A 72,089-nucleotide genomic window follows, 5' to 3' on the forward strand; every position below is an offset into this window, starting at 1 on the left:
ATATAAACACTAAAAAGTTTGAATCAGTGATAAAAGTCTTCCGTTGAAGAAAACTTGAGGCCAAAATGGTTTTTATCAACAAGTTGTACTATGGGCAATTGGGGGGGGAAAAAGGAGATATATGTCCTACTATTTGTAATACTTTAAACAATAAAAAAAACCCAAGTTGTACTAAAATAATTAAAAGAAAATAATAATTCTAATCATGCAAAAATAATTTCTGTATGTGCCACACTTCTTCATCTGTAAGGGAAGAATGTTCATCACTTCATAGGGTTTTTGTGAAGACCTATTTTAGGATGGTATGTAAAGTATATAATAGATTTCTGGTCACAGTAAGCTATCAAAAATGAGAATTACTATATTAATAATGAATAATAATGATTATATCGGAAAGGTATTTTGCTAAATAAAAATCTTTTACAGGGGGAAAAATAGATCATTTGGTGGTTAAAATGTAGGGCTCCTCGGCCCAATTGGTGACCTATCAGCAAATCTCCATGCCCTCCAATCCTCACTCCACCTACTTACTAATGCCTGAAATTCCATGTTAGATGGTTTTCTTTTGGTTCAAATACCTTGGGTTTTGTTAAAATTCAAAGAATCCCATTGGATAGAGGATATGGAGCATGGCCTCTGTGAGAAAATGAAAAGTTGAAATGGTCATTGAACCTGAATGCATGAGCTTTCTGGTTTGAGGGCACAGAAGAACGGGATTGCAAGAGTGAAAGAGAAGCCAAATATGAAGAAAGAAAGCTATTTCTATTTTACTCACCCAGGTAGTCTTGTAGATATTTCAACAGGTGTCTTGTAGAAATCTGGGAGGTGCTGCCCCCACAGCTGCCTTCTGCTGGACCTGAATGTTGACTGCACTCCAGGTATCTAAATGTGCATAGAGTGCTTCCAGGAATTAGAGGCTATAGACATCATATGAGCATTCAGGATGAAGACATTTACTTCCCCTAGGCTCCGGGGTTTTTGGCCATGGTTCCTGCTAGCCATTGCTGCCAGAGAGGTACTTCCAAATAAAGATTCTCTTAAATGTCTCCTTGGGGTCCAGAGTGGAAAGAGAAGAGACAATTAACAGAAAGCACCATTTTCAGTTAATTGCTCTCTAGAGTGATGGATGGAGAAAATGAGAAATGCTCCCAGCTGATTCCATTTCTGCACACTTTCATGTGCCCTCATGACCTAATTGAAGCAAGTTCCAATTCTCCTTTCTAGACTTTCAGTATTATGACATCTGGGAGGAACTCTCAACACAGGGTGATCATATCATTCATTATCTAAACTCAACAACTTCGGTCATGAAAAGGAGAGTTATTAATAACCATGTCAGGACAATAAGTAGAATTGTCCCAAGCAAACCAGGTTGTATGGTCACCCAAAATTTAAGGTCTTTATCAGAACAATCATTCATTATGGTTTTGGTGATTATGTGCTCAGGCTCTTGACAGACCTACCTGGGTTGAATTCTAACTTAATTAGTTATGAGTTCTGTGACCTTGACCTTTTTACTGAATCTCACTGTGCCTTGGTTATGTAGTAAAATGAAGGCAATAATAGCACAACTACCTAAAAGGGTTGTGGTGAACTTAGATAAAATAATACCTGCCCAGTGCATGGAAGCACTTGAAACTGTTATAAATTTGTTATTACTAATATTATCATCGAAATTTCTCCATTTAGCTGTTCATACTAGAGGCCCAGTGCACAAAATTCATGCTCTCAGGGGATCCCTCAGCCCAGCCTGCACCCCCTCGCAGTCCAGGAGCCCTCAGGGGATGTCTGACTGATAGCTTAGGCCTGCTCCCCACAGGAGCCCGGCTTCTGGCTGAGCAGCACTCCCCCTGTGGGAGCACACTGACCACCACGGGACAACTTCCACATTGAGTGTCTGCCCCCTGGTGGTCAGTGTGCATTTAGCAAGCGGTCATTCTGCCATTTGTTTGATTTATATATTACCCTTTTATTATATAGGATTTTTACCAAATTGGGGTCATATTAGTATCTTCACCAATTGGGACTGAGTCTTTTAGGGATTCCACGCAGTCTCTTAATAATGTCATAGTTTTTCTTGGCTTGGAAACATGTGGACTAAATAAGTTATTTTTCCACACACCCAACATACAATGCTTACAGGTAAATAGCCATAAACACACATCTTTAGAAAGTGAAAGTGTTCCAAACACATTTTATGAGATCAGTATTACCCCGATACCAAAGAAAGAAAGAAAACTACAAGCAGTAAAACTCTAGCTCAATATCCCTCTTGAATAGAGATGCAAAAAATCTCAGCAAAATATAAGCAAATCAAATTCAACAATGCACTAAAAGTATTATGCACCATTATCAACTGGGATTTATGCCTGGGATGCAAAAAGGGTTCAACAGCCCGGCATGGGTGGCTCAGTGGTTGAACATTGAACTATGAACCAGGAAGCCATGGTGTGATTCCCAGTCAGGTCACATGCCCAAGTTGTGGGCTCAATTCCCAGTATGGGTGTGCAAGAGGCAGCCAATCAATAATTCTCTCTCATCATTGATGTTTATATTTCTCTCTCCTTCTTCCTTCTTCTCTGATATCAATAAAATATTTTTAAATGGTTCAACATACACAAATCAATAAATGTGACAACTCATTGATAAATTACAGATAAAAATCACATGATCATCTCAATAGAGTAGAAAAACCATTTGACAACACACAACATTCCTTCATGATAAAAACTCTCAATAACTTGTGTATGAAAGAAACATATCTCAACATAATAAGGCAATATATGACAAGCTCCGTGGCCTGTTGGGATTCGTTGAGTCCTGAGAGAAAAACTGTTTAGAATTCACAGCCACACTCTTTTCAGCTCCTTTCAGAAAGCTGGAATAGCTCCTGGATGTTTTCTCATATAAGGTATCCATTTCCCAGGAGGGATAAAACAATTAACTGGAGTCTTCAAATCCTTTGCAGATTATTTGAGTTATTGATAATAATGCATATGTGTTCATAATCTATAGAAATATTTAAGCATAACAGCTGAATAAGTAGTAGTTAAAAAGCAGTGCATTAATGAATTCAGTTTGATCTTTCTGTAGCATTTTAGAATGAATTGCTAATAAATCAGGGACATTATAAAAAAAACAAAAAATAAAAAAAAAACACCACATCATACTCAATGGGAAAAGATGGAGAGTTTTTCTTCTAAAATCAGAAACAAGATACAGATAGCCACTTCCACCACTCTTATTCAACATAGAACTAAAGCAATCAGGCAAGATAAAGAAGTAAGTGGCATCCACATTGGGGAAAAAAGAAGTAAAATTATGTATTCGCTTGTGGTGATTTTATATATATATAAAAGATACTAAACACTTCACCAAAGCTGTTAGAATTAGAAAGTAAATTCGGTAAAGTTGCAAAATACAAAATCAACATAGAGAAATTAGTTGCATTTCCAAACATCTGAAAAGAAATAAAGAAAACTATCCCATTAACAAGGTACCCATTGGTCTAAATGTTCTTCAGGGGAAAGTCTGAATAACTGTGTTTTATTTTCCCCATTTTTTTCTTTAAAATAATAATTTAATGGCATTTGTCATCAGTAGCTCTAGCTAATTGTTCTCAACAGAAGCCCATGGAGACAGTTCCTGGAAGACAGCACTTCTCAGCAACCTCACCCATGCACAGCAGTCTCAGAATGTTAATTTCTCTTTACCATCAGCAGTTCCTATTCATTCCTCCCTGAGCTCATCTGAACCCATCAAGAGGTACATCTGTGAAATATTGTGGAAGTATTCCCCACTAATATCTAACAAAGTTTGAAACCCTCATGGCCCCTTGGAGACAGGCATCCCATACATTTTCACACATTTGAAAGAGCAATGCGTCAAAGAACACACCTATACCTGGATGGGGTGGTTAAGCAAATATCCTTTATTCATATTACAGTATCCTTGGCATGTGCTAAACTCACAGTTCCTCCCAGAGTTCAACAATCCCCTTCTCTCAATCCTGTACATGTGGAAATTCATGGAAGATTTACCAAAGGCTTCAACTACTTTTTTACTTACAATCCTTAATTAAACAGAGTAATTCATGTGACTCGTTAAAATTGAAACTCCCAAAACATTGATTAAAAATCCAATGAATCTCCAAGTATTATATATAAATATAATAATATCTACTTTATATCAGTTTGTTCAAGTATGGACAATCTGCCAAATATTGTTACACATCTTGTTCCTCTTTTTAACCAGACCACTATGACCACGAGCTTTATTTCCTCCTCAGATAGCAATAACTGGCCAGAGATAAGAACCCTGCCTATACCACTATCTATTTCTTCTCATAACCATTGAGGTTTCCTGAAAAATATCACCATTAAAATAACTATAACCATTCTACTCCATCCATCATATCACTCCATACAACCACTAATCTCTAGGATATAAACCATTGAACACAATCTATAGAAAAGAATTATAGCAGTTTTCCTTCTTTGTTCTTAGTCTTTCCAATATTGAATATTCAGTAACTCTATTATTACAATGAGTTCCCACACAAGTCTCCTCACATCAAATTGAACAAATGATTAAAATATCAGAAATAGCCGAAACCGGTTTGGCTCAATGGATAGAGCGTCGGCCTGCGGACTGAAAGGTCCCAGGTTCGATTCCGGTCAAGGGCATGTACCTGGGTTGCGGGCACATCCCCAGTAGGAGATGTGCAGGAGGCAGCTGATCAATGTTTCTCTCTCATCGATGTTTCTAACTCTCTGTCTCTCTCCCTTCCTCTCTGTAAAAAAATCAATAAAATATATTTAAAAAAAATATCAGAAATAACTTGGCAGTGTAATCCAATGCACTATAAAACCAAGGGTAAATTTCAAGACTTAATGGGGGAGACAAAAAGAAGTTTGAGTCCCACAGTATCAGAAATTGCTATTGGCTGTGACATGGATTTTGAATATCCTCCCCCATTAGAAATCGGCACTGGACACTAGATGCAAGAAATTATATCATTGGACTCAAGTAAATGGAACTGAAGGAACCACATACTTCATTCCATTCCTTTTTATGATTCAAATCACCTCCTCCTGCTTAGACTATAGCTAGTTGAGACTAAGATGTGACCAAAAAAAAATATTGGATTATTAGCACTAAAAGAGGCTGTAAGAAATATTAACTATCTCAGCCACGTTTTTCCAGGACGCACAACTGGACCAATTATATAGATTTGTTTTTGTACAAAAACATATGCCCTCTCTCTATTCATTCCCATTATGGTCAGAAACAGAACAAACATTGACCCCACCATGTCTGGACTATGCTGCATCAGAATATTTGGAAGACAAGGTTTCTACATTCTTCGGGGCCTCTGCTGAGTATCTCTCCTTTAAGTTCAGAGTCCTAAGATGGAACAGAGATCAATCTCAGAGTCAAAAAGTAAGCAACAAGTATCTAAACCTTGATATTTCACATATATTTGCAGGTAGATTAATAAATGGTGAAGTAACTGCTCATGTAGGGGGAAAGTAATGAATCCGCAGGACTTAACGATACCGTGTTTGTGTAGCCTCAAGTCAGCTGTGGTTCCATTTGGGCATGTTATCTGTGCCTAATTAAGCCTTCTTTGTTCAAATCTGGTGTGAATTTTATTATACTCTGCCGGAAGCCGGTCCATCCTTGCTGCTTGACACAGTCGCTGCAGGAAAGAAACATCTGCACAGCATATGTTTCAAGGGACCTGGCGTATATAGCATACTGTTCTTAATATGTTTGCTCCCCTTAGCGCTGTGTGTTTTAACCAAGGTCACCTCTCCGAGAAAGGTTGTTTCCCCAGGTAGGAATTTTTCCCTGAAGTCAGGGAGGGGATGAAACTCCTTAACTAAGTGCCAGGCGGGTAGTTAATCACTTTAACTACAAACAATCATGCTTAAGCTACATAATCTTTACTCCCTGGAATGGAGATAAGAAACGCCCTAACCTTTGTAATAGAAATTGACAGGATTAAAATCAACTGGTATAAATATGGATGTAACAAAACAATAAACAGCAGAACCTCTCTGGAGATCGAGACCAGAACTTGGCTGGAGATCCTGGCTAGGCTGCTGATCAACTGAACGCTGTCTCCGTGTCATTCCTTCTTCGCCGACTCCGTCCACACCTTTGGGGACCCCTGGACCCGCTGGGGTTGGACCCCGGCAATACTCCATTAATGTGCATATTATTGTGGATTAAGGTGATTCTGATGAGACAAATCTGTCAAAAATCTCAGGACTGTTGACCTCAGTAATACCCTCTCTTCTTTTGCAAACTTTTCAAGGAATTTTTGATTTCCTTGTTCCTTACATGTAAATCAAGGGATTCAGTGTGGGAATCACCACACTGTAGAAGACCAATGCAAATCTGTTGAACCTGGAGGAAAGACCAGAGCTGGAACTCAAGTAGACAAACATACCCGAGTGTTATAGTAATAAGTTTAGTTAGTATAAGATAGCATAATCAAATTTCATTTTTTATTAGAGTGATTTTTAAACTTTACTTAGAAGAGGAACTTAATTTGTGTGTGACCCTGATAAGTAACTTGTAACTCCCTGTGTGTAAACAACTTGTAATGCCCTGCTGTTAACTCCTGATAAATCACTTGTAACTCCTGACAAACAACTTGTAACTCCCTCCGTGTGTATCCTGATAAGCCCAGAAGGCCACCAGAGCACACTGATATGAGACACTGAAGAAGCCTGTTACAGTAATAAATTTAGTTAGCATAAGTAGACTCCATTTTGTATTAGCATAAGTTAGCCTAAGTAGATCCCATTTTATTCTTAGACCAAAACTTGTAAACAACTCCAAAAATAAGATGTGTGTGTGTGATTGATAAGCTTTGGACATGTACACAACTTTCCTGCCTGAGTGTATACCTAGATAACAGGGCGGCACCCGTGTATGGCGCCTGATAGGAGACAGTGAAGACGCCCAGCTTCGAGGATTTAAAGAGAGCAAATCTGCTGCGGTTCAGACGCCTGTCTGACCTCCACAGACAAGGCGTTCCCCTTCCCGCTTGGAAAATGCCATCCCTGCTCTGCTATTGAGCCCAAACTGTTAGAGGCCTCTCTTCGAGTCAAGAGACCGAGCTCCTGCTGAGGCATATTTGACGACCTCCGAGTGTCTCTGTCAGCGAGTGTCTCCGGGTGGCCTGCCAAGGACTTAAACCCATCAGCTCTCTGGTAAATAAACCTGTGTGATTTCTTGCATTCTTTGTTCCCTATGTCTTCTCTCTTCTTAGTTTTTGGTTAAGCTCGGCGATACTAATTAATAGTAAATACCCTTTGACGTCTGTATTGGTATATCCAAATGAGGCGCTTGGGTCACCTGTGCGTAAGTTCCCAAGAAGTGGAACACCGAGGTATAAACAAGGGTGACTGCCATCAAGTGAAAAGCACAGGTGGTGAAAGCCTTGGACCTGTCTTTAGCTAAAGTGATCTTCATGATGGAAAAGACAATATAGACATAGGATGTCATGATAACTAGGACATTTATTATTCCAAAGATCAGTGTCAATATAGCCATCATGAGTTGTACAAAGAAAGTGTCAGTGCAGGACAGGACTACCAGTTGAAATATGTCACCGAAGAAGTGGTAGATGACATTAGGACCACAGAAGTGGAGCTGAAGTATGACACACAATTGGGATATAAACAGAAATTCCAGTCAAATAGGAAACCACCACAATCCAACCATAGAGGCTAGGCAAAATGATTGATGAATACAGAAGTGGGTTACAAATGGCAGCATATCCGGCATAAGTTATGGCTGTCATGACACAAGACTAACTCACTTCCATGGTTGAAAAGACAAAGTACTGAACGGCACGGTACACAAAGATTATAGTTTGCTGCTCCTGGAAGACGTTCGACAGCATCTTAGGGGCTGTGGAAGTCACATAGCAGATATCTATGAAGACAGATTACTAAGGAAGAAGTATATGGGCATTTGGAGGTGGGAGATGATTCTTATTAGGATGATCAGGCTCAGGTTCCAAGTCAGAGTCATAATGTAGATCAACAGGAATACAGCATACAGCCCTGCTATGATTCTGGGAAAATCTGAGAATCCCAGGAGATTGAAATGGGTCATCTCTGTAATATTTCTTCCACAAATCATTAGCTTGTTGTTCCTAAAATCAGAAAGAGACAAGAGAATGCATCACTGAATCAGGTGAAATGATAGCATTACAGATCTCACATGTGCCATCTTTTTCCTCCAATGAGCACTGAAAACAAGGGGAAATGTTTCACTGTCCTGGAGGGAAAATTCTCTATCTCCTGCTCACTCATGATGTGGGATGGAAAACTACCCAACCCGTGGCTCGTTGCACCCCTACTTCCAATATCCAGAATCTGTCAGTGAAAAGTCTGGAAATTTACTTTCTTTATGTGAGTATATTGAAACTGTGCCTTTAATCAAAACAACCTAGGGGTTCTTACCTTTCCAAAGTGAGAGCTTGGATACTGAATGAGATACCTGTCAATCTGATGTGGATGAATTGTGCCTCTTCATTCAGCAGGTCATAATTTGCATATTCTTACTATAATACACCATCTATGGGCCCCCCAACACAGTCTTCCCAGGCAAGGAAGCTAATTCATAGCCCCACCTACTGCTGAGTGTATGCCCTGGCTCATCCGACCAGGAAACCTGGCCAGAGCACCTGCATAGCTCAGCAGCACTTGAGGCAAAAGCCCAGCCAGTGACTTTGACCTTCTACAGAGCTGACCAGTGGTCCTGTCTGTCCAGGGAGCTTGGTGCACAATTTTGCCTGGTTTGGGACTCCAAAAATGAGCCCTGCCAGTCTTGAAGGCTGTTTTCCCACCTTGCATAGACAAGGAAGCCAATGCATAGTCCTGTATACTGCAAAATGCTGCCCCAAACTCTGCTCAAGCAGGAAACCTGGCTGGATGCCAGGGTTCTTGTTTCAGCATCTAGAAGGGTTCAGCAATCTGGGGAAAGGCTGAGTGTAAATTAAGTCAGAGTCCAGAGACAAAATATAATTTTGAAAGGCATTTAGGGGTCAGAAGAGCCTAGCTAAAGAAACTAAGATGTCCTGGTCTCAGGACCCCATGCTTTTTATTAACACAAATTGTCCTGAGGTAAGGTGGAGATATACACTTCAAAGGGTAGGGTTTCCTATACACAGTCCATTGTCAGATTTGAGGAAATGCCTCTGGCTGTTCAGTTGTTTGGCCAGTAGGAGGCAATAACATGTAGATTAAGATGCCCTGAGCTGTCTGGCAGCAAGCAATCATCCCTTTTCAGGTTTGGGGAAATGCCCTTGCCACTGCAGATGATTCAGCCCTGCTGAACATGCTGGAATTGACTTCCAGCGGATGGAGTCATGGTTGTCACGGAATTTTTGTCCCTGCTAATTTCATGCCCACTTTGTCATATCCCTTCAGGAAGCATTAAAATGTTTTGCAGTACATCTTATGTGTACCTGAGGGGAAGGGACATTTCAGCCTTTAGATAGTGACCACTGCGGAGCTTGTTCCACAGATGCCCGAGAGCTCAACTTGCCCCAGAAAACTCCACTGTACACAGAGAACTATCTGAAACTAGGGAAGCTGGTGTTAATCTCAGAGCACTTTTTTTTTTTTTTTTTTTTTGCCACATTGCTTTTCTCAACCAGTTCAGATGCTATCATTTCTAATTAAACCTTATTTTTAGTTCCCTGTTACTTATCAAAGACTCCTCAGCTTTCTTCTTTTGTTTTGGGTGAAGTTTATCTTGGCTCTCTTCTGTCAGCTTTTTCTCATACCGTTCTTTTTTCTTTTTCAAAAAAGAAATATATTTTTATTGATTTCAGAGAGGAAGGTAGAGGGAGAGAGAGATAAAGGGTGTCCCAAAATTCACGCAAGAAGTAATTTTGATAGAAAGCACAGGCTTATAATTAAAAATTGTAAACTTTTTATTGATTCATAAAGTGTACAAGTATACGGTTATGTATGGAATAACATATTGGGTAAATGGCCTCCACGGCTTTGCTGGCACATACACACTCTTTTGTTGAAATTTTCCATGACCGTTTTGCATAAATGTGGCTGAATTTCGATGAGGCTCATTTTCATCTTGATGGCTTGGTTAATCGACAAAATTGTCACATTTGAGGTTCAGAAAATCCACAAGTGATTATTGAGAAACAAATGCACTGTTTAGTGCGGATTTGGGTCAGGAGGCATCGTCAGACCATTCTTCTTCAAAAATGCAGCTGCTCAGGCAATAACAAAAGTGTACATATGTGCCAGCAAAGCTGTAGAGGCCATTTACCCGATATCCTATTCCATACATAACCCTATACTGTATACTTTATGAATCAATAAAAAATTTACAATTTTTAATTATAAACCTCTATTTTATATAAAAATTGCTTCTTGCATGAATTTTGGGATAGCCTTTAGAAACATAAATGATGAGAGCTATTGATCAGCTGGCTCTTGCACACCCCCTACTGAGGATCCAGCCTGCAACCTAAGCATGTGCCCTTGACCGGAATCAAACCCAGAATCCTTCCGTCCTCAGGCTGACACTCTATGCACCGAGCCAAACCAGAGAGTGTCCTCACCCCGCTACAGTCTGTGTCCATTGGTTATGCTTGTATGCATGCCTACAAGTCCTTTGGTTGATCTCTCCCCCTTACCCGCACTCTCCCCCTTCCCTTCCCTCTGAGGTTTGCGGCCTGATTGATGCTTCTCTGTCTCTGGATCTGTTTTTGTTCAGCAGTTTATGTTGTTCAATATATTCCACAAATGAGTGAGATCACGTAATATTTATCTTTCTCTGACTGACTTATTTAGCTTAGCATAATGCTCTCCAGGTCCATCCATGCTGTTGCAAATGGTAGGAGTTCCTTCCTTCTTACAGCAGCAGAGTATTCCCTTGTGTAGATGTACCACAGTTTTCTAATGCACTCGTCTGCTCATGGGCACTTAGGCTGTCTGTTTACTTTTACATGGGACTACTTGGTGTGAAGGATTAAAAGAGTGGGAGATGGAGAATGAGAGGAAACAATGATTGTATGAAAAAGGTAGAGAGACAAGGAGGAAAACGGGGAGAATGGGGCAAAGTGTGTATGAAACTCTGAAAAAGTAAATACTATATTCAATCTCCCCAAACACACATTAAGAAGGAACCTTTCCACCTCCCTCTACCACATTTTGCTATCTTCTTTCTCCAAATATACAAGAAGAGAAGCAATGTTTGCTTTGTAACCTGCCACTGAAGCAGATTAAGCCTTTGGTCTTTGAGTCTGGCTTTTCTTTCCCTAGACACTACATGGAAAGGACATGTTCACATGAAATCCATCTGATATCGTGGCTCTATTTCTGAAGACCTTTGTTTTGAGACAGAGATAAAACCTCTGTTCTTCCATAAGGTCTCCCTGGGTCCCAATGCCTGTTTATTTCTGGAGTGTGGTTGTACCAAAGTGTGTGATTTGTCTGTCTTCCAACTAGATAGTGCCCGCCATCTACTCTACCAATACTAAAGAGAGAAGCTACCACACCCAGTGTATAACTGTTCCAAGCCATGATTGCAAGAGCCTGCTATGGCAATGTCTTTACTTGTGGGAAAGATAGGGCTCTCATCTCTGCCAGACCCGTAACCTGTATTGCACACAGGCTGTCAGCATTAGAAGGGGAGAGAGAAGCATGGGAAGAGTGAGTATGAAATAAAAGCACATACAAACATACAAACTGGTTTACTTTCCCCAGCTGTTTAGATGTTCAGGGAAGGTAGCAGTACATCAAGATGATAGGAGAATGTGGGGATACATGGTATATCTCCTTATATGCAAAACAATCAGTCTCTTCCTGCTCAACTGAAGGTCAGAAAAATTCAAACCAGGTATCTGGGCATAGAAACTCGAAACATAAGTGTTTCCTCATTTGTGTGAATGATGGCAGAATATGCAAGTTCTAGGTTTGTCTAGCAGTAAGACTAGAAACATGAGATTATTAATCTTTAGAAAAAAGTTTTAAATCTCATCAGAGCCCATGTAATGTACCAGTCATGAGTATGTGAATGAGTCTGTGTGTGTGTGTGTGTAATCAAGTGTAACTACCCCAAAATTAGGTGAATGTGGTGGTACTGACACTGTTGTAATTACCTGGTTAATAATTAGAGGCCCATTGCATGGAATTCATGCTCAGAGGGGGTCCCTCAGCCCAGCCTGCACCCTCTCCAATCTGGGACTCTTCAGGGGACATCCCTCTCACAATCCCGGACCACTGGCTCCTAACCATTCACCTGCCTGCCTCATTGCCCCTAACCACCTCTGCTTGCATGCCTGATCACCCCTAACCATCTCTGCCTGCTGACTTGATGCCCCTAACTGCTCCCCTGCCTGCTTGATTGCCCTTACCCTCCTCTGCCTGCCGCAGTGATCAACCCTGACTGCCTCTGCCTGTCAGCCTAATCTCCCCCTAACTGCTCCCCTGTCAGCCTGATCGATACTCACTGCTCTCCCCTGCAGCTCTGATCGCCCCTAACTGCCTCTGCTCAGCCCCCACCACTGTGGCTTTGTCCAGAAGGATGTCGGGAAGATGTCCTATCCAGTTAGCATATTACCCTTTTATTAGTATAGATAGAAAAGGAGCAAAGGGATTGCCAGATATTATAGGCATGTCATTTGGGCAGCTCCACCAGAAAGCTGCAACTTTACACTCCCCAGGACCCACCAGTCTATTCCCTGCAAAACACTGGGGGAAGGGGACTGAACAAGATAAGATAGATGCATGCGCAGTAAAGCTGAGGAGACACAGGGAAGGCACTTATCTGTCAATCACAATTGGGGACAGGGATGGTTGACCAGATGGGTATCACCACTGCAAGTGCGTGAAAATTTGGGAATACATAACCTCCTAAACGAAGGAGTTCTCTCTCTCTCTCTCTCTCTCTCTCTCTCTCTCTCTCTCTCTCCCTCTCTCTCTCTCTTTGCTCTTGGCACACTTAGCTTGTGACTCTTGTGACTCTTGGCTTCCTTGCATTCACTCATGTGGTCCACAATCAATTGATGGACTACAGCTAGGCTGATGCTGTACTGGACCCTGCTCCAATATGGAATGGAAACTCTGGACACTGGCTCTGATTTTACCTCTGCCAAAGCCCCAGCTACATTTTTTTTGACTGGATAAAGGCAAATGGGACTTTGGAAACCCAGGGGTGTAATTCATTCTCTATGCTTCTCAAGTAAACATTTATTTAGCCCTGTATGTTTAAGGGCAACCAGGAAGATAAATCAAATGGTTTCAAGGTGAATGCCCCTCCAAATTCCCTTGCTGCACACAGTCTTGACCTCTATCCCTCCACTGACTTCACACTCATGCCATCCCAGTTTCCCAGTTAGATGATATGGCAGCCCCATCCCAGACCTCACCATAATTGGAAAATGCTTGATTTTAAAATCTCAAGCTCTAAAATGTACCTTTATCAAAATTTCCTGCTTTCTTTGTTTTGTTTGTTTTGTTTTGTTTTGTTTTTACTGTGCAATTCACCAAATCTATTCTTGGTGACTTCTTGATCCTCAGGACCTCCCAAGTTCATGAGTCCATCACCCTGGCTCCATGTGTTTCCTACCACCACCCCTCACTATTTTCTTCTCTTTCCAGTATAATTCCCAGACTTAGATTGTTGGTGATAGCTGCTATTTAAATGTGGTCTCAAACCGCACAAAGGCATCTACTTCTTGAGCTTCATGTTGATTTCCTGTCATAGTTCTCACAGCCACCCCAAGATAACCTTTCTTGACACCCTCATATGGATATCATTTCTCCCTCTTCTAAACTCTCATAGCTTGTACTTGTTATGCCCTCATGGCTTCCATTGCTTTCTGACTCAGATAATAGTTGTGTGTCTAATTTTACTATTCCTCTCTGAAGTCTTTTAAGGTTTTAATTTCTTATTCATCTTTGTTTCCCAGTGCCTCGCATCAAATAGAAACCCAGTGACTGTTTCCGTAATCGAAGTGCACAACTCTTCTACAAAGAAACTTAAAAAAATAATAATAGCTTAATCAGATATCAACTGCAAAAGTTCAGAAATGGATATTTTTATTGAGAAGCAAATGAAAATATGCCATGAGAGTATTAGCTTGCTGTTGCTGCATAATGAATTAGCTCAAATTTAGCAACATAAAGCAATAGACATATTATCTCAGTTCTATAGATCGGAAGTCTGAACACCCAAACTGGGTTCTCTGCTTACTGTCTTCCTCCAGAACAGGGTAAGGAAGAATATTGGAATCCTTTTGCCTCACACACCTCTTCAAGCAAAATGTCACCTTTTTTTTTGCATCATATGAAGTATGGAGGGAGGAGACTGTAATGTCCCTTTGGCAGATTATTTGGAAAGAACTTGTTGCTTAGTTCAAAGACAAATTTTCTTATTGCAAGGATTTTCTTAACTTTATCCAAAGATAGAAGGGACTGACAAAGAAGTTGTGAACCCTCCACATGAAGAGATCTATTAAAGAGAAGAATTCCTATCCCCGGGGCACCAAGTAAAGCTGGGTGCATTCAGCCTCTCTCAGATATGCGTGCCCAAATATGTGAAGCGATAGTCCCAGCTGAAGTGGCAGTGACTGAGGGAAAAGGAGTATCCTGCGTGGACCACTGTGGGAGAGATGTTAACATTCCCTCCTCTTGAATGGTAGGTTTGTTTGCCTTGTCCCTCATCTGCTGCCTGTTTGCTAGGTCCCATCAGCAAATGTGAGCTGAGGTCCTGCTCCCTCATCTATCAGATGAGGGGCTTATAGCCAAGCTGTCATGACCCAATATTCGTGGCTATAAACTGAAAAGAGTTGCACACACTGAAGTCAGTATCATCACTATCACTAGCCAGATCCATCTACTGCCCGCCTTGTCCCTTAACTTCTCAGTTACTACAGGCTTGCAATGGATCTCCCTCTAATGGTTAATAAAAGTCTATCAGGATTTCACATTTTGGTGTCTCATCATTTAAAAATATACATATAGCCCAGCCGGTGTGTCTCAGTGGTTGAGCATCGACCTATGAACCAGGGGGGCATGGTTCGATTCCCAATCAGGTCACATGCCCAGGGTGCAGGCTTGATCCCCAATGTAGGGCATGCAGGAGACAGCCAATCAATGATTCTCTCCTATCATTGATGTTTCTATCTCTTTCTCCCTCTCCTTTCCTCTCTGAAATCAATAAAAAAATATATTAAAGTAAATAAATAATACACATATATAAAACATTCCAGTTTACTTGCTACTTCATATTAATTGGTTCATTTGATCATCTTCATAGCCATGTAATATTGTTCTGGCAATCCATATATAACTCTGATCAGTACAAGTCAAGCCATACTGCAAATGCATAAAAAGAGAAATGGCTATTAAGAAGAAATCTATGGTGATTCTCTTCATTCCTCCCTCTGACAAAAAGGGGCTGCTGGCCTCTCCTCCTCCTGAATCCTGCATTTGGCTCAGTCCTGTCCCAAGAACATCTACTTGTTCATTAAGTGTCCTGTTGGTGAATGATCTATCTGGACCATGCCACAGCGCAATGGGTGAGGGAATTGCAAGAATCCTGGCAATATTGGACAATTCTAACAGAACTTGAGGTCCGAGACTGTGCAGGGCTATGGAATCCAACAAGGGTGCATGTTGACTAGGTTTGTTAGTTTAAGTGTATCGTGTTTGTTTTTTTTGTTGCTATGGAGAAGAGAAGTTTGTTTTGTATATGATAACTTCCCTCAGGAACAGAGATAGGTTAGTGTTTCATTTGATTTTTATTTTCGAAGGAATTTTACCTCCATGGCTCACTTCCTTTTTCTCTTTCATTATCACATCACTAAGGAATACCCACAATAGACATGGTGCCTTCCCATGAATGTCACCCTTGGTCCTATACACCTGCCCAGTCTCTTTCCTTTTTTTTTTTCTTAAACAGCTTTACTGAGGTATACTTCACATATTCTAAAATTTACCCTTTCAAAGCATATGATCCAGTAACTTTTAGCATATTCAGAATTTTGCAATCATTTCCACAACCTAATTTTTTAATACTTTTATCAAAAGAATCACCAACCCACTACCAGTCACTCCCATTCCTCTCCACCCCTTCATCCCTAGGCAACCACTAATCTTCTTTCTGTCTCTATAGATCTGAATATCTGAAGGTTTAATTAAAATGGAATCATACAATATGTGGTCCTTTGTGCCTGCCTCTTTCACTTAAGTTAACCTTCTTGAAGCTGCTCTTTCATAGGCAGAGCCATCCATCGATACACTCCCCTGCATGCTCTCAGTTTAAGAAACTTGGGAACCTTTACAAACCTCACTTTGATCTTCACTTTTAGACATCTACTTTCATTCACTGAGATAAAATATTACGGCACTTATGCAAAATGGGATACAGGTATATATAGCATTATCTTCCACATTTAGAATATAAAATAATTGAGATGTATAGTGATAAACAGTGCAAATCATCAGCAATCATTGCTGATTAGGAGCTTTTAACCTATTCTCAGAATCCTATAAGCTACTAAACCCTATTCTCCTCTGCTAACAGAGCAAAGAAAATACAACTTCTTCGAACTCCTTATCTTAGAGCCCTTCCATTCTCAATCATGGTGCTCAGTTTTGTTAGCAGCTGAGAAATCCAGAAAATAATGTATAATAGAATTAATAGATGCAGACCATTTTCCCCTATGACAATACCACATAAAGTACACTTGTGTATTTAAACAGATGACTAATGCAAAAATGTTAATCACATGTAGGTACAGAAGGGGAAACACACGGTTTTGTCCAAGGGCCTGTCTAATTACTGAGTCTCTATCATGACTATTTAGTCTCTGATTCTTTGTCATTCATCATAAACTTCTGCACAGGGATATGTGCCCTACAGTGCCAGCTCCTAATTCCCTTTTCTAGTTACATAGTGAAGATGGAAGAACAAAGGTGATGCTATAGCAATAGCAGACAAGGAATTGTCTAGGGATCCCTAATGAGCCAATTGGTCAACCAAATATTAAATATGACAAACTGTACGCATTCCTATTACAACAAATTTCTTTTTGTGTGAAGTTGACAAATCTTTGATCTGGTATGGTTACTTTGCTTTTTTTTTGACATTCAAAATGAAAACAACTTTATTGCAAAGTTTAGGACACAATAGACTTCACAGAAAAACAGAAATGAGACAATCCCAAGACACTGGAGTGTAACATCGCAGCTGACAGGTTAGTACTCCTCACCCTCATCCTCTCCCTCAATACTATCTGCTCCAACCTCCTCATAATCCTTCTCAAGGGAAGCCATGTTCTCACGGGCCTCAGAAAACTCTCCTTCCTCCATGCCCTCACCCACGTACCAGTGGACAAAGGCACGCTTGGCATACATCAGGTCAAACTTGTGGTCCAGGCAAGCCCAGGCCTCAGCAATAGCTGTGGTGTTGCTCAGCATGCACACAGCTCACTGTACTTTGGCCAGGTCTCCACCAGGGACCACAGTGGGAGGCTGGTAGTTAATGCCAACTTTGAAGCCAGTGGGGCACCAGTCCACAAACTGGATGCTGCACTTGGTCTTGATGGTGGCAATGGCAGCATTGACATCTTTGGGGACCACGTCACCACGGTACAACAGGCAGCAAGCCATGTTTTTACCATGGCGAGGGTCACATTTCACCATCTGGTTGGCTGGCTCAAAGCACGCATTGGTGATTTCTGCTACAGTAAGCTGCTCATGGTAGGCTTTCTCAGCAGAGATGACAGGGGCATATATGGCCAGAGGGAAGTGGATGCGGGGATAGGGCAACAGGTTGGTCTGGAATTCAGTCAGATCAACATTAAGGGCTCCATCAAACCTGAGGGATGCAGTGATGGAGGACACAATCTGGCTAATAAGGCGGTTAAGGTTAGCGTAGGTTGGCCGCTCAATATCGAGGTTTCTAAGACAGATGTCATAGATGGCCTCGTTGTCAACCATGAAGGCACAGTCAGAGTGCTCCAGGGTGGTGTGGGTGGTGAGGATGGAGTTATAGGGCTCAACTGCTGGGGTCCAGCCCCAACGGGTCCAGGGGTCCCCAAAGGTGTGGACGGAGTCGGCGAAGAAGGGATAACATGGAGACAGCGTTCAGTTGATCATCATAGCCGGGTTCTCTTGTCAGGATCTCCAGCCAGGTTCTGTAGCCAGGTTCTGTAGCCGGGTTCTGTCCAGGTTCTCCAGCCAGGTTCAGTCACCAGGTTCTAGTCAGGTTCTCTTGCCAATTTCTGTAGTCAGGTTCAGTCCAGGATCTTTTGCCATGTTCTCTCCAGCGAAGTTCTTCTGTCTCTAGAGAACGTTCTGTGTAGGTTCTGTGCCTAGGTTCTGTCTCTCCTCTTTCTGTCTTCTTACATCTGTATTTATACCAGTTGATTCCAATCCTATCAATCTCTATTACAAAGGTTAGGGCGTTTCTTATCTCCATTCCAGGGAGTAAAGATTATGTAGCTTAAGCATGATTGTTCGTAGTTAAAGTGATTAATTACCCACCTGGCACTTAGTTAAGAGGTTTTATTCCCTCCCTAACTTCAGGGGAAAATCCCTACCTGGGGAAACAACCTTTCTCGGAGAGGAGACCTTGGTTAAAACACATAGTGCCAAGAAGGTGAGCAAACATTTTAAGAACAGTATGCCATATATTCCAGGTCCTTTGAAACAGCAAGGATGGACCGGCTCCCGGCACTCAACTACAGCTGTGGAGACCTGGGGGGCCGGGTAAATGGAGAACTCCAGCTTGGACTTCTTGCCATAATCGACGGAGAGATATTCCATCAGCAGGGAGGTGAACCCAGAACCAGTTCCCCCACCAAAGCTGTGGAAAACCAAAAAGCCCTGAAGGCCTGTGCACTGGTCAGCCAGTTTCCGAATTCAGTCCAGGACCAGGTCAATGTCTCCTTGCCAATGGTGTATTGTCCACGTGCATAGTTATTGGCAGCATCTGCCTTGCCTGTGATCAGCTGCTCAGGGTGGAAGAGCTGGCTGTAGGTGCCATTTCGAACTTCATCAATGACTGTGGATTCCAGGTCTACAAACACTGCCCTGGGCACATGCTTGCCAGCACCCGTCTCACTGAAGAAGGTGTTGAAGGAGTCATCTCCCCCGCCAATGGTCTTGTCACTTGGCATCTGGCCATCAGGCTGGATGCCGTGTTCCAGGCAGTAGAGCTCCCAGCAGGCATTGCCGATCTGGACACCAGCCTGGCCAACATGGATGGAGATGCACTCACGCATAGCTGAGACTTGTAGGACTCGGTGGGACTGAAAAATGCAAGGGACCGGGAACAAGGACCTCCCACTAACAGATTACCAAGGAATCCGGGGGAGAAGTCTGGTTACTTTGCTTTGAACAAGCTCACAAGTGAAGAAATTAATCCATAAATCTCACAAATAAAAAATAGGTTAAGTAGGAGAATTAACATAATTGTTTAGGCAATTCTTTGTTTAAAAAGATCTCTCTGTACTAATACCAATCTTAGCACTACCTACAATGAGATGCTATGAGGAGGCTGCTTGGTCTCCTGACAGCCTTAATCAGTACTGACATCTGTGGTCCTTAAGGTAGTATATGTTCGGTAGGGATAGACTATTGAGTGTGATGGGGTACACCACCTCTACTAACTGCAAAAATACTTGTGGATTGCTTGGCCTATTGATGTATTAGGTCATAACTCTTGAAGGATGACAGATTGAGCTTCCAGATACTTCTCGTGCATTTTCCTGTCCCTGTGCCAGTTGTTGGTTTCCATTAGAAGAGTGAAGAAACTGTAACTCAGCACACAATTAGAAGAGCTGTAGGTCAATGTTTTAGTTGACATTTTCTACACTGTACACCTGAAATAAATTTCATTAGTAACAGCAGGAGTAGATTCTCTTCTTCCATCTGTTTAGGGCATCTTTGATTTCCTTGTTCCTCAGGCTGTAGATCAATGGATTCAGCATAGGGATTACAACAGTGTATAATACTGATGCCAACTTGTTTTGGCTCAGAGAATCGCCAGAATTAGGATACAGATAAACAAAGATACCTGAGCCAAAGAAGAGGGTCACTGCGGTCAGGTGAGAAGCACAGGTGTTGAAGGCTTTGAACCTGCCTTCAGCTGAAGTGATCTTCAGAATGGTGGCAACAATATAACCATAGGATATCATAATAATGAAGACAGATGAGACCCCAAAGATTATTGTCAGCACAGACAGCATGACTTGAACATAAAAGGTGTCAGAGCAGGATAGGGTTAGCAGCTGGGGCAAGTCACAAAAGAAATGGTTGATGATGTTTGGCCCACAGAAATGCAGCTGAAGTAAGGCACACAGTTGGATAAATGAGCCACAGAATCCAGTTACACAAGATGCTGCCACCATCTGCACACAGAGGGTGGGGGACATGATGGCTGTGTAAAGCAGAGGATTACAAATGGCAGCATATCTGTCATAAGCCATGGCTGTCAGGAGACAGCATTCAGTCAGACCCAGGCCAGAGCAGAAGAAGTATTGCATGGTGCACCCCGTAAAGGAGATGAATTTGTGCTTCTTGAAGAAGTCTGAGAGCATCTTGGGGGCAGTAGTAGAAACATAGCAGATGTCCAACAAGGACAAGTAACTGAGGAAAAAGTACATAGGTGTGTGCAGATTGGAGTCAGTCCTGATGAGAGTGATGAGGCCCACATTCCAGGCCACTGTCATCAGGTAGATCCCTAGGAATATTGAAAAGAGGATAATGGTGAGCTTTGGAAATTCAGAGAATCCCAAGAGAATGAACGTTATGATCATTGTACTGTTCCTTCTCCCAGTCATTGCATTGGTGATCCTAGAATCTGTAGGCAGAAAAGAGAATAAATCTCTCAGTCAGTTGTTATCTCAATTTCTATTAAAATAAACTACCTTCTACCCACACTTAACATAGAGTCAAGAGAAATTGTGAGCCATTTTAGATGACATAACCCTGGTTAACTTTGCCTCTAAATAGCTATAATGGTTTTACAAGTAAATTTTCCCACATATAAAAGAGGATAAATACACTTTTCATTATTAATCCATCAGGCTCTTTAAACACAGAAGAAAGTATATTGACATTTAAAAAACCATTTAAACAGTTGCTTTGGAAATTTTAGGATATTAGTAATGGGGTTATAACTCCTGTGGAAAGCTTCGTGACTAAGAGCATGGCCTTAGATGTCATATGGCTGGTTTTGGATTGTGACTCTGCTATCTATGAGCTTTTTTACTCTGAACAGATTAGCTATGATCTTTCTGCCTGTTACATTATCTGTAAAATAGGGATGACAATAACAATAGGACCTATCTCAGAGGGCTCTTTGAAGTTAAATTACTTCCATTATATACAGTGCCTGCCATGCATATAGTATTATATGAAGTGATGTCACTAAGGAATAGCTTTCTTTTTTAAAATGTATTTTTTATTGTTGATAGTATTACAGATATCTCCCATTCCTCTCCTTTTCCCCCCTCCTAGGAATAGCTTTCTAATACAATTTTGAAGCACCCTTTGGTGTGTGAAAAACTTAAAGTTTAAATGTTAAAGGGTTGGTCTTAGAGATAACAGTATCAGACTATTGTTCATTTATTGTTACAAATCAATAACAAATTTATAACTAAGAAACATAATTAAAAACCAATTATATATGTATAAACTATTAAGAAGTCAAATATTAAATTATAATAAAAATTATGAAACACTTATAACTTAAATATATTGAGACATACTATTTATCATATCTTGTAGATTTTTAATTGAAATATAATTCTCATATAAATATTATATAAGTTTAAAATGTACAATGTATTGATTTGATACATTTATATATTACAGTATGATTATCATCATAACTTTAGCTAATACCTCTATCATGTCATATAATTATTATTTCTTTTTTTGGTGAGAACACTTAACAAATATTGTAGATTTAACTTAAAATGTATGTAAGGAGATACAGTTGTCTTAAGTGCATATAAAAGATTAAAGAAAATACATGATCTGATCATAATTCTTACAGAGGAAAGAACAAAAATTTTTAAATTAAAGGCAGCCCCCACAGCTGCCTTCTGCTGGACCTGGATGTTGACTGCACTCTAGATATAATTTTAAAATAATACAAGAAAATCAAAGTTGATTTTTGGTAGATCTGATGACACCGAGACAAAACAACAAATTTTAAAACAATGAAAATGGGGATCCTGGAGATATTATAAAGGTAATAAGAGAATACTCTAAGCAACATTACATCAATAAATTTTAAAACTTAAATAAAATGTAAAAAATATAACTTGCCAAAACTGACTCAAGTAAGAATAGAAAATTTGAATATTCTATAAACACTAAAGAAATTTGAATCAGTAGTAAAAGTCTTCCCTTAAAGAAAACTTGAGGCCAAAATGGTTTTATCAACAAGTAGTACTGAGTATTAAAAGAAAACAATAATTCTAATCATACAAAAAATTTTCTGTACCTCATTTCTTCATCTGAAGAATGTTCATCACTTCATAGGGTTTTTGTGAAAACTTGTTTTAGGATGGTATGTGAAGTATATAATAGAGTGCTGATCACCTAGTGAGTCATCAAAAATGAGAATTATTATATTAATAATAACTAATAATGATTATATCATATAGGTATTTTGCTAAAAAAAATATTTTACAGGGGGAAAAATAGATCATTTGGTGGTTAAAATGTAGGGCTTCTTGGCCCAGTTGGTGAGCTATCAGCAAATCTCCATGCCCTCTAATCCTAAATCCACCTACTTACTAATGCCTGAAATTCCATGTTAGATGGTTTTCTTTTCATTCAAATACCTGGGTTTTTGTTAAAATTCAAAGAATCCCATTGGATAGAGGATATGGAGCATGGCTACTGTAAGAAAATGAAAAGATTAAATGGTCATCGAACCTGAATATATGAGCTCGCTGAGTTGAGGGCATAGAAGAACAGGATTGCAAGAGTGAAATAAAGCCAAATTGAAGAAAGAGAGCTATTTCTATTTTACTCACCCAGGTATTCTTGTAGATAATTCAACAGGTGTCTTGTAGAAATCTGGGAGGTGCTGCCCCACAGCTGCCTTCTGCTGGACCTGAATATTGACTGCACTCTAGGTATCTCAATGTGCATAGAGTGCTTCCAGGAATTAGAGGCTGTAGACATCATATGAGCATTCAGGATGAAGACATTTACTTCCCTCAGGCTCTGGGCTTTTGGCCATGGTTCCTGCTAACCATGGCTGCGACAGACATACTTCCAAATAAGAATTCTCTTAAGTGTCTCCTTGGGTCTAGTGTGGAAAGAGAAGAGACAATTAACAGAAAGCACCATTTAAAGTTAATTGCTCTCTAGAGTGATGGATGGAGAAAATGAGAAATGCTCCCAGCTGATCCCATTTCTCCACACTTTCATGTGCCCTCATGACCTAATTGAAGCAAGTTCCAATTTTCCTTTCTAGACTTTCAGTATTATGACATTGGGAGGAACTCTCAACACAGGGTGATCATATCATTCATTATCCAAACTCAACAACTTTGGTCATGAAAAGGAGAGTTATTAATAACCATGTCAGGACAATAAGCAGAATTGTCCCAAGCAAACCAGGTTGTATGGTCACCCAAAATTTAAGGTCTTTATCAGGACAATCATTCATTATGGTTATGGTGATTATGTGCTCAGGCTCTGGACAGACCTACCTGGGTTGAATTCTAACTTAATTAGTTATGAGTTCTGTGACCCTGACTTTTTACTTAATCTCACTGTGCCTTGGTTATGTAGTAAAATGAAGGCAATAATAGCACAACTACCTAAAAGGGTTGTGGTGAACTGAGATAAAATAATACCTGCCCAGTGCTTGGAAGTACTTAATTCATGTTATAAAATTGTTATTACTAATATAATGACTGTAATATCTCCATTTTTCTGTTTATACTAGAGGTCGTCCAGTGCACAAAATTCATGCACTCCGGGGTCCCTCAGCTGGGCCTGCACCCCCTCAAAGTACAGGAGCCCTCGGGGGATGTCTGCCTGATGGCTTAGGACTGCTCCCCACAGGATCCAGGCTTCTGGCTGACTGGCACTCACCCTGTGGGAGGGCACTGACCACCGTGGGGAAGCTTCTGCATCGATCATCTGCCCCCTGGTGGTCAGTGAGCATCACAGCAAGTGTCATTCTGCCATTTGTTTGATTTGCATATTACCCTTTTATTATATAGGATTTTTACCAAACTGGGATCATATTAGTATCTTCACCAATTGGGACTAAATCTTTGAGGGATTCCTAGCACTCTCTTAATAATGTCTTATAGTTCTTCTTGGCTTAAAAACATGCGAACTAAATAAATTATGTTTCCACACACCCAATAGATAATACTTACAGGTTAACAGCAATAAACATACATCTTAAAAAAGTGAAAGTGTCCCAAATACATTTTATGAGATCAATATTACCCTGCTACCAAAGAAAGAAAACTACAAGCAATAAAACTATAGCTCAATATAACCTCATGAACATAGATGCAAAAATTCTCAACAAAATATAAGCAAATCTAATTCAACAATGCATTAAAAGTATTACACACAGTTATCTACTCGGATTTATCACTGGGATGCAAAAAGGGTTCAACAGACTGGCATGGGTGGCTCAGTGGTAGAACATTGACCTATGAACCAGGAAGTCATGGTTTGATTCCCAGTCAGGTCACATGCACAGGTTGTGGGCTCAATTCCCAGTATGGGGTATGGAAGAGGCAGCTAATCAATGATTCTCTCTCATCATTGATGTTTATATTTCTCTCTCCTTCTCCCTTCTTCTCTAAAATCAATAAAAATATTTTTAAATGGTTCAACAAACACAAATCAATAAATGTGACAACTCATTGATAAATTACAGATAAAAATCACATGATCATCTAATAGAGTAGAAAAACCATTTGACAATACACAACATTCCTTCGTGATAAAAATTCTCAATAACTTGTGTATGAATGAAACATATCTCAACATAATAAAGGCAATATATGACAAACTCACTGCTGACATCATACTCAATAGGAAAAGACACGGAGATTTTCCTCTAAAATCAGAAACAAATTAAGGGGGAGAAACCAAGATGGAGGCATAGGTAAACACTGGAATTGCTGCCTCCGACAACAACTTCAAAAATACAACCAAAAACAAAACGGACATCATTCAGAACTACAGAATGGCTGGCTGAGTGGAAATTCTACAACTAGAAGGAAAGAGAAAAGCACACTGAGACTCAGAGAAGCTGTGGAAGTAAAGTGCAGAGGTACGGAGGCTCGAGCGTGCAGAAAGGGGCTGGAACCTGAGAATGCAGCTGTCTTTTTGAATCGGGAGGGAATCACAAGTTCCTCAGAGGTGCTTGGAGCAATTACTGTGACACTGAGACTCGGGGCCCCTTAAGGCAGGACTGAGGATCAGCCATAACTGCTTGCTCTGCCCTGTTGATTCGGAGACCCCACCCCACCCAGGCTGGGGCAGAGGCTTTTGCATATGAATGCCCTGGCCCTTTGCAATCTAAAAATCACCTAACAAATTGCATCTGGGCCAGACAGACCCAGAACTTCCAAGAGAAGGCCCAAGGCCCCACAGCAGCTTGCATTGCTTCACAATTGGGCCTCATCTGGGCACCTTCAAACCCCAAACAAGGAAGAGGAATCTGCAGATCTCTTCATAGCTCCTGCAGGGTAGCCTCAGGCAGAGGCTAAATTAGCACCTCCTTAGATCCAAGAGCCAGTGTACCCAGTGGTCAGAGTGGGACCATCCAGATTACAACTCCTCAGATCCATAAGGGACACACTCAGGGGGCAGACTCCGTGAGCACCAAAACCCTACTGAAGCAAGTCTTGCCCCAGAAGGGTGTCTTCAGCACAGAAGTTCTCCCACTGCAGACACAGCTGATTCTCACAGCCAATTGGCCTGGAGGTCAATTCCTCCCAGTGATACCTACAACAATCAAGGCTTAACTACAACAAGACTGTGCACAAAGCCCACAAGTGGGTGCACCAAGAGTGTCTACCTCAGATAATTGGGACACTTAGCACAGAAAGCCACTCTATCGACAGTGAAGCATAAAAAATGCCGAGACAAAGAAACAGGACACAAATGACAGAAACGGAGGAAAGCAAACTACTAGATATAGAGTTCAAAACCACACTCTTAAGGTTTTTCAAGAATTTTCTAGAAACCGCCAATAAATGTAGTAAGATCCTCAAGAAATCTAGTGAGACCATCCATGTTGTGATAAAGGACCAACTAGAAATTAAGCATACACTGACTGAAATAAAGAATATTATACAGACTCCCAACAGCAGACCAAAGGATCGCAAGAATCAAATCAAAGATTTGAAATACAAAGTAGCAAAAAACACCCAACCGGAAAAGCAAAATGAAAAAAGAATCCAAAAATATGCAGATAGTGTAAGGAGCCTCTGGGACAACTTCAATCGTACCAACATCCGAATTATAGGGGTGCCAGAAGAAGAGAGAGAGCAAGATATTGAAAACATATTTCAAGAAATAATGACAGAAAACTTCCCCCACCTGGTGAAAGAAATAGACTTACAAGTCCAGGAAGCCCAGAGAACCCCAAACAAAAGGAATCCAAAGAGGACCACACCAAGACACATCATAATTAAAATGCCAAGAGCAAAAGCCAAAGAGAGTATCCTAAAAGCAGCAAGAGAAAGATAGTCAGTTACCTACAAGGGAGTACCCATACGAATGTCAGCTGATTTCTCAACAGAAACTTTGCAGGCCAGAAGGGAGTGGCAAGAAATATTCAAAGTGATGAATACCAAGAACCTACAACCAAGATTGCTTTATCCAGCAAAGCTAGCATTCAGAAGTGAAGGTCAGATAAAGAGCTTCACAGATAAGAAAAAGCTAAAGGAGTTCATCACCACCAAACCAGTATTATATGAAATGCTGAAAGGTGTCCTTTAAGAAGAGTAAGAAGAAGAAGGTAAAGATACAAATTATGAACAACAAATACACATCTATCAACAAGTGAATCTAAAAATCAAGTGAATAAATAATCTGATGAACAGTATGAACTGGTGATTATAATAGAATCAGGGACATAGAAAGGGAATGGACTGACTATTCTTGGGAGGGGAAGGGGTGTGGGAGGTGCGGGAAGAGATTGGACAGTAATCGTGCACCTATGGATGAGGACAGTGGGTGGGGAGTGAGGGCGGAGGGTGGGGTGCGAACTGAGTGGAGGGGAGTTATAGTGGGAAAAAAGAGGAACCAATGTAATAATCTGAACAGTAAAGATTTAATTTAAAAAAACCAACAATAATGAGGTACCATCTCACACCTGTCAGAATGGCTATCATCAACAAATCAACAAACGACAAGTGCTGGAGAGGATGTGGAGAAAAAGGAACACTTGCGCACTGCTGGTGGGAATGCAGACTGGTGCAGCCACTATGGAAGACAGTATGGAGTTTCCTCAAGAAACTAAAAATGGAACTCCCATTTGACCCTGTGATCCCACTTCTAGGAATATATCCCAAGAAACCAGAAACACCAATCAGAAAGGATATATCCACCCATATGTTCATAGCAGCACCATTCACCATAGCTAAGATCTGGAAACAGCCTAAGTGCCCATCAGTAGATGAATGGATTAGAAAACTGTGGTACATCTACACGATGGAATACTACACTGCTGTAAAAAAGAAGGAACTCTTAACATTTGCAATGGCATGGATGGAACTGGAGCGCATTATGCTAAGTGAAATAAGCCAGTCAATGATGGAAAAATACCACATAATTTCACTCATTCATGGATAATAAAGACCATTATAAACTTAGGAAGAAAAATAGATGCAGAGACAGAGCTGCCTCAAACAGACTGTCAAACTGCAGTGGGAAGGCTGGGGAGGGGAGGGGGGCAGGAGGGGGGGGTTAAGTGATCAACCGAAGGACTTATATGCATGCATATAAGCATAACCAATGGACATAAGACACTGGGGGATAGGAGAGGCCAGGGGATTGTCAAGGGCTGGGGAAAAAAGGATACATATGTAATACCCTTTGTAATACTTTAAGCAAAAAAAAAAACAAAAAAAAAACAATAAAGATAGATTTTTTTTAAAAAAGAAAAAAAAATGTATATATATATATCAGAAATAACTTGGCAGTGTAATCCCACTAGCTATAAAACCAAGGGTAAATTTCAAGACTTAATAGGGGAGAGGAAAAGACGTTTGAGTCCCACAGTATCAGAAATTGCTATTGGCTGTGACATGGATTTTGAATATCCTCCCCGATTAGAAATCAGCACTGGTCACAAGATGCAAGAAATTATACCATTGGAATCAAGTAAATGGAACTGAAGGAACCACATACTTCATTTCATTCCTCTTTATGATTCAAATCACCTCCTCCTGCTTAGACTATAGCTGGTTGAGACTACGATTTGACCAAAAAAATATTGGATTATTAACACTAAAAGATGCTGTAAGAAATATTAACTATCTCAGCCACGTTTTTCCAGGAGGCACAACTGGGCCAATTGTGTAGATTTTTTTCTGTACAAAAACATATCCACTCTCTCTATTCATTTCCATTATGGTCAGAAGCAGAACAAACATTGGTCCCACCATGTCTGGACTATGCTGCATCAGAATATTTGGAAGACAAGGTTTCTACATCCCTGGGGGCCTCTGCTGGGTATCTCTCCTTTAAGGTCAGAGGCCTGAGATGGAATTGAGATCAATCTTAGAGTCAAAAAAGATGCAACAAGCATATAAACCTTGATGTTTCACATATATTTGCAGGTAGATTAATAAATGGTGAGGTAACTGCTCATGAAGGGGGAAAGTAATGAATCCCCAGGACTTAACGATACCGTGTTTGTCTAGCCTCAAGTCAGCGGTGGTTCTATTTGGGCATGTTATCTGTGCCTAATTAAGCCTTCTTTGTTCAAAGCTGGAATGAATTTTATTACACTCCATTAATGTGAATATTATTGTGGATTAAAGTGATTCCAATGAGATAAATTTGTCAAAACCTCAGGACTTTTGACCTATGTAATACCCTCTCTTCTTTACAACCTCTTCAAGGATTTTTTGATTTCCTTGTTCCTCAGATGTAAATCAAGGGACTCAGTGTGGGAATCACCACACTGTAGAAGACCAATGCAAATCTGTTGAACCTGGAGGAAACACCAGAGCTGGAACTCAAGTACACAAACATACCCGAGGTATAAAAAGCACAGGTGGTGAAAGCCTTGGACCGGTCTTTAGCTAAAGTGATGTTCATGATGAAGAAGACAATATAGACAAAGGATGTAATGATAACTAGGGCATTTACTATTCCAAAGATCAGTGTCAATATAGCCATCATGAGTTGTACAAAGAAAGTGCCAGTGCAGGACAGGACTACCAGTTGAAATATTTCACAGAAAAAGTGGTGGATGACATTAAGCCCACAGAAGTGGAGCTGAAGTATGGCACACAATTGGGATATAGAAACAGAAAGTCCAGCCAAATAGGATCCCAGCACAATTCCAACATAGAGGGTAGGCAACATGATTGATGTATAGAGAAGTGGGTTACAAATGGCAGCATATTCGTCATAAGCCATGGCTGTCATGAGAAAAGACTCACTAACTTCTGTGGTTGAAAAGACAAAGTACTGAATAGCACAGCCCACAAAGATTATAGTTTGCTGCTCCTGGAAGACGTTCGACAGCATCTTAGGGGCTGTGGAAGTCACATAGCAGATATCTATGAAGACAGATTACTAAGGAAGAAGTATATGGGCATTTGGAGGTGGGAGTTGATTCTTATTAGGATGATCAGGCTCAGGTTCCAAGTCAGAGTCATAATGTAGATCAACAGGAATACAACATACAGCCCTGCTATGATTCTGGGAAAATCTGAGAATCCCAGGAGAATGAAATGGGTGATCTCTGTAATATTTCTTCCACAAATCATTTGCTTGTTGTTCCTAAAATCAGAAAGAGACAAGAGAATGAATCACTGACTCAGGTGAAATGATAGCATTACAGTTCTCATGTGTGACATTTTTTCCTCCAATGAGCACTGGAAACAAAGGGAAATGTTTCACTGTCCTGGATGGAAGATTCTCTATCTCCAGCTCACTCATGATCTGGGATAGAGAACTACCCAACTCCTGGCTCATTCTAATTTCCAGCATCTCTCAGTGAAACATCTGGTAATTTACTTTCTTTGTGTGAGTATATTGAAACTGTTCCTTTGATCAAAACAACCTAGGGGTTCTTACATTTCCAAAGTGAGAGCTTGGATACTTAATGAGATACCTGTCTACCCGATGTTGTTGATCTGTTCCTGTTCATTCAGCAGGTCATAATCTGCATATTCTTACTATAGTACACCACCTATGGGCCCCCAACACAGTCTTCGCAGGCAAGGAAGCTAACTCATAGCCCCACCTACTGCTGAGTGTATCCCCTGGCTCATCTGACCAGGAAACCTGGCCAGAGCACCTGCATAGCTCAGCAGCACTTGAGGCAAAAGCCCAGCCAGTGACTTTGACCTTCTACAGAGCTGACCAGTGGTCCTGTCTGTCCAGGGAGCTTGGTGCACAATTTTGCCTGGTTTGGGACTCCAAAAATGAGCCCTGCCAGCCTTGAAGGCTGTTTTCCCACCTTTCATAGACAAGGAAGGTAATGCATAGTCCTGTATACTGCAAAATGCTGCCCCAAACTCTGCTCAAGCAGGAAACCTGGCTGGATGCCAGGGTTCTTGTTCCAGCATCTAGAAGGGTTCAGCAATCTGGGGAAAGGCTGTGTGTAAATTAAGTAAGAGTCCAGAGATGAAATATAATTTTGAAAGGCATTTGGGGGTCAGAGGAGCCAAGCTAAAGAAACTAAGGACCCCATGCTTTTTATTAACACAAATTGTCCTGAGGTGAGGTGGAGATATACACTTCAAAGTCCAGTGTCAGATTTGAGGAAATGCCTCTGGCTGTTCAGGTGTTTGGCCAGTAGGATGCAATAACATGTAGATTAAGATGCCCTGAGCTGTAAGGGAGCAAGCAATCAGGCCTTTTCAGGTTTGAGGAAATGCCCTTGCCACTGCAGATGATTCAGCCCTGCTGAACATGCTGGAATTGACTTCCAGCGGATGGAGTCATGGTTGTCACGAAATTTTTGTCCCTGCTAATTTCATGCCCACTTTGCCATGTCCCTTCTGGAAGCATTAAAATATTTTGCAATACATTTTTATGTGTACCTGAGGGGAAGGGACATTTCAGCCTTTAGATGGTGACCACTGCAAAGCTAGTGTGCACAGATGCCCGACAGATCAACTTGCCGCAGAAAACTCCACTGTAGGCAGAAAATTAAACTAGGGAAGCTGGTGTTAATCTCAGAGCACTTTTTTTTTTTTTTTTTTGCCACATTGCTTTTCTCAACCAGTTCAGATGCTATCATTTCTAATTAAACCTTATTTTTAGTTCCCTGTTACTTATCAAAGACTCCTCAGCTTTCTTCTTTTGTTTTGGGTGAAGCTTATCTTGGCTCTCTTTGGTCAGCTTTTTCTCATACCATTCTTTTTTCTTTTTTAAAAAAGAAATATATTTTTATTGATTTCAGAGAGGAAGGTAGAGGGAGAGAGAAATAGAAACATCAATGATGAGAGAGAATCATTGATCAGCTGCCTCCTGCACACCCCCTACTGGGGATCGAGCCTGCAACCCTGGCATGTGCCCTTGACCAGAATCGAACCCAGAATCCTTCAGTCCTCAGGCTGACACTCTATCCACCGAGCCAAACTGTTAGGTCGGAGAGAGCCCAGGTTCAGATACATGCAGACATGTGATGAGACAATGGACTTCCCCTGGAATTTCTCACAGATCAAAGTGCCAGACACAGATACTGGCTTCTTCTCCCTTAATCCACATACCCCCACACAGATACGGACTTCTTCTTAATACCCCCGCCCATCCCCTGCAGCAGAGAATTCCTCAGCTCATGCTCCCGCCCCTCACCCAAAGGCAGTATAAAAAAAGCGCCCCCCTCCCTGTTGGTGTGAATCCACGTGCCCTGTCCTGGGGGTACGTGGGTCTCCTGGGGATGCAGAATAAACCTTTTCCTTTCCTTTCTTTTCTGATTCACTGGACTCTATTTCTTGCACCACCTCCTGAGCCACCTAACCTAAAACAAACCAGCTAGTGTCCTCACCCCGCTAGTGTCTGTGTCTATTGGTTATGCTTGTATGCATGCCTACAAGTCCTTTGGTTGATCTCTCCCCCTTAGCCCCACTCTCCCCTGCCTTCCCTCTGAGGTTTGCGGCCTGATAGATGCTTCTCTGTCGCTGGATCTGTTTTTGTTCATCAGTTTATGTTGTTCATTATATCCATAAATGAGTGAGATCACGTGATATTTATCTTTCTCTGACTGACTTATTTAGCTTAGCATAATGCTCTCCAGGTCCATCCATGCTGTTGCAAATGGTAGGAGTTCCTTCCTTCTTACAGCAGCAGAGTATTCCATTGTGTAGGTGTCCCACAGTTTTCTAATGCACTCATCTGCTCATGGGCACTTAGGCTGTTTGTTTACTTTTAGATGGGACTACTTGGTGTGAAGGGTTAAAAGAGTGGGAGATGGAGAATGAGAGAAGGAGAAAATGATTGTATGAAAAAGGTAGAGAGACAAGGAGGAAAACAGGGAGAATAGGGCAAAGTGTGTATGAAACTCTGAAAAAGTAAACACTATATTCAATCTCCCCAAACACACATTAAGAAGGAACCTTTCCACCTCCCTCTACCTCATTTTGTTATCTTCTTTCTCCAAATATACAAGAAGAGAAGCAATTTTTGTTTTGTAACCTGCCACTAAAGGAGATTAAGCCTTTGGTCCTCTGGGTCTGGCTTTTCTTTCCCCTAGACCAGGGGTGGGCAAACTTTTTGACTCGAGGGCCACAATGGGTTCTTAAACTGGACCAGAGGGCCGGAACAAAAGCATGGATGGAGTGTTTGTGTGAACTAATATAAATTCAAAGTAAACATCATTACAGAAAAGGGTACGGTCTTTTTTTTCAATAGTTTTATTCATTTCAAACGGGCCGGATCCGGCCCGCGGGCCGTAGTTTGCCCACGGCTGCCCCGGACAGTACATGGAAAGGACATGTTCACTTTGAAATCCATCTGATATCGTCGCTTTATTTCTGAAGACCTTTGTTTTGAGACAGAGATGTAACCTCTGTTCTTCCATAAGGACTTCCTGGGTCCCAATGCCTGTTTATTTCTGGAGTGTGGTTGTGCCAAAGTGTGTGTTTTGTCTATCTTCCACCTATATGGTGCCCGCCATCTAGTCTACCAACACTAAAGAGAGATGCTGCCATACCCAGTGTATAACTGTTCCAAGCCATGATTGCAAGAGCCTGCTATGGCAATGTCTTTACTTGTGGGAAAGATAGGGCTCCAATCTCTGCCAGACCCATAACCTGTATTGCACACAGGCTGTCAGCATTAGAAGGGGAGAGAGAAGCATGGGAAGAGTGAGTATGAAATAAAAGCACAAAGGTCACATACAAACATACAAACTGGTTTATTTTCCCCACCTATTTAGATGCTCAGGAAAGGTAGTAGTAGACCAAGATGGTAGGAGGATATGGGGACACATGGTAGATCTCCTTATATGCAAAACAATCAGTCTCTTCCTGCTCAATTGTAGGTCAGAAAAACTCAAACCAGGTATCTGGGCATAGAAACTCGAAACAGGATTGTTTCCTCATTTGTGTGAATGATAGCAGAATAGGCAAGTTCTAGGTTTGTCTAGGAGTAAGACTAGAAACATGAGATTATTAATCTTTAGAAAAAAGTTTTAAATCTCATCAGAGCCCACTTAATGTACCAGTCATGAGTATGTGAATGAGTGTGTGTGTGTGTGTGTGCTTGTGTGTGTGTGTAATCAGATGTACCTACCCAAAAATTAGGTGAATGTGGGTGGTTCTGACACTGTTGTAATTAGCTAGTTACTAATAACTAGAGGCCTGGTGCATAAAATTCATGAATAGTGGTCGGGAGGGTCCCTCAGCCCGGCCTGCACCCTCTCTAATCTGGGACTCTTCGGGGGACATCCCTCTCACAATCCGGGACCACTGGCTCCTAACCATTCACCTGCCTGCCTGCCTGATCACTCCTAACCACCTCTGCCTGCATGCCTAATGACCCGCAAACACATCTGCCTGCTGACCTGATGCCGCTGACTGCTTCCCTGCCTGTCTGATTGTCCCTACCCTCCTCTGGCTGCCGCCCTGATCGCCCCTGACTGCCTCTGCCTGCCAGCCTGATCTCCCTGTAACTGCTCCCCGACAGCCAGATCGCCCCCTAACTGCTCCCCTGCTGACCTGAGTGCCTCCTAACTGCCCTCCCCTGCCAGCCTGATTGCTACTAACTGCTCTCCCCTGCAGCCCTGATCGCCCCTAACTGCCTCTGCTCAGCCCCCACCACTGTGGCTTTGTCCAGAAGGATGTCGGGAAGATGTCCTATCCAGTTAGCATATTACCCTTTTATTAGTATAGATAGAAAAGGAGCAAAGGGATTGCCAGATATTATAGGCATGTCATTTGGGCAGTTCCACCAGAAAGCTGCAACTTTACACTCCCCAGGACCCACCAGTCTATTCCCTGCAAAACACTGGGGGAAGGGGACTGAACAAGATAAGATAGATGCATGCGCAGTAAAGCTGAGGAGACATAGGGAAGGCACTTGTCTGTCAATCACAATTGGGGACAGAGATGGTTGACCTGATGGGCATCACCACTGCAAGTGCCTGAAACTTTGGGAATACATAACTACCTAAATGAAGGAGTTCTCTCTCTTTTTGCTCTTGGCACACTTAGCTTGTGACTCTTGTGACTCTTGGCTTCCTTGCATTCACTCATGTGGTCCACAATGGACTGATGGACTACAGCTAGGCTGATGCTGTACTGGACCCTGCTCCAATATGGAATGGAAACTCTGGACACTGGCTGTGATTTCACCTCTGCCAAAGCCCCAGCTACATTTCTTCTATGACTGGCCAAAGGCAAATGGGACTTTGGAAACCCAGGGATGTAATTCCACAGACATAAAAACCACTCATTCTCCTGTGCAAGTCTCAGGATATTGCAAGAAATCAACCCCAACTAGCAACAAATAGAGAATCATTGATCAATTGCCTTCTGTACACCCCCTGCTGGGGATTGAGCCCGCATCCCAGGCATGTGCCATGATTCATAATAAAACCTTGATCTCCTAGTTCATAGGTCAATGCTCAAACACTGAGCCCACTGGCCTGGCATGATTGTGGTGTGTTTTTAATTCTTGCCTATCTCCTTCCCTCTTTTCCTTCCTCCCTTCTCCCCAAGGCAAAATTTCAGAAAGGATTCTCTTTTTCTTTCATATTTACAGAATATAAATATCATCAGTAGAATCAATGAGGCCTCTTGACATCTCCACCCCAACTTCTTTTTGTCAGTCAGTTTTAACCCCATTGTTCATGATCTTCCAAAATCTTCTAATTGGTCTTCTTGCCTTCACACTCTCTCCATGCAGAGGGACCTCCCTAAAGCAGAGATCCATTCATGTTGTTCCTGGCTTGAGAATATTTGTTAGTTTGTTATTGCTCATTCATAACCTGATAACATTTAAGTTCCTATCCTAATCCTCAAAGCCCCCACTACCAACTGATGCTAGTTGAACATGGCATGGAAACCAAAGAGGAAAAAGAACACATGAATAAAAGACCATTGGATGTGGCAAGAAGGAAGGAAAGTGAAATCTTCTCAGCACAGTTTCAATAGCCTGTTAATCGCAGATGGTGTATGCGGAGTGCTGCTCAGGGGGAACTGAAGAAAGCGTGGTGCCAGTTTAGCAGTGAAAGAAGAGAAGGAAATGGAAACATAGGTACAGCATCTGGCGATGTCAGGGGAAGAATTCTCAAGACTGGGAAACTGAAGCAGGTTTGGAGACTGAAGGCCATGGAGAGGGGTGCTCTGAAACAGGTTCTCAGTCATGCCTGCTCACCAGGTCACAATCAGTCATTGGCAGAGCCAGAGTGTAAGCCTGTGCCTCAGTCACCGGGGACCAAGGAAGGCTGCATGACAACACAGACGGAAGCAGTAATGGGAAAGGCCAGGAACCCAAAATTGGGAAGAGAGGGGTTTAAAACCAGAGGGAGTGGCACAAAGGAAAAAGTTGTAGGACTTCATACTTTCGCTTAAAGCTGGTCTTGTCTGTCTTTGCAAACAGTTGTTTTTAGCTCATTGAAAATGACATAGAAGTTTATTTATTTTCCTCGATCCAGGATAAATGAAGGTGTTCTCTGAAATTCATTCTAAGTCTTAGAATATATTTATAAACCAGCATGATAAAAACCAGAAAATAGTTGCCCTACCACATGTGTTGAGCAGGTGTGGCCCTCCACACAGTGTCTACTTTTTATTCTTTTTTACTATTTATTATATAAAGAGATTCTGATCCTTCAGTCCTGTTTGGAGTGATGGGAAGGGTAGAACCTCTTCTAGAAAGCCTCATAGCTGTCCTGCTGAGAGAGCCCTCTCCAAGCCTCTCCTACAGAAGCCTTTCTGAGACCAGGAACACTGACAAGCCTGGAGCCACTGGGAATCACACACCTAATTAACTCCTGTGCATTGCAACACTGAGTTGGCCCTTAAAATAGACCTGAAAACCATCAAGAGCTGATGTGACTTGAAAAATGTGCAACTGCCCTGAACTTGCTTGATCTTAAAAGTAGCATTTTGTCAGCAGGGCTCAATTTCAAGAAGAAGATGCCGCTGTGGTTGGAGACAGGACATTAGGTTGATAAATATTTGCTGGCGAGGGCTATCCAGCTGGTTCCCAGATGGTAGAAAAGGTCTTGACTATGAGAGGCCATAAAAAGCCAGATGAATAGAGGACACATCCTTCAATGGGGATGTTGAAAGTGTGGGGAGGAAAGAGAGGAAGAAAGGAGAAGATAGCTATGGGTCATCCAGTATCTATTTATTTTACTGACTCATTCATTCATCTTGAAAAAAATTGATTAGTCTTGAAATTCTCTCTTTCATATGTGGCACATAGAAAGATGGGGGAGCCAACAGGTTTCCTCTGTGCACTACTCATATTATGTCTTTTATTAAGGTCTCAATACATTTCTCTTCTCAAGTTGGTCACCAACGGGTTTGGGTAATCAGCTTAAGAGAAACCACACATGGCCAGGAGTGGCACTGCCTCTATTCAAGACCAGATTTTGAGCTCTTGAAATGTTTCTGGATGGACTTCACCTCATTGTGATTATTTCCTTCTCCTCTATGCTTCTCAAGTAAACATTTATTTAGCCCTTTATGTTTAAGGGCAACCAGGAAGATAAATCAGATGGTTTCAAGGTGAATGCCCCTCCAAATTCCCTCGCTGCACACAGTCTTGACCTCTATCCCTCCACTGACTTCACACTCATGCCATCCCAGTTTCCCAGTTAGATGATATGGCAGCCCCATCCCAAGCCTCACCATAATTGGAAAATGCTTGATTTTAAAATCTCAAGCTCTAAAATGTACCTTTATCAAAACTTCCTGCTTTGTTTGGTTTGTTTGTTTGTTTGTTTGTTTTGTTTTGTTTTGTTTTGTTTTTACGGTGCAATTCACCAAATCTATTCTTGGTGACTTCTTGATCCTCAGGACCTCCCAAGTTCATGAGTCCGTCACCCTGGCTCCAAGTGTTTCCTACCACCACCCCTCACTATTTTCTTCTCTTTCCAGTATAATTCCCAGACTTAGATTGTTGGTGATAGCTGCTATTTAAATGTGGTCTCCAACCCCACAAAGGCATCTACTTCTTGAGCTTCATGTTGATTTCCTGTCATAGTTCTCACAGCCACCTCAAGGTAACCTTTCTTTACACCCTCATATGGGTATCATTTCTCCCCCTTCTGAACTCTCATAGCTTGTATTTGTTATGTCCTCATGGCTTCCATTGCTTTCTGACTCAGATAATAGTTGTGTGTCTAATTGTACTATTCCTCTCTGAAGTCTTTAAGGTTTTAATTTCTTATTCATCTTTGTTTCCCAGTGCCTGGCATCAAATAGAAGCTCACTGACTGTTTCCTTAATCCAATAGCACAACTCTTCTACAAAGGAACTTAAAAAAATAATAATAGCTTGCCAGATATCAACGGCAAAAGTTCAGAAATGGGTATTTTTATAGAGAAGCAAATGAAAATATGCCGTGAGAGTATTAGCTTGCTGTTGCTGCATAATGAATTAGCTCAAATTTAGCAACATAAAGCAATAGACATATTTTCTCAGTTCTGTAGATCCGAAGTCTGAACACCCAAATTGGGTTCTCTGCTTACTGTCTTCTTCCTGAACAGGGTTAGGAAGAATATTGGAATCCTTTAGCTCCACACACCTCTTCAAGCAAAATGTCACCTTTTTTTTGCATCGTATGAAGTATGGAGGGAGGAGACTGTAATGTCCCTTTTGCAGATTATTTGGAAAGAACTTTTGCTTAGTTCAAAGACAAACTTTCTTATTGCAAGGATTTTCTTATCTTTATCCAAAGATAGAAGGGACTGACAAAGAAGTTGTGAACCCTCCACATGAAGAGATCTATTAAAAAGAGGAATTCTTATCCCCGGGGCACCAAGTAAAGCTGGGTGTATTCAGCCTCTCTCAGATATGCGTGTCCAAATATTTGAGGCGATAGTCCCAGCTGAAGTGGCAGTGACTGAGGGAAAAGGAGTATCCTGCGTGGACCGCTGTGGGAGAGATGTTAACATTCCCTCCTCTTGAATGGTGTGTTTGTTTGCCTTGTCCCTCATCTGCTGCCTGTTTGCTAGGTCCCATCAGCAAATGTGAGCTGAGGTCCTGCTCCCTCATCTATCAGATGAGGGGCTTATAGCCAAGCTGTCATGACCCAATATTTGTGGCTATAAACTGAAAAGAGTTGCACACACTGAAGTCAGTATCATCACTATCACTAGCCAGATCCATCTACTGCCCGCCTTGTCCCTTAACTTCTCAGTTACTACAGGCTTGCAATGGATCTCCCTCTAATGGTTAATAAAAGTCTATCAGGATTTCACATTTTGGTGTCTCATCATTTAAAAATATACATATAGCCCAGCCGGTGTGTCTCAGTGGTTGAGCATCGACCTATGAACCAGGGAGGCGTGGTTTGATTCCCAATCAGGTCACATGCCCAGGGTGCAGGCTTGATCCCCAATGTAGGGCATGCAGGAGACAGCCAATCAATGATTCTCTCCTATCATTGATGTTTATATCTCTTTCTCCCTCTCCCTTCCTCTCTGAAATCAATAAAAAATATATTAAAATAAATAAATAATATACATATATAAAACATTGTTCCAGCCCTAGCCAGTTTGGCTCAGTGGATAGAGCGCCAGCCCTGTGAACTGAAAGTTCCCAGGTCTGATTCTGGTCAAGGGCACATGCCCGGGTTGTGGGCTCTATCCCCAGTGGCAGACTTGCAGGAGGCAGCAGATACATGATTCTCTCTTATCGTGGATGTTTCTATCTCTCTCTCCCTCTTCCTTCCTCTTTGAAATCAATAAAAATATATTTTTTTAAAACACACAAATATATTATTAAAATCAAAACAAAACAAAAGTACCATTTTACTTACCACTTCATATTAATTGGTTAATTTGATCATCTTTATAGCCATGCAATATAGTTCTGGCAATCCATATATAACTCTGATCAGTACAAGTCAAGCCGTACTGAAAATGCATAAAAAGAAATGGCTATTAAGAAGAAATGTATGGTGAATCTCTTCATTTCTACTTCTGACCAAAAAGGGCTGCTGGCCTCTCCTCCTGAATTCTGCATTTGGCTCAGTCCTGTCCCAAGAACATCTACTTGTTTATTAAGTGTCCTGTTGGTGAATGATCTATCTGGACCATGCCACAGCGCAATGGGTGAGGGAATTGCAAGAATCCTGGCAATATTGGTCATTTCTAACAGAACCTGAGGTCTGAGACTGTGCAGGGCTATGGAGTCAGCAAGGATGCAAGTTGACTAGGTTTGTTAGTTTAAGTGTATCATGTTTCGTGGATATGAAGAAGGGAAGTTTGTTTTGTATATGATTACTTCCCTCAGGAACAGAGATGGGTTAGTGTTTCATTTGATTTTTTTTAAAATATATTTTATTGATTTTTTACAGAGAGGAAGGGAGAGAGATAGAGAGTTAGAAACATCGATCAGCTGCCTCCTGCACATCTCCCACTGGGATGTGCCCGCAACCCAGGTACATGCCCTTGACCGGAATCGAACCTGGGACCTTTCAGTCCGCAGGCCTACGCTCTATCCACTGAGCCAAACCGGTTTCGGCTCATTTGATTTTTATATTCCAAGGAATTTTACCTCCATGGCTTACATCCTTTTTCTCTTTCATTATCAAATCACTAAGGAACACCCACAATAGACATGGTGCCTTCCCATGAATGTCACCCTTGGTCCTATACACCTGCCCAGTCTCTTTCCTTTTTTTTTCTTAAACAACTTTAATGAGGTATACTTCACATATTCTAAAATTTACCCTTTCAAAGCATATGATCCAGTAACTTTTAGCATATTCAGAATTTAGCAATCATTTCCACAACCTAATTTTGGAATAGTTTCATCAAAAGAAGCTCCATACCCACTAGCAGTCACTCCCATTCCTCTCCACCCCTTCCTTCCTAGGCAAACACTAATCTACTTTCTGTCTCTACAGATCTGCCTATCTGAAGGTTTAATTAAAAAGGAATCATACAATATGTGGTCTTTTGTGCCTGCCTCTTTCACTTAACTTAACCTTCTTGAAGCTGCTCTTTCACAGGCAGAGCCATCCATTGATCCACTCCCCTGCATGCTCTCAGTTTAAGAAACTTGGGAACCTTTCCAAACCTCATTTTGATCTTCACTTTTAGACATCTACTTTCATTCACTGAAATAAAATATTAGGGCACTTATGCAAAATGGGATACAGGTATATATAGCATTATCTTCCACATTTAGAATATAAATTAATTGAGATGTATAGTGATAAACAGTGCAAACCATCAGCAATCAATGCTGATTAGAAGCTTTAACCTATTCTCAGAATCCTACAAGCTACTAAACCCCATTCTCCTCTGCTAACAGAGCAAAGAAAATACAACTTCTTTGATCTCCTTATCTCAGAGGCCTTCCATTATCAATCATGGTACTCAATTATATTGTATAACAGAATTAATAAATGAAGACCATTTTCCCCTATGACAATACCACATCAAGTACACTTGTGTATTTAAACAGATGACTAATGCAAAAATGTTAATCACATGTAGGTACAGAAGGGGAAACACACAGATTTGTCCAAGGGTCTGTCTTACTACTGAGTCCCTATCATGACTATTTAGTCTCTGATTCTTTGTCATTCATCATAAACTTCTGCACAGGGATATGTGCCCTACAGTGCCAGTTCCTAATTCCCTTTTCTAGTTACATAGTGAAGATGGAAGAACAAAGGTGATGCTATAGCAAGAGCAGACAAGAAATTGTCTAGGGATCCCTAGTGAGCCAATTGGTCAATCAAATATTAAATATGACAAACTATGCATTCCTATTACAACAAATTTCTTTTTGTGTGAAGTTGACAAATCTTTGATCTGGTATGGTTACTTTGCTTTGAACAAACTCACAAGTGAAGAAATTAATCCATAAATCCCACCAATAAAAAATAGGTTAAGTAGGAGAACTAACACAATTATTTAGGCAATTCTTTTTTAAAAAAGATCTCTGTGTACTAATACCAATCTTAACTCACCTAAAATGCGATGCTATGAGGAGGCTGCTTGGTCTCCTGACAGCCTTAATCAGTACTGACATCTGTGGTCCTTAAGGTAGTATATGTTAGGCAAGGATAGACTATTGAGGGTGATGGGGCACACCACCTCTACTAACTCTAAAAATACTTGTGGATTACTTGGCCTATTGATGTATTAGTTCAAAACTCTTGAAGGATGACAGATTGAGCTTCCAGATACTTCTCATGCATTTTCCTGTCCCTGTGCCAGTTGTGGGTTTCCATTAGAAGAGTGAGGAAACTGTAACTCAGCCCACAATTAGAAGAGCTGTAGGTCAATGTTTTATTTGACATTTTCTACACTGTACACCTGAAAGGAATTTCATCATTAGTAACAGCAGGAGAAGATTCTCTTCTTCCATCTGTTTAGGGCATCTTTGATTTCCTTGTTCCTCAGGCTGTAGATCAATGGATTCAGCATAGGGATTACACTAGTGTATAATACTGATGCCAACTTGTTTTGGCTCAGAGAATCGCCAGAATTAGGATACAGATAAACAAAGATACCTGAGCCAAAGAAGAGGGTCACTGCGGTCAGGTGAGAAGCACAGGTGTTGAAGGCTTTGGACTTGCCTTCAGCTGAAGTGATCTTCAGAATGGTGGAAAGAATATAACCATAAGATATCGTAATAATGAGGGCAGATGAGACCCCGAAAATTACTGTCATCACCGACAGTATGACTTGGATAAAAAAGGTGTCAGAGCAGGATAGGATTAGCAGCTGGGGCAAGTCACAAAAGAAATGGTTGATGATGTTTTGTCCACAGAAATGCAGCTGAAGTAAGGCACACAGTTGGATAAATGAGCCACAGAATCCAGTTACACAAGATGCTGCCACCATCTGCACACAGAGGGTGGGGGACATGATGGCTGTGTAAAGCAGAGGATTACAAATGGCAGCATATCTGTCATAAGCCATGGCTGTCAGGAGACAGCATTCAGTCAGACCCAGGCCAGAGAAGAAGAAGTATTGCATGGTGCACCCCGTAAAGGAGATGAATTTGTGCTTCTTGAAGAAGTCTGAGAGCATCTTGGGGACAGTAGTAGAAACATAGCAGATGTCCAACAAGGACAAGTAACTGAGGAAAAAGTACATAGGTGTGTGCAGATTGGAGTTAGTCCTAATGAGAGTGATGAGGCCCATATTCCAGGCCACTGTCATCAGGTAGATCCCTAGGAATATTGAAAAGAGGACAATGGTGAGCTTTGGAAATTCAGAGAATCCCAAGAGAATGAACTTCGTAATCATTGTACTGTTCCTTCTCCCAAGCATTGCGTTGGTGATCCTAGAATCTGCAGGCAGAGAAGAGAATAAATCTCTCAGTCAGTTGTTATCTCAAATCTATTAAAATAAACTACCTTCTACCCACATTGAACATAGAGTCAAGAGAAACAGTGAGCCATTTTAGATGACCCTGGTTAAATTTGCCTCTAAATAGCTCTAATGGTTTTACGAGTCAATTTTCCCACATATAAAAGAGGATAATTATACTTTTCAATATTAACCCATCAGGCTCTTTAAACACAAAAGAAAGTATATTGAATTTTTTTAAAAAATTATTTAAACCGTGATTTGGAAATTTTAGGATATTAGTAATGGGGTTATAACTCCTATGGAAAGCTTAGTGACTAAGAGCATGGCCTTAGATGTCATATGGCTGGTTTTGGATTGTGGCTCTGCTATCTGTGAGCTTTTTTACTCTGAACAGATTGTCTATGTTCTGCCTGTTACTTTATCTGTAAAATAGGGATGACAAGAACAATAGGACCTATCTCAGAGGGCTCTTTGAGGTTAAATTAGTTCCATTATATACAGTGCCCGCCATGGATATATTATTATATAAAGTGATGTCAATAAGGAATAGCTTCCTTTTTAAAAATATATATTTTTATTGTTGATAGTATTACAGATATCTCCCATTCCTCCACTTTCCCCCCCCTCCTAGGAATAGCTTTCTAATACGATTTTGAAGCACCCTTTGGTTTGTGAAAAACTTAAAGTTTAAATGTTAAAGGGCTGGTCTTAGAGATAACATTATCAGACTATTGTTGAGTTATTGTTACAAATCAATAACAAATTTACAACTAAGAAACATTATAATGGAAAACCAATTATATATTTATAAACTATTAAGATGTCAAATAACAAATTTTAATAGAAATTTTAAAATATTTGTGATTTAAATATATTGAGACATACTATTTATCAGATCTTTTAGATTCTTAATTGAAATATAATTGACACATAAATATTATATGAGTTTTAAATGTAGAATGTATTGATTTGATACATTTACATATTATGGTATGATTACCATCATAACTTTAGCTAACACCTCTATCATGTCACATAATTATTATTATGTTTTTTGGTGATAACACTTAATAAATCTTGTAGATTTAACTAAAAATGTATGTAGAGAGATACATTTGTCTTAAGTGCATATGAAAGATTGAAGAAAACAAATGACCTGATCATAATTCTTAGAGAAGAAAGAATAAAAATTTTTAAATTCAGTATAATTTCAAAATAATACAAGAAAATCAAAGTTGATTTTTGATAGATCTGATGACACCAAGCCAAAAAAAAAATTAAAACAATGAAAATGAGGATATAGTGCTAGATCCTGGAGATATTATAAAGGTAATGAGAGAATACTCTAAGCAATATTATATCAATGAATTTTAAAACTTAAATAAAATTTAAAAAATATAACTTGCCAAAACTAGAATAGAAAATTTGAATATTCTATAAACACTAAAAAAATTTCTATCAGTAGTAAAAGTCTTCCCTTGAAGAAAACTTGAGGCCAAAATGGTTTTATCAACAAGTTGTACTAAGTATTAAAAGAAAACAATAATTCTAATCATATAAAATATTTTCTGTATGTGCCTAATTTCTTAATCTGTAAGGGAAGAATGTTCATCACTTCATAGAGTTTTTGTGAAAACCTATTTTAGGATGGTATGTAAAGTACATAATAGAGTCCTGGTCACATAGTAAGCTATCAAAAATGAGAATTATTGCCCTGACCAGTTTGGATAAGAGGACAGAGCGTCGGCCTGTAAACGGAAGGGTCCCAGGTTCAATTCTGACCAAGGGCATGTACCTTGGTTGCGGGCACATCCCCAGTGGGAGATGTGTAGGAGGCAGCTGATCGATGTTTCTCTCTATCCCTCACCCTTTTTCTCTTTAAAAAACCAATAAAATATGTTTTTTTAAATGAGGATTATTATATTAATAATGAATAATAATGATTATATCAGAAAGGTATTTTGTTAAATAAAAATACTTTACAGGGGGAAAAATAGATCATTCGGTGGTTAAAATGTAGGGCTCCTTGGCCCAGTTGGTGAGCTATCAGCAAATCTCCATGCCCTCCAATCCTCACTCCACCTACTTACTAATGCCTGAAATTCCATGTTAGATGGTTTTCTTTTGGTTCAAATACCTGGGTTTTTGTTAAAATTCAAAGAATCCCATTGGATAGAGGATATGGAGCATGGCCTCTGTGAGAAAATGAAAAGTTAAAATGGTCATTGAACCTGACTACATGAGCTTTCTGGTTTTAGAGCACAGAAGAACGGGATTGCAAGAGTGAAAGAGAAGCCAAATTGAAGAAAGAAAGCTATTTCTATTTTACTCACCCAGGTATTCTTGTAGATTATTCAACAGGTGTCTTATAGAAATCTGGGAGGTGAGGCCCCCACAGCTGCCTTCTGCTGGACCTGAATATTGACTGCACTCTAGGTATCTAATGTGCATAGAGTTCTTCCAGGAATTAGAGGCTATAGACATCATATGAGCATTGAGTATGAAGAGATTTACTTTTCAGGCTCTGGGCTCTTGGCCATGGTTCCTACTAGCCATGGCTGCGAGAGAGGTACTTCCAAATAGGAATTCTCTTAAGTGTCTCCTTGGGTCTAGTGTGGAAAGAGAAGAGACAATTAACAGAAAGTACCATTTAAAGTTAATTGCTCTCTAGAGTGATGGATGGAGAAAATGAGAAATGCTCCCAGCTGATTCCATTTCTGCACACTTTCATGTGCCCTCATGACCTAATTGAAGCAAGTTCCAATTTTCCTTTCTAGACTTTCAGTATTATGACATCTGGGAGGAACTCTCAACACAGGGTGATCATATCATTCATTATCCAAACTCAACAACTTTGGTCATGAAAAGGAGAGTTATTAATAACCATGTCAGGACAATAAGCAGAATTGTCCCAAGCAAACCAGGTTGTATGGTCACCCAAAATTTAAAGTCTTCATTAGAACAATCATTCATTATGGTTTTGGTGATTATGTGCTCAGGCTCTGGACAGACCTACCTGGGTTGAATTCTAACTTAATTAGTTATGAGTTCTGTGACCTTGACCTTTTTACTTAATCTCACTGTGCCTTGGTTATTTATTAAAATGAAGGCAATAATAGCACAACTACCTAAAAGGGTTGTGGTGAACTGAGATAAAATAATATCTGCCCAGTGCTTGGAAGTACTTAATTCATGTTATAAAGTTGTTATTACTAATATGATCATTGCAATTTCTCCATTTTCTGTTCATACTAGAGGCCTAGTGCACAAATTTCATGCACTTGGGTGGTCCCTCACCTGGGCCTGCACCCTCTCACAGTCCAGGAGCCCTTGGGGGATGTCTGACTGATGGCTTAGGCCAGCTGCCCACAGGACACTGGCTTCTGGCTGAGCAAAGCTCCTTGTGGAAGCGCACTGACAACCAGGGGGCAGCTTCTGCCTTGAGCATCTGCCCCCTAGTGGACAGTGTGCATCCTAGCAAATGTCGTTCTGCCATTTGATTTGCATATTATCCTTTTATTATATAGGATTTGTACCAAACTGGGGTCATATTAGTATCTTCACCAATTGGGACTGAATCTTTGAGGGATTCCTAGCAGTCTCTTAACAATGTCTTATAGTTCTTCTTTGCTTGGAAACATGTGAACTAAATAAGTTAAGTTTCCACACACCCAATATACAACGCTTACAGGTTAACAGCAATAAACACAGATCTTTAGAAAGTGAAAGTGTCCCAAACACATTTTATGAGATCAATATTACCCTGATACCAAAGGAAAACACAAGCAATAAAACTCTAGCAAAATATCCCTCATGAACATAGATGCAAAAATTCTCAGCAAAACATAAGCAAATCAAATTCAATAATGCATTAAAAGTATTATGCTCCAACTGGGATTTATCCCTGGGATGCAAAAAGGGTTTAACAGCCTGGCATGGGTGGCTCAGTGGTTGAACATTGACCTATGAACCAGGAAGTCATGGTTTGATCCCCAGTCAGGTCACATGCACAGGTTGTAGGCTCAATTCCCAGTATGGGGTGTGCAAGAGGCAGCTAATCAATGAATCTCTCTCATCACTGATGTTTATTCTCTCTCCTTCTCCCTTCCTCTCTGAAATCAATAAAAATATTTTTAAATGGTTCAACAAACACTAATCAATAAATGTGACAACTCATTGATAAATTACAGATAAAAATCACATGATCATCTCAATAGAGTAGAAAAACCATTTGACAAAACACAACATTCCTTCATGATAAAAACTCTCAATAACTTGTGGATAAAAGAAACATATCTAAACATAATAAAGGCAATATATGACAAACTCACTGCTGACATCATACTCAATAGGAAAAGACACAGAGATTTTCTTCTAAAATCAGAAACAAGATAAGGATAACCACTGCCACCACTCTTTTTTTTTCCCATTTAAATATATTTTTATTGATTAAGATATTATATATGTGTCCTTGTCCCCACGTTACCCTCTATCTCCCCCCCAGCTCATGCCCTCCCCCACCCCCCCCACCCCCGTTGTCCGTGTCCATTGGTTAGGCCTATATGCCTGCATGTAAGTCCTTTGGTTGATCTTTCCCCCTTACCCCCACCCTCCCCTACCCTCCCTCCAAAGCCCGACAGTCCAATCAATGCCTCTCCATCTCTGGATCAGTCCTTGTTCATCAGTTTATGTTGTTCATTATATTCCACAAATGAGTGAGATCATGTGGTATTTATCCGCTCTCCAGTTCCATCCATGCTGTGCCAAATGGTAAGAGTTCCTTTTTCTTCTTCCTCTTCTTAAAGAATACCTTTCAGCATTTCATATAATGCTGGTTTGGTGGTGATGAACTCCTTTAGCTTTTTCTTATCCGTGAAGCTCTTTATCTGACCTTCTATTCTGAATGATAGCTTTGCTGGATAAAGTAATCTTGGTTGCAGGTGCTTGCTATTCATCACTTTGAATATTTCTTGCCACTCTCTTCTGGCCTGCATGGTTTCTGTTGAGAAATCAGCTGACAGTCGTATGGGTGCTCCCTTGTAGGTAACTGACTGTCTTTCTCTTGCTGCTTTTAAGATTCTCTCTTTGTCTTTTGCTCTTGGCATTTTAATTCTGATGTGTCTTGGTGTGGTCCTCTTTCTTTTATTCAACATAGAACTAGAGCAATCAAGCAAGATAAAGAAATAAGAGGCATCCAAATTGGGTAAAAAAGAGGTAAAACTATGTATTTCCATGTGGTGATTTTATATATATAAAATATCCTAAACACTTCACCAAAGCTGTTAGAATTATAAAGTAAATTCGGTAAAGTTGCAAAATATAAAATCAACATAGAGAAATTAGTTGCATTTCCAAACACTAACAACTATACATCTGAAAAAGAAATAAAGAAAACGCTCCCTTCACAAGGTACCAATTGGTCTAAATGTTCTTCAGGGGAAAATCTGAATAACTGTGTTTTATTTTCCCCATGTTTTTCTTTAAAATAATACTTTCATGGCATTTATCATCAGTAGCTCTAGCTAATTGTTCTCAACAACAGCCCATGGAGACAGTTCCTGGAAGACAGCAGTTCTCAGCAACCTCATCCATCTACAGCAGTCCGAGAATGTTAATTTTTAACTACGATCAGCAGTTCCTATTAATCACCTCCCTGAGCACATCTGAACCCATCAGGAGGTACATCTGTGAAATATTGTGGAAGTATTCCCCACTAATCTCTAACAAAGTTCAAATCCCTCATGGCCCCTTGGGGACAGGCATCCCATACATTTTCACACATTTGAAAGAGCAATGTGTCAAAGAACACACCTATACCGGGATGGGGTGGTGAATCAAATATCCTTATTCATATTACAGTATCCTTGGCATGTGTTAAACCCACATGTTGCCTCCCAGAGGTTCAAAAATTGCCTTCTCTCAATCCTGTACATGTGGAAATTCATGGAAGATTTAGCAAAGGCTTCAACTACTTTTTTACTTACAATCCTTAATTAAACAGAGTAATTCATGTGACTCGTTAAAATTGAAACCCCCAAAACATTAATTAAAAATCCAATGAATCTCCAAGTACTATATATAAATATAATAATATCTACTTTATATCAGTTTGTTAAAGTATGGACAATCTGTCAAATCTTGTTACACATCTTGTTCCTCTTTTTAACCAGACCACTATGACCACGAGCTTTATTTCCTCCTCAGATACCAATAACAGGCCAAAGATAAGAACCCTGCCTATACCACTATCTATTTCCTCTCATAACCATTGAGGTTTCCTGAAAAATATCACCATTAAAATAACTATAACCATTCTAGTCCATCCATCATAACACTCCAAACAACCACAACTCTCTAGGATATAAACCATTGAACACAATCTATAGAAAAGAATTATGGCAGTTTTTCTTCTTTGTTCTTAGTCTTTCCAATATTGAATATTCAGCAACTCTGTTATTACAATGAGTTCCCACACAAGTCTCCTCACATCAAATTGAACAAATGATTAAAATATCAGAAATAAGGCTCGGATCCCTTGTAACAGCCAGGATGTGAAGCGGGGCAGAGCTAGGAGAGCCCAGCCCAGCCAGCCTCCAGTGCCTGGTACGTGGTGCCTTGTTGTGTTGTATTTTGTGCCTTTATATCAACGCAGCAGATCCAAGCAACGGCAGCCTCCTGAGCACCACACCCTCAGTCTGAGGAATAGCAGCTATACGTGAAGCCTCCACCAACCAGCCAGAAGAGCCACCACAGCTGTGAACAGCACCCACCAGAGGAGCTGCTGCCAACTGAGGAGCAGCTGCTACCGCAACCGCCCGAGGAGCAACCACAGCCCAAGGAGCCACTGCCACCCAGGGAGCAGCCACTGAAAGACTCAACGTCTAGATATGTCAGTGAGATCAAACATGGGTAGACAAAGAAACCCCCAAAGGAAAGAGAAGGAGGACTCTCCAGAAAAGCAGCTAAGTAATACAGAGGCATGCAACATGACAGAAAAAGAATTCAGAATAAGGGTCCTAGAGTGCATAAACCAGATGGAGGAAAAAATTAACAACCTCTGCAAGAAGCTAGAAGAAACAGATGAAAAAGTCAACTACCTATGCAAGAAGCAAGAAGAAACAGATGAAAAAATCAATAATGTATGGAAGAAGCTAGAAGAAACAGATGAAAAAATCAACAACTTAAGTAAGACCCAAGAAGAAATGAAGAGTGATATAGCTGCAATAAAAAACACCATTGAAAGTATCAACAATAGACTAGGAGAAGTGGAGGACCGAATTAGTGAATTAGAAGACAAGGAAGCAAAACACACCCAAAATGTACTGCAACTGGAGAAAAAAATTAAAAGACAGGAGGAGAGCCTAAGGGAGCTTTGGGACAACATGAAACGAAACAACATACGAATAATAGGGGTACCAGAACAACAGAAGGATGAACAAGGATTAGAAAACCCATTAGAAGAAATAATATCAGAAAACTTCCCTGAGGTGGGGAAGAAAAAAGTCACACAAGCCCAGAGAGTCTCAAACAAGGTGAACCCGAAAAGACCCACACCAAGACACATCATAATTACCATGGCAAATGTTCAGGACAAAGAGAGAATCTTACAGGCTGCAAGATAGAGACGGAAAGTTACATACAAGGGATCTCCCATTAGATTGTCAAATGATTTCTCAACAGAAACACATCAGGCCAGAAAAGAATGGACAGAAATTTACAAAGTGATGCAAAGCAAAGGACTGAATCCAAGAATACTCTATCCAGCAAGACTATCATTCAAACTTGAAGGGGAAATAAGAAGCTTCACAGACAAAAAAAGGCTAAGGGAGCTTATCACCACGAAGCCAGCAATGCAAGGAATGCTAAAGGGACTGGTATAAAAAGAAGAAATAAAAAGCTCAGAAAGAAAACAGCCACACAAAAAAAGAAATGGCTACAAACAAGTACCTTTCAATAATAACTTTAAACGTAAACGGACTAAATGCTCCAAACAAAAGACATCAAGTGGCTGAATGGATAAAAAAACATGACCCATACATCTGCTGTCTACAAGAAACCCACCTCATTAGAAGGGACTCACACAGACTGAAAGTGAAAGGATGGAAAAATATCTTTCAGGCAAATGGAAAGGAAAAGAAAGCTGGGGTAGCAATACTTATATCGGACAAAATAGACCTCAAAGTGAAGGCCATAACAAGAGATAAGGAAGGCCACTTCATAATACTAAAGGGATCAATACAACAAGAAGATATAACCCTGGTAAACATATATGTACCCAATGCAGGAGCACCCAAATTCATAAAAAAAACTCCTGGAAGATATCAAAGGAGAGATCAACAACAATACAATCATAGTAGGGGACTTTAATACACCACTGACAGCACTGGATAAGTCCTCTAGACAAACAATCAGCAAAGATACAGCAATCCTAAATGACTCACTAGATCAGATGGACTTAATAGACATCTTCAGAACACTTCACCCCAATGCCACGGAATATACATTCTACTCAAGTGCTCATAACACATATTCAAAAATAGACCATATATTGGGTCACAAGCAAAGTATCCCCAAATTCAAGAAGATTGAAATCATAAAAAGCGTCTTCGCAGAGCACGATGGCATAATATTAGAAATAAACTACAATAAAAACAACCCAAAATACTCAAACACCTGGAAGCTGAATAGCATGCTATTAAATATTGATTGGGTTACCAATGAAATCAAAGAAGAAATTGGAAACTAATGACAATGAAAACACAACAATCCAAAACCTATGGGACACAATGAAAGCAGTCCTGAGAGGGAAGTTTATAGCTCTACAGGCCTATCTCAAAAAACAAGAAAAAATGGTAGTAAATCAGCTAACTCTACAACTCAAAGAATTAGAAAGAGAGCAACAAGAAAAGCCCAGAGTGAGCAGAAGGAAGGAGATAATAAAGATTAGAGCAGAAATAAATGACATAGAGACCAAAAAAACAATACAGAAAATCAATGAAACCAAGAGCTGGTTCTTTGAAAGAATAAATAAGATTGATGAACTTCTAGCCAGGCTCACCAAGAAGCAAAGAGAGAGGACCCAAATAAACAAAATCAGAAATGATAGAGGCGAAATAACAGGAGACCCCTCAGAAATACAAATGATTGTTAAACAATACTATGGACAACTCTACTCCAACAAATTAGACAACCTGGAGGAAATGGACATATTCCTAGAAAAATACAACATTCCAAAACTCAATCAGGAAGAATCTAAAAATCTCAACAGGCCAATAACTATGGAAGAAATTGAAGCAGTCATCAAAAAGCTTCCATCGCCAAAACCGGTTTGGCTCAGTGGATAGAGCGTCGGCCTGCGGACTGAAAGGTCCCAGGTTCGATTCCGGTCAAGGGCATGTACCTGGGTTGCGGGCACATCCCCAGTGGGAGATGTGCAGGAGCCAGCTGATCGATGTTTCTCGCTCATCGATGTTTCTAACTCTCTATCTCTCTCCCTTCCTCTCTGTAAAAAATCAATAAAATATATTTAAAAAAAAAAAAAAAGCTCCCATCAAACAAAAGCCCAGGACCAGATGGTTTCACAGGGGAGTTTTACCAAACATTCAAGGAAGAACTAAAACCTATCCTCCTCAGACTACTACAAAAAATTCAAGAGGAAGGAACACTTCCAAGCTCATTCTATGAAGCCAGCATCACCCTAATACCAAAACCAGGCAAAGACAACACAATGAAGGAGAATTACAGGCCAATATCCCTCATGAACATAGATGCCAAAATCCTCAACAAAATCTTAGCAAATCGGATCCAGCAGTACATCAGAAAGATCATACACCATGACCAAGTAGGATTTATCCCAGGGATGCAAGGATGGTACAATATCCGCAAATCAATAAACGTGATACATCACATAAACAAATTGAAAGAAAAAAACCACATGGTCATATCAATTGATGCAGAAAAAGCATTTGACAAAATTCAACACCCATTTTTGATAAAAACTCTCAGCAAGGTGGGAGTAGAAGGATCATTCCTCAACATAATAAAAGCCATATATGACAGGCCCACAGCCAACATCATACTCAATGGACAAAAACTAACACCATTTCCCCTAAGAACAGGAACAAGACAGGGATGCCCACTCTCACCACTCCTGGTCAACATAGTACTGGAAGTGTTAGCCATTGCAATTCGGCAAGAAGAAGAAATAAAAGGCATCCAAATTGGAAAAGAGGAAGTAAAACTGTCCTTATTTGCAGACGACATGATATTATACATACAAAACCCTAGAGACTCCATCAAAAAGCTACTAGACTTAATACATGAATTTGGCAATGTAGCAGGATACAAAATTAACCCCAAGAAATCTGAGGCATTTCTATACACCAATAGTGAACTTTCAGAACGAGAGATTATAAAAACAATCCCGTTTACCATCGCACCTAAAAAATTAAGCTACCTAGGAATAAACTTAACTAAAGAGGTAAAAGACCTCTACTCAGAAAACTACAGGACGTTGAAAAAAGATATAGAGGAAGACATAAACAGATGGAAGAACATACCGTGTTCATGGATTGGTAGAATCAACATCATTAAAATGTCCATACTACCCAAAAAAATCTATAAATTCAATGCACTTCCCATTAAAATACCAACGCATACTTCACAAATCTAGAACGAACTCTCCAAAAATTCATCTGGAATAAAAAAAGACCCCGAATAGCTGCAGCAATCCTGAAAAAGAACAAAGTAGGTGGGATCTCAATGCCAGATATCAAGTTGTATTACAAAGCCACTGTTCTCAAAACTGCGTGGTACTGGCACAAGAATAGGCATATAGATCAATGGAATAGAATAGAGAGCCCAGAAATCGGCCCGAACCAATATGCTCAATTAATATTTGACAAAGGAGGCAAGAACATACAATGGCGCCAAGATAGTCTCTTCAATAAATGGTGTTGGGAAAATTGGACAGATATATGCAAGAAAATGAAACTAGACCATGAACTTACACCATACACAAAAATAAACTCAAAATGGATAAAGGACTTAAATGTGCGACAGGAAACCATAAAAATTCTAGAAGAATCCAAAGGCAACAAAATCTCAGACATATGTCGAAGCAATTTCTTCACTGATACAGCTCCTAGGGCACTTGAAACTAAAGAAAAAATGAACAAATGGGACTACATCAAAATAAAAAGCTTCTGCACAGCAAAAGAAACCATCAACAAAACAACAAGAAAACCCACTGTGTGGGAAAACATATTTGCCAATGTCATATCTGATAAGGCCCTAATCTCCAAAATTTATAGGGAACTCATACAACTTAACAAAAGGAAGATAAACAATCCAATCAAAAAATGGGCAAAGGACCTAAATAGACACCTTTCAAAAGAGGACATTCAGAAAGCCAAGAGACATATGAAAACATGCTCAAAGTCACTAATCATACGAGAGATGCAAATCAAAACAACAATGAGGTACCATCTCACACCTGTCAGACTGGCTATCATCAACAAATCAACAAATGACAAGTGCTGGAGAGGATGTGGAGAAAAAGGAACACTTATGCACTGCTGGTGGGAATGCAGACTGGTGCAGCTACTATGGAAGACAGGATGGAGTTTCCTTAAAAAACTGAAAATGAAAAGGGGAAAGCAATAGAATAAAAAAAAAAAAACTGAAAATGGAACTCCCATTTGACCCTGTGATCCCACTTCTAGGAATATATCCCAAGAAACCAGAAACACCAATCAGAAAGGATATACATAGCAGATATCTATGAAGACAGATTACTAAGGAAGAAGTATATGGGCATTTGGAGGTGGGAAGTGATTCTTATTAGCATGATCAGGCTCAGGTTCCAAGTCAGAGTCATAATGTAGATCAACAGGAATACAACATATAGCCCTGCTATGATTCTGGGAAAATCTGAGAATCCCAGGAGAATGAAATGGTTGATCTCTGTAATATTTCTTCCATAAATCATTGGCTTGTTCCTAAAATCAGAAAGAGACAAGAGAATGCATTGCTGACTCAGGTGAAATGATAGCATTACAGTTCTCAAATGTTCCATTTTTTTCCTCCAATGAGCACTGGAAACAAGGGAAATGTTCTACTGACCTGGTGGGAAGATTCTCTATCTCCTGCTCACTCATGATCTGGGATGGAAAACTACCCAACCCCTGGCTCGTTGCACCCCTACTTCCAATTTCCATCATCTGTCAGTGAAACGTCTGGTAATTTACTTTCTTTATGTGAGTATATTGAAACTGTGCCTTTAATCAAAACAACCTAGGGGTTCTTACCTTTCCAAAGTGAGAGCTTGGATACTGAATGAGATACCTGTCAACCCCATGTGGATGAATTGTGCCTCTTCATTCAGCAGGTCAAAATCTGCATATTCTTACTATAATACACCACCTATGGGCCCCCAACACAGTCTTCGCAGGCAAGGAAGCTAATTCATAGCCCCACCTATTGCTGAGTGTATCCCCTGGCTCATTCGACCAGGAAGCCTAGCCAGAGCACCTGCATAGCTCAGCAGCACTTGAGGCAAAAGCCCAGCCAGTGACTTTGACCTTCTACAGAGCTGACCAGTGGTCCTGTCGGTCCAGGGAGCTTGGTGCACAGTTTTGCCTGGTTTGAGATCCCAACAATGAGCCCTGCCAGCCTTGAAGGCTGTTTTCCCACCTTGCATAGGCAGGGAAGCTAATGTATAGTCCTGTATACTGCAAAATGCTGCCCCAAACCCTCCTCAAGCAGTAAAGCTGGCTGGAGTCATGGTTGTCATGGAATTTTTGTCCCTGCTAATTTCATGCCCATTTTGCCATGTCCCTTCTGGAAGCATTAAAATGTTTTGCAATACATTTTATGTGTACCTGAGGGGAAGGGACATTTCAGCCTTTAGATGGTGACCACTGCAAAGCTAGTGTTCTCAGATGCCCGAGAGCTCAACTTGCTGTAGAAAACTCCACTGTACAAAGAGAACTATGTGGAACTAGGGAAGCTGGTGTTAATCTCAGAGCATCTTTTTTTGCCACATTGCTTTTCTCAACCAGTTCAGATGCTATCATTTCTAATTAAACCTTATTTTTAGTTGCCTGTTATTTATCAAGGACTCCTCAGCTTTCTTTTTTTGTTTTGGGTGAAGCTTATCTTGGCTCTCTTCGGTCAGCTTTTCCTCATACCATTCTTTTTTCTTTTTTAAAAAAGGAATATATTTTTATTTAATTCAGAAAGGAAGGTAGAGGGAGAGAGAAATAGAAACATCAATGATGAAAGAGAATCATTGATCGGCTGCCTCCTGCACAACCCCTACTGGGGATCGAGCCTGCAACTTAAGCATGTGCCCTTGACCAGAATCGAACCCAGGATCCTTCAGTCCTCAGGCTGATGCTCTATCCACTGAGCAAACCAGCTAGTGTCCTCACCTGCCTAGTGTCTGTGTCCGTTGGTTATGCTTCTATGCATGCCTACGAGTCCTTTGGTTGATCTCTCCCCCTTAGCCCCACTCTCTCCCCTGCCTTCCCTCTGAGGTTTGTGGTCTGATCAATGCTTCTCTGTCTCTGGATCTGTTTTTGTTCATCAGTTTATATTGTTCATTATATTCCACAAATGAGTGAGATAACATGATATTTATCTTTCTCTGACTGACTTATTTAGCTTAGCATAATGCTCTCCAGGTCCATCCATGCTGTTGCAAATGGTAGGAGTTCCTTCCTTCTTACAGCAGCAGAGTATTCCATTGTGTAGATGTACCACAGTTTTCTAATGTACTCATCTGCTCATGGGCACTTAGGCTGATTGTTTACTTTTAGATGGGACTACTTGGTGTGAAGGTTTAAAAGAGTGGGAGATGGAGAATGAGAGAAGGAGAAAATGATTGTATAAAAAAGGTAGAAAGACAAGGAGGAAAACAGGGAGAATGGGGCAAAGTGTGTATGAAACTCTGAAAAAGTAAACACTATATTCAATCTCCCCAAACACACATTAAGAAGGAACCTTTCCAGCTCCCTCTACCTCATTTTGCTATCTTCTTTCTCCAAATATACAAGAAGAGAAGCAATGTTTGTTTTGTAACCTGCCACTGAAGCAGATTAAGCCTTTGGTCCTCTGAGTCTGGCTTTTCTTTCCCTAGACACTACATGGAAAGGACATGTTCACATGAAATCCATCTGATATCGTGGCTTTATTTCTGAAGACCTTTGTTTTGAGACAAAGATGAAACCTCTGTTCTTCCATAAGGTCTCCCTGGGTCCCAATGCCTGTTTATTTCTGGAGTGTGGTTGTACCAAAGTGTGTGTTTTGTCTGTCTTCCAACTAGATGGTGCCCGCCATCTAGTCTACCAACAGTAAAGAGAGATGCTGCCACACCCAGTTTATAACTGTTCCAAGCCATGATTGCAAAAGCCTGCTATGGCAATGCCTTTACTTGTGGGAAAGATAGGGCTCTCATCTCTGCCAGACCCATAACCTGTACTGCACACAGGCTGTCAGCATTAGAAGGGGAGAGAGAAGCATGGGAAGAGTGAGTATGAAATAAAAGCACAAAGGTCACATACAAACATACCAACTGGTTATTTTCTCCAGCTGTTTGGATGTTCAGGGAAGGTAGTAGTAGATCAAGATGATAGGAGAATGGGGGGATACATGGAATATCTCCTTCTATGCAAAACGGTCAAGCTCTTCCTGTTCAATTGTAGTTCAGAAAAATTCAAACCAGGTATCTGGGCGTAGGAACTCCAAACACAAGTGTTTCCTCATTTGTGTTAATGATAGTAGAATAGGCAAGTTCTAGGTTTGTCCAGGAGTAAGACTGCCGGGGTTTTTGTTCCAGCATCTAGGAAGGTTCAGCAATCTGGAGAAGGCTGTCTGTTACTTAAAGAGTCCAGAGACAAAATATAATTTTGAAAGGCATATGGGGTCAAAGGAGCTTAGCTAAAAGGAACTAAGATCTCATTGTCTCAGGACCCCATGCTTTTTATTAACACAAATTGCCCTGAGGCGAGGTGGAGATATACACTTCAAAGGGTCAGGGTTTGGTATACAGAGTCCATTGTCAGATTTGGGAGAATTAGCCTAAGGCTTTTCAGGTGTTTGGCCAATAGGAGGCAATAACATGTAGAATAAGATGCCCTGAGCTGTCTGACAGCAAACAATCATACCTTTTCAGGTTTGGGGAAATGCTTTCAGCCATTCCTAATAGGTGACAACATATGTGACTCAGCCCTTGTTGAATCCCCAAGTTCCATCAAACTTTTGATGAAACTCTTGCAATTATGACATGCTGGAATTGGCTTCTGGCATAAGACTAGAAACATTAGATTATTAATCTTTAGAAAAAAGCTTTAAATCTCATGAGAGCCCATTTAATGTACCAGTCATGAGTATGTGAATGAGTGTGTGTGTGTGTGTGTGTGTGTGTGTGAGAGAGAGAGAGAGAGAGAGAGAGAGAGAGAGAGAGAGAGAGATCATATGTACCTACCCAAAAATTAGATGAATGTGGGTGGTACTGACACTGTTGTAATTAGTTAGTTATTAATAATAGGAAAGGAGCAAAGGGACAGCCAGATATTATAGGCATGTCATTTGGGCAGCTCCACCAGAAAGCTGTAACTTTGCACTCCCCAGGATTCACCAGTCTATTCCCTGCAAAACACTGGGGGAAGGGGACTGAACAAGATAAGATAGATGCATGCCCAGTAAAGCTGAGGAGACACAGGGAAGGCACTTCTCTGTCAATCACAATTGGGGACAGAGATGGTTGACCAGATGGGCATCACCACTGCAAGTTCCTGAAACTTTGGGAATACATAACCTCCTAAACAAAGGAGTTCTCTCTCTCTCTCTTTTTGCTCTTGGCACACTTAGCTTGTGACTCTTGTGACTCTTGGCTTCCTTGCATTCACTCATGTGGTCCACAATGGACTGATGGACTACAGCTAGGCTGATGCTGTACTGGACCCTGCTCCAATATGGAATGGAAACTCTGGACACTGGCTGTGATTTCACCTCTGCCAAAGCCCCAGCTACATTTCTTCTATGACTGGCCAAAGGCAAATGGGACTTTGGAAACCCAGGGGTGTAATTCCACAGACATAAAAATCACTCATTCTCCTATGCAAATCTCAGAAAATTACTTTTCTCAGGATATTGCAAGAAACACACCCCAACTAGCAAAAAATAGAGATGGGGCCCGCTTCCCTCTGCTAACAGTACATATGGACAAGAACTAGATTTTTATGAACTCTAAAAATTAAACTACAAAATCAGAGCATAATAGATAAATGAAATGTGTAAAGAGGCATTTTGGAGACAAAATATTTTTAGACTGAAAGAAGGAAAATCTGTCAATTTAATCAATCTGCAAGTAATACAGTGATTAGAGAGGAAGATGTTCACTTAAAAGGCAATGAATGCCTTGGGAGAAAAAAATGGTAGTAACCTGGCCTGGGGCCTCAAGCTGTATGAACCCTGCGACTGACCACATCAGGCTCTGACACATATTATCTGCTCTGCTTTGATTCCTTTCTCTCCAAATAGACTTTCAATGGTAATTTCTTTTCCATGTGGTTTCCTCAACAAGACAGAGACTTGTGCCATGGGCACAAGTACAAGCTTGGCAGCTTTGTTCTTCACTGAAAACTAAAAATGGCATCCTGGCTTATGAAACTAGCTATTCTGAGCTTGGTAAACTTTAGCCATCTGGAAAAGGTTTTCAGAGACTGCAAAGATGAGCACCACACCCTGGATTGTGGTAAGTTGACTAAAGTGAATTCATCTCTAGCTAGCTAGCCCCGCCTGGAGACTGCTGTACCCTGTCCTGCTTCAAATAACTATAAAATACCCGATTCTTCTAGTGCCAAAAATATTCTGTTTAAATGCATATCTGTTTGTATACCTTATAATAAATGCATTTATTTGGGCGGTTTTATGTAAACATTAGATCATGTTTGCCTCAGAACCAATCCCCATATTGTGCATTAGATTTAATTATTATTGAGTGTTACTTTCTCCTTGATAGTTAGGCAAATTGCAAAAATAAATTATATCTTCTTTTATTCTATTTTTTTTATTAAATTTATTGGGATGACATTAGTTATATAATTTCCTAGTATAGGTTGCTATAATACATGATCTGTATATTACACTGTGTGCTCACCACCCAATGTCAAATCATCTTCTGTTACCATATACAGTATTTGGCCCTTCACCCCTTACTATCCACCTCCTTCCTTCTGGAAACCACCACACTGTGGTCTGTATCTATGAGTTTCAGTTTTATATACTACATATAAGTGAAATAATATGGTTCTTAGCTTTTTCTGACTTATTTCACTTAGCATAATATTTTCAAGGTTCATTCATGTTGTCACAAATGGCAGTATTTCATCTTTTCTTATGAATGAGTAGTATCTTACATCTTCTCAGTGCATAGAAAATAATTCTATTACTGGCAAACATGTATGTGGCCAAACAAAAGAAATTTGTATAAAGATCTTATGTTCAGCTTTAACCGGTTTGGCTCAGTGGATAGAGCATTGGTCATTGGAACAAATGACCAATGCTCTATCCACTGAGCCAAACCAGTTAGGGCTGAAAATAAAATCTTTATAAAAATGTCTTTTGTTCCAATTACTTTGGGCAATAAGGATATTTAAAATTAACTACCAAATGTAAATTGAAGGACAGGAGTTCAATGAACTAGAGTATGGATAAAGAAAAGTGGAAGGGGAAAAAGTGACTATCTATATATATAAAACCCTAATATACAAATAGACCAAATGACAGAACAACCGAACAAACAAACCAAACAACCAGTCACTATGACATGCACTGACCACCAGGGAGCACACGCAGAACATAGTGGGTGTCAGCAGCAGGCAACAGAGTGCGGAACATGGCAGGCATCAGCCACAGCAGGATGGTGGAGCAAGTGAGCGGGGGCGCCAGACCAAGGCGGGGCACCAGTTGCTGTCATCAGGGCAAGCCTTTGGTGGTTACTGAAAATTCTTTGCTCCCGCATACTGCGGTCCCACCCGGTGCTCACACCTACTGCTGGCACCGGCCCCGCTCGCACCTGCTGCCAGTGCCTGGTGCCAGCCCCGATCACTCAGCACCATCAGCAGGTGTGAGTGGCAGCTGCCAGCCCCGATCATCCCTCAGGGCTTCTCCACCTCCCCCTGCTCCTCCCCCCGCCTCTCGAACCCACTGCCGGCAACAACCCTGCTCGCACCTGCTGCTGGCGCCAGCCCCAATCGCTCCATGCTGTCAGCGGGTGCAAGTGGGGCTGGTGCCATAAGCACATGGGAGCTGCAGCTGTGGGAGCTGGGCTGCTGGTAGACAGGGGACAGTGGGCCACAGCGGGAGGGCTGGACAGGGGCATGGAGGATGAGCTGAGACCCACCCCTGTGCCCACCACAGCCTCACAGCCCACAGTTCCTTTCAAGGTGCACGAATTCATGCACTGGGCCCCTAGTTACAGAATAATAAATAAGGAGAAGGAAAAGAAGAAGTTGTCCAGGTAGCTGATAGAGTGGGCAAAATTGTGTCATATCCATGTGACACCACCTCTTTGAACTTGAGTTCTCTCTATTCCCCTAAGGAATGCTTCCTATATGCAGAGGAAGTAGCACAGGTGAGAGGTACAGGCATGGTTTTTACTGAGACTATTATGTCTCAATTTGAATGGACATTCCAAAAACTCCTTAAATTGTCTCTCTTTAGCACATTTATCTGGATTTCTCTTGATTTATAGAAAATCTATAATAATAAAGGCATAATATGCTAATTAGACTGGACAAACTTCCAGATGAAGCTACCGTGACAGGGGCCAAGGCAGAGGCAGCCACCTCCACATCAGGGGCCAAACCCCTTGCACGAATTTCGTGCATCAGGTCTCTAGTTTACTAATAAGCCCTAGCTGGTTTGACTCAGTGGATAGAGCATCGGCCTGCAGACTGAAGGGTCCCAGGTTTGATTCCGATCAAGAGCACATACTGGAGTTGCAGCATGATCCCCAGTGGGGGGCCTGCAGGAGACAGCGAATCAATGATTCTCTCTCATCATTGATGTTTCTATCTCTCCCTCTCCCTTCCTCTCTTAAATCAATAAAAATATTTTTACATTGATTAATAATATTGACTAATTGACTAAAAATATGAGCTAACATATATTAAGCACTACTATATACCAGGCAATAAGCTTTATACACCCTTTTCATGTATATTCTCACTTAATAGTATGAATTTTATGAGCAGATACGATTATTAGCCTCATTTTACAGATGAGGAAAATGGAGCTTGTAAGTAACTTGCATAAGGCCACATGCCTGCAAAATAACAGTGATGAGATTAATAATTGTAAAAGGACATATAGGCAGATAAGTATTCACTAAGCTAGAAGTCACAGAACCTGAGTTCCATTTCCCATTCTACTGTGGGAGATTAGTCTCTTAATCTCTCAGATTTTCACTTTTATACAAAAGAACTCAAGTAGAAGACCTCTAAGGACTCAAACAGCTGAGATAACTGTATTAACAAACCATTATCTGCACAGATGCTTACTGGTTTAGACACCACTCCCTCCCCGCCCCTCCCCCCCCCCCGCCCCCGTGGGATGGTGCTGCCACCTGGTGGAAGTATGCCTAAATTGTAGGGTTAGTTTTAAGAGGTGACCTTTTGGGACTGAAATTCCCATGAGAATCCAGCATCGTCATAATCATTCATCATCTTCAAATACATTATATTCTCACCATGCTCTGAGCACTGTACCATGTGCTCTTGAAGTACCTGAACTCAATACTATCATGAAATTCAATTCTGGGAGAGAAACTAGACCAAGATAATAGGCAACTTACTGAGCATTTTGAAACTGGTAAATTTAGATAAAGGTCATGTAATTGAGAACAGGTAAGTCACAAGTTCACATTCATGGTACCATTTTTTTAAACAAATCTACAGCTTTTTCAAAATAAAAAGTTTATCTTAAAAAATTATGACATATAACTAAAAAGAAAACACACCACTAAACGTCCCTCCATTGAAGAATGATTAAACAGCTTGTGTTCTAGCCATACAATGGAATACTACTCGGCAATTAAATGAGTGGACTGCTTATGCACACAATAATATGGGTGCATCACAAATGCATGATAAGTATGAAAAGCCAGATTCGGACAGTATAAACCCTGCTGCTCCATACATTAATTTTGCCCACCTAATCCCTGAAGGCTTAGCACTGCCACTTGCCTTCACAATGAAATCAAGATAAGGTCTCAATGACAGCATCTTTCCCAGTCATCTTACCATGCCACTTTTCAAAGATGCTGGTTCTCCTCTCTCAGTTGCTCCAAGATGCCTTAATGAAGGCACTTCTCTCTGAGCCCTCTAGGTATGCAGATCAGACATGATAAACCTACTTTAGCATTCCATTTCCCTAAGACTTTGGATTCTTTCCTCTTAATTAAGCCAGGGAAGATTTGTCATCTCATCCCATTGAATGCAGGCTATTGTTTAATCTTATAAACAAAGTGTTACAATCACTCCCTAATGAACAATTTGAGACAATAAATCCAAAATCCAGAGTATACAAATAAATTTTACCCAATCTAATGCTACCATATCTCAATCTTGCTAATATTTTTAGAATCCATTATAAATATACTAGGGGCCCAGTGCACGAATTCGTGCACCTTGAAAGGAACTGTGGGCTCCGGAGCTGCGGTGGGCACAGGGCCAGGTCTTAGCCCAGCCGTGGGCAAACTACAGCCTGCGGGCTGGATCCGGCCCGTTTGAAATGAATAAAACTAAAAAAAAAAAAAAGACCGTACCCTTTTATGTAATGATGTTTACTTTGAATTTATATTAGTTCACACAAACACTCCATCCATGCTTTTGTTCCGGCCCTCGGGTCCAGTTTAAGAACCCATTTGGCCCTCGAGTCAAAAAGTTTGCCCACCCCTGTCTTAGCCCATCCTCTGCACCCCCGCCCATCCCTCCTGCCATGGCCTCTGGTCCCATGTCTGCTGGCAACCCCGCTGCTGCTCCCACACGCTCATGGCACCGGCCGCCACTCACATCTTCTGGCGGTGCCAGGCGCCGGCAGTGGGTGCAAGCAGTGGCTCCAAGCACCAGCAGCAGGTGTGAGCAGAGCTGGTGCTAGCAACAGGTGTGAGCGCCGGTGAGACTGTGGTGCATGGGAGCAAAGAATTTCCAGTAACCACCAGAGGCACCCTGATGACAGCGACCAGCTTTGGCCTGGCACCCCCCACTCACCTGCTCCACCATCCCGCCATGGCCAACCCTGCCATGTTCTGCGCTCTGCTGCCTTCTGCCGACACCTGCTGTGTTCTACATGTGCCCCCTGGTATCAGCGCATGTCATAGCAACCAGTTGTTCAGTTGTTCCCCAGTTTGGTCTATTTGCATATTAGCCTTTTATTATATAGGACTAGAGGCCCGGTGCACAAAAATTTGTGCACTCGGTGGGGGAGAGGGGGTCCCTCAGCCCGGCCTGTGCCCTCTCGCAGTCTGGGACCCCTCCGGAGATAACGACTTGCTGGCTTAGGCCTGTTCCCGGGTGGCAGAGGGCAGGCCCAATCCCTAGGTGCAGCCCCTGGGCAGACTCAGAGCAGGGCCGATAGGGGAGTTGGGGCGCCGCCCCCTGTCATGCACAGAGTAGGGCGGATCTGGAGGTTGCGATGCCACCCCTAGTCACGCTCAGGGTACGGCCGATTGGGGGGTTGGGGCACCGCCCCCTGTCACACTCAAGGCAGGGTCGATAGGGAAGTTGCGGCACCACCCCCTGTCACGCACAGAGCAGGACGGATCAGGGGGTTGGGGCGCTTCCCCCTGTCATGCACAGAGCAGGGTTGATCAGGGGGTTGGGGAGCTCTCCCTGTCACGCACAGATCAGGGGGTTGAGGAGTTCCCCCTGTCACGCACAGAGTAGGGCCAATAGGGGAGTTGGGGCACCGCCCCCTGTCACACACAGAGCAGGGCGGATCAGGGGGTTGGGGCGCTGCCCCCTGTCATGCACAGAGCAGGGCCCAACAGGGGAGTTGGGGCTCCGTACCCTGTCACACTCAGGGCAGGGCCGATGGGGAGGTTATGGCTCTACCCCGTCACACACAGAGCAGGGCCTGTGGGGTGGGGGTTGGGGCGTCGCCCTCTATCACCCACAGAGCAGGGCCAATCAGGGGGTTAGGGCGCTGCACCCTGTCACACACAGAGCCTCAGGGCGATCAGGGGGTTTGGGCACTGCCCCCTGTCACGCTGATCCTGGTGCCGGGAGGCCTCTCGGCTCTGCTGATCCCGATGCTGGGAGGCATATTACCCTTTTACTATATAGAATAGAGGCCTGGTGCATGGGTGGGGCTGGCTGGTTTGCCCTGAAGGGTGTCCTGGATCAGGGTGGGAGTCCCCACTGGGGTGCCTGGCCAGTCTGGCTGAGGGGCTGAGGGCCGTTTTCAGGCTGACGGGTGACTGAAGCTCCCAACGCTCCTTTTTGTCTTTTTCTTTTTTTTTATTCTGGGCCAGCTTTAGCTCTGAGGCCTCGGCTGCTGAAAACAGGTTTCTGGCCTTTGTTTACCATCTGTATTTGAAACAATGTTGCGGTCCTGCTGGCTGAAGCCCGGGGTTTTGTTTAGCTTCTATATTTCCAACATAGTTGCTTAGAGTTGCAGCTGAGAGGCCGGCAAGTCAGGCGGGGAACGTTGGAGTTCTCCATCAGTGAAGCAAGCAAGCCTCCCTGTTCGTATCAGCTGCCTGGCTGCCGGCTGCCATCTTGGCTGGCAGTTAATTTGCATATCTCCCTGATTAGCCAATGGGAAGGGTAGCGGTCGTACGCCAATTACCATCTTTCTCTTTTATTAGATAGGATTCCCCCAGAAATAAATAAGTAAATAAATAAATTCCCCCAGGATTTTCTCAAATTAATTCAGTAATATCTTTCAAGCTCTACATGAATAATTTCCCTTCACCAATGTCATTCTTTGTACTTGTGCCCCTGGAGCCTCCTGATAGTTCAGTCTAATTATGGTCTGGGAGCAATGAAGGATGGTTTGGTGGGTCTGAAGGTAAACAGGCTTCCCCTTGCAAGGCAATTGCTTCACATGAGGGTAAGAAGTAGTCAATGAGCAAGGAAAAGCTAGTTTCTTCAAACAGGTTAAGAGGCGCCATTCTCATGACTAGAAGTACTCAGAGTCATTTGGGAGTTCAAGATTATCAGCTTCATTTGAGTCCACTAAAATGTTCTCATTTGAGTTCTCATTAAAGTTTGATATTCCCATTTAAGAAACGAGTGAGTCAAACCTTTTATTTTTTTAACCTCCATCTCCAAACTCATATAGTGGCTTCCTTTCTGTTGTGTGTCTGGCCCCAAATTATTTTTTTATTTGTATGTGGTCCTCCAAAGACTAATAGTCCTACATCTGTGTTCTACATCATGCTATTCCAGAGTAATTTGTTGTTGTTGTTTTTAATTTATGGGAAAATGTCTCATATCTAATGTCTCTCTCCTGGAGGGAGATAGTAAGTTACCATGGAAAGAGAATGGATGATTTATGAATTGAGGGGTATGACTGACCATATCAACACATTTATATGCAATAGAGATACAAATAAATGCATATACCATGCATTCATCTACAGAGTTTGGTGTCATATTGTCATGGATTCAAACATTGGATCAATCTCTTACTACCTATAAAATTGTGAGCAACTTATTTAGCTTCCCTGAATTTGTTTCCTCCTCTGCAGTGTGTGTGTAGGGAGGAAGGCGCTGTTGATGGATTTTTCTGAGTTATCACACATAAAGCACCTAGTACAGTGTTTAGCATGTAGTAGAAGCTTTAAAAGGTTAAGTTTGCACTCATTTAACATACTTCAGATCAGAGAGGTTCTATGAAGGAATGGGAAAGGGTATTTTTATGCAATCTTGCTTCCTTCTGCAGATTAGAAGTCATCTTGTCCTATCGCTGTTATACTGATTTTGTTCATCATGTATACCAGGAGAGCTTGATTAGCCAGCCATTGAGATAGAGTTTAATAAGCATTGTCCTTGGAGCATTTAAAAAAGCATGTGCTCCCCCACACTACCCCAGAGATCAATTAACTACAAATCTGTAAAGTCTGGATGATACATTCCCTTTTCTTTCACAGGAGACCCTCAATGGCAAAAGTAATAAAACGTCTCCAAGGAAAGAGAGAAAAAAAAACTTTGAAACACCTCCAAAATGACCCCAAATTCAGATATTATTAGCAGATACCAAAAGACCTTCTTAAAGATTATAGCCCTCCTCTTCTCTCTGCATACCTTCTTCCTCCACTCTTCTGCTCACAAGCACATATTCTATGCACCAAGCAAATATTTTTATAGTTGATGAACAAGCCAGCCTCAAGCTTGCTCTCAGAACATATTAGCATATTGGGTACTGAAAGCAGTTACTGAAGCCGGATTAATATCCTTCCAAAGCAGAACTCAAGACAGCTATCAGCTCAAGAACAGACAGAACAAGAGGGAGAGAAGGTGAGTGCAGTCATTCAGCTTTTACTTTTTGTCTTCATGCTGCATTCATCTCACCTCATAGAACACCCTAGATCCATGAATCCATATTAATAACTAAGGAGTGCTTTGGATTTCAGTTTTTCACCACAGACCTCTCTGCTCTATCTGTGTTGCCCCAAATTCAGCCCAATCTTACCTTAATGTGCTCCTTTCATGGGCTTCCTAAACCATGTTTGATCCTTTGCAGTGAGGAAGATAATAAAGAGGAAATTAAATTTGTAAAGAAACTGCCATGCCTTTGAACACAGCCCCAGTTATTAGCAAACAATCTCAAAAGGCAATTTGGAAGGGCTATCATCAGGGCATGTTGTCCAGATACAGCAGAGACCTCTAAAACCCTCCCTTTTCTAACTGATGGCTTGAATTTTAACATCCCAATCTTAGGTCTTGGGTTCAAGTCTTAGTATCTTTTGAATTCTCACCTTCTGTGGAAAGGGACTCTTTCCGTTTCACCAATCATTTGTACATTTGGATGAAAGACAAAGCTGGAAGAATAAGAAAGACCTTTCGGGCATGGGCTCCTGCAAGGGTGAGTGGAGGAGGCATCACGAAATGAAGAGCAGAGCCCAGATCAGGAATGATGGGGACAGACAACCCACACCAACTCCAGAGTTTGGTTAAGGTTCTCTCTGTCATTATTCCTTTTTTCCCATCACTAACTGTATCAAGCTCAGACTAAGCAGATTTGGTTATAAAATTCTACACTTTCTTGGAGATATTTGGTAAAAAATGAGCTGACTCATAAACCAGCTCTACAGGTTCTCACCAATCCCTGTGTGTTCTTCTATATGCAAAGGACTGTGCTAGGTGCTTAATTTAACTTAATTTTTATTACTTTGTAATCCACTTTCATCATCATTTATCCCCCCTATATCCTCCTCCACCTCCTTGCAGTCCCCTCCCCCTGGCAATTACCAGTGCTTCATTTTACTGTATTGTTATATCTTCACCATGACCTTAAAGGCTAGTTATTTACAAAGGTGCAGCTCCAGCATCTATAAAACTAATGAAGTCACTGAGCCTCTCAAACTCTCCTTCTGAAGTTCTGTAAAACAGGTGTGCTGTTGATTACAACTACATTATAAGATCACAGGGAGTCCAGGCTCAGGTTAAACTGAGCTTCTCCAAGTTTACAGCAAGTTGAAGGAGCTTTCATTTCTCGCTCAAGCACATCTTCATGAGCTTCAGGAATTCACTGACATTAAATGGTCCATACAACTCTTAACATACTATTTAATGTTCTAGAATAAGAATCAAGGCATCTACATGTGGGGATAAAATACTGCATACGCTTTTCCTCTCATTTCAATTTATCCAGCTTCACTTTCTATTTCTGGAGATGCAAAATTTCATCCTTAAATATGAAACTTCCCCCTCCTAATGGCAACATTCAAAGCAGACTTTCAGTGACACATCAACCCTCCGGATCATTAAATTTTTTAGTCTCACCCTTGAGCACTTCTTACAAACCTATGTGGCACATCAGATTCTCTCTCCCACCCATATAAGCCTGGGTTCCATTCAATAGTCATTGCTGAGAGCAATCACATTCCCAATTTATTAAGAAAGCATCCTATTCAAGACCAATGAGCCTTTTCTGTGTAGCTCAGCTGTTGAGCATTGATCCAGGAACCAAGGGGCCACCAGTTTGATTCCTGGTCAGGGCACATGCTGAATTATGGGCTCGATCCCCTGCGTGTGCAGGAGGCAGCCGATTGAGATTATGTATCTCTCTCGTTGATGTTTCTATCTCTCTATCCCTCTCCCTTCCTCTCTCTCTCTAAAAAAAAAAAAATCAATAAAATAAAAAAAAACCAATGAGCCTTTCACACATTATCTTAAGCAATCCTCAAACAACCCTGTAAGTAGTCACTGTTATCTCCATTTTGCAAATGGAGAACCAGAGACTCAGAAAGGCTAAATGAGTTACCCACAGCTGGCCCGGATTAGAACCAGCTTTGTCCTGAAACCTACCCAGAATTATAACCATCACCTTATCCCTCTGCTAACCTGAACAGGTGCCACAAATGATCCTGAAACACATCATGGACCTCAGGTCCCTACCTTGCTAAATGGACGACCCTACGCAGAATGGGGGAGGGCTCCAGCAGAGCTGTTTTCGTTCAGCTTCCAATTTCTCCACGTGGCTCAACATCTGCACTACATTGTGCTAAACTTTGCTGAAGGTCCCTTTCCTTCTTCAAGGGGAAAGAATCCTCTCTTGATTCTACAAAGTCAGCACACCTTTCACAAACAGGTGTATAACCTCCAAACATGGGATAAAACTTAAAAGCCTACTGATAAGACTGGGATTAGCATGGGTGATGCCTGAATCTCTGCACAAACTGTGGCATGGTGACAGCTTCACATCCTCTCACTGTCCAAATTTGACAGCAGGTATTATCTTCTGGTCTGTGGTGATCAAGACTTAGTGTGGATGTGTGAGGAAGTGTGGGAATTCTTACAAACATGGATGAGTGGAATCAAGTCCCTGATCCTAAAAGATGCTTCATACACTGAAAATTCTAAGAATTTTATTGAGGATTTAGTAATTTAGATTTTTAACAGCAAACACAGAGAATACTTACAATGGGCCAAGCATATTCTAAAGGATATGACAGATACATACACACGCATGCACATACATACATACATCCTAATAACAAAGTAAGTGCTATCATTATCTCTAATATTATAGAGAGTCATAGAGATTTCAAATGATCTGTCCAAGATTACTCATATATTAAATAGTAAAGCTGGGAATTAAATCCTGGCAATCTAAATCTAGAGTACACATTCTTTTTCTTAATGGATTATATGGCTTTTTAAAAAATACATACTTTTATTGATTTCAGAGAGGAAAGAAGAGGGAAGAGATAGAAACATCAATGATGAGAGAGAATCATTTTTCAGCTGCCTCCTGCACACTCCACACCGGGTATCCAGCCCACAACGGGCATATGCATATGCCATGGGAATTCAACCATGACCTCCTAGTTCATAGGTTAATGCTCAAACACTGAATCACACCAGCCAGGCTAGAGCCTATATTCTTAACAATTAAGTAGCTAAGACTTATACTGAAGACAAATTTGAAACTGGAACTGCATTACTATATTCAGAGTTATTATTTGACAAGAGCATTTCTACAGAAATCTAGCCTAATCCTTTAGAATAAAAACATTTTAAATGTCTATTTTGAACAACAAATACACATCTATTAACAAGTGAATCTAAAAATCAAGTAAATAAATAATCTGATGAACAGAATAAACTGGTGAATATAATAGAATCAGGGGCATAAAAAGGGAGTGGACTGACTATTCTTGGGGGGGAAAGAGGTTTGGTGAATGCAGGAAGAGAGTGGACAAAAATCGTGTACCTATGGATGAGGACAGTGCAGGGGGGGGGGGCGCGGGGTGAGGACTGAGGGTGGGAACCGGGTGGAGGGGAGCTATGGGGGGAAAAAAGAGGAACAACTGTAATAATCTGAACAATAAAGATTTAATTTAAAAAAAAAAAAGCCAAGACCAAAACATCAGAGAAGGATGTCAGCTAGTTAACCAAATAGGGTCTCACAGATCCTGCTGGAGTTCAGGATCTCCTATTTGGCCTATAAGACAAGAAATCTCATTTTCCTAATGCATCTAGCATGGAAATATGCTTGAGGACTGACTCACAATACCTAATTCATAAAATAATGTGGTATAAAGTATAATTCTAATTTACTAATACACATTCATTTATCAAACACCTATAAAGAATCTTTGTGTTAAGCATTATTCTAGGTTTTAGGGACACAGCTGTGATTAACAATTTCCTGCCCTCACACAGTTACATTCTAGAGTTTAAAATATTTTTTCAGTGACTAAAATATTTGTGTTTGAACCTTGGCCAGTGTTGCTAAATGGTTAGAGAGTTGACCCTGGCACCAAAAGGTCTTGGGTTTGATTCCGGATCAAGCGCATGTACCTGGGTTGCGGATTCGGTTGGAGTATGCGCAGGAGGTAGCCAACCAGTCATCTCTCTCTCTCTCTCTCTCTCTCTCTCTCTCTCTCTCTCTCTCTCTCCCGTCCCTCCCTTCCAAGTTCTCTGTAAAGCAATGGAAAAAATATCCTTAGGTGAAGATTAACAAAATATATATATTTGTGTTTGCTGTCCAGAGGATTTCCTTCCCGGTATAAAGGTACCAGGGACTCTAAGTTGGTAATTAAAATGTTGTTTGGTGAATGATGAGAAAGAAAAAAAAATGTCTGATTGTTTCACAGCTGTGTAGCTGAACCTGGTCCCTCCACT

General features: G+C 41.1%; 2 protein-coding genes and 2 pseudogenes across 4 annotated transcripts; all 4 read right to left on the reverse strand.

The window, feature by feature from the left end:
- Positions 1 to 5,321: 5,321 nt before the first annotated feature.
- Positions 5,322 to 8,163, reverse strand: LOC308525385 (olfactory receptor 5AN1-like; annotated as a pseudogene). Its single transcript has 3 exons — positions 7,402 to 8,163; positions 6,296 to 6,458; positions 5,322 to 5,406 (listed from the first exon to the last, which is right to left on the reverse strand). The product of its transcript is annotated as an olfactory receptor 5AN1-like (transcript).
- Positions 8,164 to 17,264: 9,101 nt separating this feature from the next.
- LOC308525386 (tubulin alpha-1C chain-like) lies at positions 17,265 to 19,294 on the reverse strand (annotated as a pseudogene). The gene is made up of 2 exons: positions 18,746 to 19,294; positions 17,265 to 18,070 (listed from the first exon to the last, which is right to left on the reverse strand). The product of its transcript is annotated as a tubulin alpha-1C chain-like (transcript).
- A 615-nt stretch (positions 19,295 to 19,909) lies between these two features.
- LOC308525387 (olfactory receptor 5AU1-like) lies at positions 19,910 to 30,025 on the reverse strand (the record flags this gene model as incomplete). Its single annotated transcript, XM_081100226.1, is given in 6 exon segments — positions 19,910 to 20,874; positions 23,288 to 23,343; positions 29,124 to 29,136; positions 29,139 to 29,177; positions 29,180 to 29,824; positions 29,827 to 30,025. Coding segments are annotated over 6 exon segments (1,917 nt in total).
- A 12,212-nt stretch (positions 30,026 to 42,237) lies between these two features.
- LOC308525264 (olfactory receptor 5AN6-like) lies at positions 42,238 to 43,217 on the reverse strand (the record flags this gene model as incomplete). The annotated part of the gene is made up of 1 exon (XM_081100056.1): positions 42,238 to 43,217. Exon 1 carries the CDS (start codon positions 43,180 to 43,182, stop codon positions 42,238 to 42,240), a length of 945 nt encoding a protein of 314 aa, XP_080956182.1. The 5' UTR covers positions 43,183 to 43,217.
- Positions 43,218 to 72,089: the final 28,872 nt, after the last annotated feature.

Source organism: Myotis nattereri, assembly GCF_964212035.1.
Source record: "Myotis nattereri genome assembly, chromosome: 9".
Taxonomy (NCBI): domain Eukaryota; kingdom Metazoa; phylum Chordata; class Mammalia; order Chiroptera; family Vespertilionidae; genus Myotis; species Myotis nattereri.